The sequence below is a fragment of the Pseudorasbora parva genome, chromosome 12 (genome assembly GCF_024679245.1).
Source record: "Pseudorasbora parva isolate DD20220531a chromosome 12, ASM2467924v1, whole genome shotgun sequence".
In the NCBI taxonomy this organism is placed as follows: Eukaryota; Metazoa; Chordata; class Actinopteri; order Cypriniformes; family Gobionidae; genus Pseudorasbora; species Pseudorasbora parva.
In genome coordinates this window covers 36,880,871-36,952,959 of record NC_090183.1, presented here as the reverse complement: position 1 = coordinate 36,952,959, position 72,089 = coordinate 36,880,871, and the positions used below count along the sequence as shown (strand labels likewise).

The following is a 72,089-nucleotide window of genomic DNA, read 5'->3' as shown; positions in this document are numbered from 1 at the left end:
CTTCTAAGAGATTGTGAAAGCACACTACAGACTGAGGGAGAACTTACATCTGCTCATCTGAACGTACAGACTCTAAAGGATTACAAGCGCAGAATTGTGCAGTAAACTTGATGGTTCATGTTCAACATCATTTTAAGCTAAAAGAGCATATGATGCATTAAAAATGCATTAAAATCCAAATACATGAATTCAGAAGGAAATAAACTCTCTGCAGGCTAAGTGTTAAGAATGTCATCAACTCCACTGCAGCTGCTCACTTCTAATATTTGTATGATTTATAATTAAATAGCAGAGTACTAATCTGCAATTAATGTAAAAATCAAGATGATGAATGAAATCTCATAGATCAAAAGGCTCTCACAAATGGAACAGCTCCCTGAAATTCCCCCATGGGACTGTAAAGCACGTAGAGTGCAAGAAAGAATCAAGATCCTCGAAAGCCAGCTGCGCACCTCTCCTCCTGAATGGATTTGGAATTACACAGAATAAAGGTAAACAACTTGGAGCACAGTATGTTCAGAGACTGTCATACAGTGGGGAGGTAGAAGACAGAGGTTTGTCCATTACCTTCTGAAGGATTTCTCTGTATGTAAGATGTGCTTTCTCTCTCACTTTCAATTTTTCTGCACTCTTCCCCTCTAAATTAAATCAGGGCCTTTTCCATGTGATAAATAGAAGTCGCACACCACTACTCCCGTGTTATTAAGTAGTGTAAATGTGTGTTCCTTTCCGCACTTGCACTCGGTATGTTCCACTGCATAAAACCACATTTAATTTGCCAAGGAACTCTGTTGGTTTGATGGAGCGGTTAGAATAACTGAGGCAGTCTGAAGTTCAACCATCATCCAGTGAAAAGCAATTCAAGTTATTTTAAAGTCTGTAAAGTCTTAGCCGAGACCAGTATTAGGGAGTAAAATCAAAAAAGGCTGATATCGATATATCAGCCTATATTTGTTATGTGTATATTATAGTACAGTACCAGTAAAAAGTTTGGCTGGTACTGTAGAATACAGTATATACATACATAATATACATACATTGTAAATAAATACAACAGAACAAACATACAATAAGTTCTCACGTTTTTCATGTAGGTCTAAACTAGATTTTCAGGTAGGCTACAGAATTAACAAAATACCACTTTTTATATAGCGCTTTTCTAGGCACTCAAAGCGCTTTACATTGAAGGGGGGAATCTCCTCAACCACCACCAATGTGCAGCATCCACCTGAATGATGTGACGGCAGCCATATTGCGCCACAACGCTCACCACACACCAGCTGATTGGTGGAGAGGACACAAAGGGATTAAGCCAATCAGTACATGGGGATTATTAAGAGGCCATGATGGACAGAGGCCAATGGATGCCAGGGTTACATCCCTACTTTTTTTCTGAAGGACATCCTGGAATTTTTAATGACCACAGAGAGTTAGGGATCTTGGTTTAACGTCTCATCCGAATGACACTGTATAAATATACTGTAGATTGAGGCTTATTACAGTTATTTAGTCAAGAGCAGGGAGTCTTTTATCTCATCTTTTATGAGAAAAAACTTCCCTGCCACTTAAAAGTTCCCACCCGAGATTTTCCATCACCTGAAAGAGAACAGAATCTCCTGATCAAAACAGAGGTGAAGATAAAGCAGAAACAAGCAATCTCATATAAGCAAATGCATCTGAAAAAATAATGCGATCATCAACAATAAACAGTATCTAAACCAAAACGGCAATGTTATTGAATGAAATGTCAACCCAGGACAAGCCATAGGACGGAAGCTTTGGGGGTGTTGATGGACTCCATCTGTGTTTTCATTCTTCTGAATTCATCTATATGTAGTCTTTGACAAAAACAAGAACTTTTTCTCATGCTTTCTCATTCCTTTTTCAAGGAATGCAGGAAACTAGAATAAAACAGAGGGTCTGCTCTTTCTTTTGATATATTGCATGTTCAGATATTCACAAAAGATATTCTGTGGGCCATGAAACTTGAGAAAAAACACTGGTGACTGGCAAATTTCATGTTTACATACACTTAAGACATAACCGACTATGTTTATGATGATTCGCGACAAGACAGGCATGTGCTGAGTATTTAGGCACACATTCATAACAGTGGCATAACTGCGGCAGACATTCCGATATATATCTGCGACAGGCACATATCAGCCGACAAAATCGGCAGATGGATCGGTCAGGCTCTAATAAATAACCAATGTTTAGACATCAGGTTTTAGAATATCAGAGACTTGTGTGTGGGATCCTATAGCAACACCCAAAACAATCATCCAGATCCCCCCATGAATTGCATAGCAAAACCTAAAAGTCACAAAGAAAGCACTTAGCAACAGCATATCAATAACCTAGCGACCACCCACAACACCTTAGTATTGAGTTGGTTTCATCAGAAATAAAATAACATTTTAGTTTAACAACAAGAATCTTGTTCTTTGTAAATTATAATAAAGAACAGAATGGTAGGTACATTTACACAAAAATAAAACATCTCTCTCTTTTAAGCACAGTTACTTTCAAGACCTGCAGTGAAGATTACCTGAAATGGTCTTGCTTCAGCGGCTCATCAGACATTGTTGTGAATCCTCAGCAGGATGGTTTGTTTTCAATTTCTCAAGGCCATCTGAAGGCAACAGAAGAGATTGGGATCAAGTTGGATGTTACAGATTCTACAGTACTCAATATCTTCTCTACCTTGATGTGACTTGTGGGGTGGCAGATATCTCCCATAGAATCACAAAAGAGATGATAGAACCCATTCTGAGCTCAAATTAGATGTGATTGTAAGTGCATCGGGGTTTTCAGAGTTGGCTTTTCTTCCAATTGACAAATAAGGAAAATTGAGTCTCAGTATGTATTGGTGCACTGTGTACTTGATGTTACAGGTATTTTTTTTTTCATTCTTCAATCCAGTTACATAAGAATGATCAGAACGTGACAAAAATGTCCATTAAACAAATCCACATTCCAATAGGATCGTTTGTCCCAAAATGACATACTGTAAGTGAAATTAAAGTATACTGGGAAAAAAGTGTGTTGGATTTAATTGTGTACATCGGTCCCACATGAACAAACATAATTTGTTCATGTAACTTCAACATAATGGAATGAACACATTTAAAGTGATCCAAAAATTTATTTTTATGTGGCTCCCTGACATGATTCAGGCATTCAAAATCATATATTCATTAATTTACTTCAGTTTCATATATTTTAATGTTACACAACTGAATTATAATACTAGTTGACAAAATTGTAGCTTGCACTAGCACACATTAGCATCTTAAATGCTAAGAATTTTTAGTTCTTAGTTTTTAGTCTTAGTTAAAATGAGCTAAAGCAACACGATTGCTATACAATTTGTCCCAACTTAATTTGATAGTGTTCAATCCACTTAAATATAAGTCAAACTTAATCCATTTGTGTTGTGTTACATGAATGATTTGTGTTGCATTAACTGAAACTGGAAGGGGCTTGTTAGTTCCCAGCATGCTTTGCATATATGGCTAGATCAAGAGAGAGTAAATGTTATTGTATATGTAAAAGTGTTATTTGATGCATTTTTTAGAAAGATAAGAAAGGACGAGATTGGATTGTGTTTTCTAATGTTTAATATTTATTTAGGTTGGAATTAATTTAAATTACAGAGGGTTACCATTGTAGAGCAGAGTGGATCATTTGCTTAAAAACATTATAATACCTCATTTCATGTCTTCTTATTATAGTACTTTCAGCAGCTGTGTGTTCTTTTGAACAAGCGAATCACATCAGTTTCATGGTTCATTGCTGACCTCTTTCTCATCAGCTGCTTCTGTTTGCTTCTATTTATGCCTTTATGAGCTAATCAAGAGCTTCAGACATACAGCCATCTGCTGTCTCAAGGCTTCCATGTTACATTTATCAGCGCCATTCAGGTGTTAAAATGAAAAGCAAATTTGGTGATAGAAGTCTCTTCAATAAGGAATCAGCTGTAAAAACAAGGTGGGAGTGTTATCGCCATCAGTTATTGACACTATGGGAAAACTTCAAGTGCTGTTTCTTTTTTAAGTTCTTAATAATATCATAGGTCTACTTCCAGGACAGTAACATGTGTAACTTTAAAACTGTAAATTTAGCATTTAGCGCGAATTAATCATTATCATGTGGTCATAAAACCAGTGCAGAGTTTACTTCTGTATCCTTTTATTTGAAAATCCAACCCCTTCAAAAGAAACCAAGTTAAATGAAGTGAAGCGGGAGCAGAGCTCCGTGGGAGTCACATACGCCTGAGAGGCAATGCATCATGGGAGCAGACTCACCTTTCCACCCATGAGATTGCAGTGGGAGAAAATCAGAGCAATCAATCTAGTTCTCTTCTGTTTGAACATGGTCCACTCTCCTCTAAACATGGTCCACTGAATGGCTGGACAATAACTAAAAGCAACAGTGGGAAAAGTCATTTCTGAGTGCCTTTTACTCAAGTGAAACTTGCCAACACACAAGCCAGACAATCTGTATTCAATCATAGTCGAAAAGGGAAGCCCGATCTCCGAAGCCCATGCAGTTACCTGAATCTTTACATAAGATTCAACTTTAAATGAAGGATGAAAAAACCCAAGGAAGGTTTCATTTCAGAAAGTTCAACATCAAACCAGTGCTTAATCAAAAGGATACAAGGATACAATAAGTATTGAAGCCACAAATTAAGTTAAACGTAAAAAAAAAATGTTTTATTGCCTTTCCCCATGTCCACTGGCATACCTATAATATCATATCAGTTTTTAAGTATTTAAACAATGAAGTTTAACAATGAAGACTATTTTGTACAGGGAGTGCAGAATTATTAGGCAAATGAGTATTTTGACCACATCATCCTCGTTATGCATGTTGTCTTACTCCAAGCTGTATAGGCTGGAAAGCCTACTACCAATTAAGCGTGATGTGCATCTCTGTAATGAGAAGGGGTGTGGTCTAATGACATCAACACCCTATATCAGGTGTGCATAATTATTAGGCAACTTCCTTTCCTTTGGCAAAATGGGTCAAAAGAAGGACTTGACAGGCTCAGAAAAGTCAGAAATAGTGAGATATATTGCAGAGGGATGCAGCAGTCTTAAAATAGCCAAGCTTCTGAAGCGTGATCACCGAACAATCAAGCGTTTCATTCAAAATAGTCAACAGGGTCGCAAGAAGCGTGTGGAAAAACCAAGGCGCAAAATCAAGGCGGGTTGAGGATGGAGTCAAGCTCAACTCCCAGTCCTACTGCCAGTTTCTGGAAGACACCTTCTTCAAGCAGTAGTACAGGAAGAAGTCTGCATCCTTCAAGAAAAACATGATTTTCATGCAGGACAATGCTCCATCACACGCGTCCAAGTACTCCACATCGTGGCTGGCAAGAAAGGGTATAAAAGAAGAAAATCTAATGATATGGCCTCCTTGTTCACCTGATCTGAACCCCATTGAGAACCTGTGGTCCATCATCAAATGTGCGATTTACAAGGAGGGAAAACAGTACACCTCTCTGAACAGTGTCTGGGAGGCTGTGGTTGCTGCTGCACGCAATGTTGATGGTGAACAGATCAAAACACTGACAGAATCCATGGATGGCAGGCTTTTGAAAGGCCTTGCAAAGAAAGGTGGCTATATTGGTCACTGATTTGTTTTTGTTTGGTTTTTGAATGTCAGAAATGTATATTTGTGAATGTTGAGATGTTATATTGGTTTCACTGGTAAAAATAAATAATTGAAATGGGTATAAATTAGTTTTTTGTTAAGTTGCCTAATAAATATGCACAGTAATAGTCACCTGCACACACAGATATCCCCCTAAAATAGCTAAAACTAAAACTTCCAAAAATATTCAGCTTTGATATTAATGAGTTTTTTGTGTTCATTGAGAACATGGTTGTTGTTCAATAATAAAATTAATCCTCAAAAATACAACTTGCCTAATAATTCTGCACTCCCTGTATTGTTTTTGTTGTGTTGATACTTATTTGTGGGAATGTCTATAATGCATCATTTTTGTGTCTGTTTGGTAATATTTTATATACTTTGAAATAGACATTTTAAATATTTATATGTTTTTTTTTTCACGTGTTCCACTTGTTCCAAATCGTTTGAAAAATATGATAATGTTTAGAACCAAACCAGTGTACTTATCCTGAGCTGATGAAGAAGAAATGTACTAGTTACAGAAAAAAACTGTTCTCCAAAACTAATCTACAATATGAACAGTGAACATGTCTTCAATGTTGTTTGAAATGCTGGTGACCGCTACTTATCATGCGATCATTAAATCATCAAATACCCAATTTCCTATTTAGCTCTATCACAAAAGCTCACAATACAGCAGAATAAGACATGTGAGAATGTCTTTCGGATAATGAGATTATTTTATGGGCTAATTAACTCGTAGTCATAGTTCGGGTTCCTCTTTTGTGCTCATGATTGATGTTAATATCTCTATTATTTACATTGATCGCATTCTCTCCTCCTTGTGGTGAGAAAACCGAGAAAAACAACTGAATTCACTGACCTTTATTTACCCTTTCCCACGTACAGTCTGTGGTCAGAAACTGCAGCACTTTTTGCTATTTATTTTGCTCTCACTGGACAAGTATATAGAAAGTCGAACAAAGACTGTGGGTCACTTTTCAGGATTTATAATGAATGTTTGTCAAATAATTCGCAATAAGCTTTGTTTTGATATGAAGCATCAGCTACTGATTTGGGTCTGAGCATTAATGAAGCTGACTGACTGTAGGGGAGACCGGGTCAGTTGTAGCACTAAGTTTGACAGCTCAGAAAAGAGCTGCGTTAACATCATCACACACAGTCCCATCGTCTTTTTGAAATCACAGGAGAATTTGCATGTGACTAAGTAAATTTGTAGATTGTATGACCAGATGATTTTCAGGTAAGAAAGTAAAAATGTTAATCAAGCAAACAAATGTGGCTACCACGCATCAAAATTTGAGACATCTAAAACTAACAACCACGGAGTCTCAAACAGTAAGTGTTACAACCATCCCCGTTCTCCCCTGTTTACTGTGATAAACAGGGGAGAGCATAAGCCAAAATTCAACCATATAGTCAACTAGAAAATGTGCATAAATCAGATTGTACTAACTTGATTGTGTGTTCTCCACTTGAGGTGAGATGGCAAGGTCACTAATGATGATGTATAGCAGTTTCCCAGCCCTTTTCACCTGCCAATATCCACTTTATACTGTTCTGAAATTCTACTCAAAAAAGAAAGAAAAAAAAGTTGTTTTAATGTTATTGCAATATACAGAAAAAAAATGAATACAACAGCGCACACTAGCAGAGGAAGCGCTTCCTTTATCATCAAACTACACAGCACAAAAGATTATATTTATACCTGACTGATTCTCCTTCACCCGCAATCCATTATTCATGAGTCGCCAAAGCAAGAATCATTCACAAAAACCCTCTGCTACTCTTCATTCCAGTCCATTCCTTCCCAGAACCCTTCCACACACCCATACTGACCGATTCAAATCCTTTAATTTATACTCATTATTCAAATCTCCATGCGATTACAATCCTGGACAGCTAATTATAGAGCTTATTATGTTTTGTCCACACTTCAACCCACTTAAAAACCTCTCGTTTCACTTGTAATAGATTCTATGCACACAGGTATCAGAATAAGTGTTCCAGTCAATTCTGTGTTTTATTATATGTTGGAGATACGCAGTTTCTACTTTCCTCTAGTCTAGCTCTGCCATTGGCCTGAAGCTCACAGCAAATGCATTTTACAACTAAGCTTTTCAAACTCCCTTTTTCCACTATTTTAAAAACACCATGTCAATTTTAAAGTAGTTTAACTTTGTAAATTGCATCATGTGCAGGGCCTGTGCCCTTAGACCCTATTCCTTCACATCCACACTGATACTGTTCAATGAATCTGCAGTATACTCATCCTCCATCCTCAAGCACACTCAGGGGACACGTTTGTGTAAGCTGGAGAGATTCTGCACTCCTTCTTGGCACTCAGGACAGGAGTCAGCCTCATCTAATGACTGTGACCTTTCTCCATCAGGACCTGACAGACAAAACAAGACTTAGAAACGCAACAAATACAGCAGTATTATGTCCGGCACCATAGCGACACCTATTATTAATTAAGCACCTTCAGCACAAAACTAATTCAGACACTGCTTTTGAAATGGATTATACCATCTTCAGATCTAACATTTTCAATAGTTTGCTGTTGTCATTCGCAGAAGGGAATCATTTGTGAGATGCACTGGTCGTTTGATCAAAAGGTCACATGGATCCTAATTTGCATGGTAGAATGTGAAGAAAACTCGATATGACACTTTCTAGCACAGCCCTGGTGTTATCATGTATGATTAATCAATGCATATTATTTTAAAGACAAAGCTTCATAATTCTTCATCAAAGTTCAATCACTTGCTCTGACTAAAAAAAAAAACTTTAATTTAGGATTATTTTTCTATTATGCAGATTTGGTGCTCAATTACTTGTCAATTATTATTATACAGTTATTATACAATGATAATAATTATTATACAATTATTATCAGTGTTGAAAAGGAATGTATTAAAAGCTACTTAATATAATGTCACAATGTGGTTGCAGCAAGGATGAGTTTGAGCAGAAAAACAAACTCAATTTGACACTCAGGAGAGAGAACAAAACACAGGCTCCATCCGAAAAGCTATTTACGAAAAGGAAGTTATACCTACAATATAATGAAATTATGCTGTATTAGACTAGCGGTTCGGAAAATGGATGGATTATCTGCGGATGCCATCTTCTGCTTGACGCAGTAACTCGCTCAGTGGACGATTCACGCTGCATTAGAGATATTCTGAGCCACTGAGAGTTTCACACTCACTATTGCAGTGCACTATGGGACTGAATAAGTGCACTCGATAACGTCCACTACACAGTAAAAAATGTCAGGCCTCTCCAATTAGTGACTGATCACATCTAAATTTTTCAGCTGGCCAAATTGCATTTCTGTGAATTGATACAATTTAATTCACAGAATTTAAATTTGGCCAACTGAAAAAAAAATAGATGTGACCAGTCAGAACATTTTCAGTTGGAGAACTGAATATATATATATATATATATATATATATATATATATATATATATATATATATATATATATATATATATATATATATATATATATATATATATATATATATATATATATATATATATATATATAATTTTATTTTTTTACAGTGTATGGCTTCAGACACCACTACAAATGGCTGTCCCCTCAAATAGTGCCCTATTTAAGAGTATGGGAGTGATTTCAGACACAACCTTGGTCAACTAAGGAAAGGAAATACACAGGAACTGTGAACACAAACCTGCCTATGTCTGTAGCCATTTTAAAAAAACAAAAACAAAAAACAACTTAAGATGCATCTTTTCCAGCAACATCTGATTAATAAAGACTATCACTTAGCAATTATATTGATTTTTACATTTGTTTGTTTTTTTTTGTTTTTTTTTTAAAGTGAATGTGTATGTTAAGTGTGTATTGTACTGTGTACTGCACTCGATTAACTAAGACTTGTTACAACACTTGCATGGTGTTGTCTTTGTTTGTTAAGTTGCTTCTCTTGCTCTCCTCATTTGTAAGTTGCTTTGGATAACAGCATCTGCTAAATGATTAAAGGAATTGTATGTAAGATTGTGGCCAAAACTGGTACTGCAATCACTTACAAATGACTGTACACTGTAAAAAAATCTAATTTTCAACTTTTGCTGTACAATCGACTTGGATGTTTAAGTTATTTCAACTTAAATTATGTTAAACTGACTTTAAAAAATGAGTTACATCTTGTATAACTAATAAAACAAACTTTAATGTGTCTTAACTTATTTTAATGCGTTAAAACAATATAAAAACATGTTGACATACCTTATTGAACATATCATTTTTTACAGTGTAGAGTGGTGTGTCCCCTTTCCCCCTCCCTTTGTTTATATAGAGCAGTGAAATCTCAAACCTACGGGGTATCCCCTGTTTAAAAAAAAAAAAAAGCGTCAAGGGGAGCAAAACGTACTACTGGCAAAAAGAGAATGTGAATGAGCTTGTAATAAAACAAGAACCAACATTGGCTTCAACATTGGCTTACATCATTACTAGTATTGTCACAAATGATGTACGATTACGGCCAAAACTGGTACTGCAATTACTTTCAAATTATTGTAGAGCGGTGTATTATAAAATAAAATTATATATATATATATTTGAAAAAATGTTGTTACACCATTGGTATTTGCAAAGATTGATGAAGAACTTGACTTTTTAAGTCTTCAAAACCTCCTGACAGGTACTTTCTTCCCAAGATGTTTATAAACTACAGGATTATTTTCTCGAGCACGTTTTTAATTAGTGGTAGATTTGCCTGAGGAAGTGTGCTTTTATAATGTTAAAGTAAATATCTAAAGTTCAATTTAAACTACTGGTGCCTCTAGGCAATCCTTAGTGGTTAGCTCAGATTCTCAGAGCAGTCACTCGACTTCAGGTCCGCCTCCATTCCCTATCCAATCGATTCCTGATGGAAATACATCACATTATGGAAATAAAATGGGTTTGTGAAAGCCATGTTGACTTTAAACAATGCAGACTGTGAAATACCAAAATATCAACACTGATTTGTCTCCATTTTGAATGATTACTTACTGTTGTGGGTATAAAGGTTATTGGCTGCGAGAAAGAAAACACATATGCGTGCGGACTGACACCAACTGTGTGCAACAGTGAGTCATGGAATAAATGTTATTCACCACAGCTGGCAAGTGGTATTGTGATGTAGAGTGCAACTTAATTATCTCTAGCTCTGATTTCTAAGCTAAGTTTCCATTTCACATCTCATATGCTATGCTATGCCGTTCTCTGAAAATAAGGATGTTTCTAAACCTGAGTGTTTTGGCAATGTTCTTTGGAATTACGAAGAGGTCATGAGTGGTTTGTTTGTGTCCCTTGGTGGGAATGGATTGGAAGCAGAAGTGAACTGAGAATGGACAGAGACATTGTTAGTGGAGCACAGTTGTCCTGGGACATGTTTCCGTGCTCATAGCGGAATGGCAGAATCTCGCGCAACAAACTGCCTAGTCAGTGCTCTGCTCAGTCTTAAGTGTTTTAATTCCAGTGGGGCCGAGATCAATGAGCTTTCACATTTGGGGGAGTTCGCGTGGGTGAGGAAGCCACTAGAAGACGGGTAAAACGGGGAAAGGGATGGGCATATGCGCAAAATCTGTGGAAGACAACAGGAACGCCAAGCAATGTACTGCAGTGGAGAGAGCGGAGCACCTCAGGGATCACAGCAAATTGTTTGGTGCTGTTTTGCTATCGATTGGTCATGTTGCTCACGCTCCCTAAATATCAACCCTCAATGGAGAGACTAGAATGGCATAGAAAATATCAGAAACAAGCGATGAACACTGCAGTATTGCCTACATCACTTCATGTCGCCAGATTTATGCGTTCTCAGGTTGAGCTCATATTCTGAACATCAGCCTTTGTTTTCCTTTTGAGACTTTTACTGTTCTTTATATATGTTTTTTTTTAATGATGAATATGTAAAAATATATATATATATTTTTTAGAAATTGTCAAAAATGTCCCCCAAAAAGGTCATAATTTCATATAAAGGTAATTTGACCCAGTTACATATTATTGAAGGTTTACCTCTCTATTTTACCACAAATTAGGCATGCACATTTCTGAAATATGACTGGAATTTTTTTAATTATGTTTCTGTTTGGAGTCAGTCTGTTCCCAGCAAAAACATAGCAGAAAATAAATGCATAACTAATTAAAAAAATAAATAAAAGGCTCCAGTATTCCTGCAACCATAAAGGACTTGTTGTTTGGAGAATGGATGGAGAAATTAATGAATAAATAAATAATCATGATCAGTTATTGTAAGATTGGGAAAATTCCTTAAAGGGGTACTTCAGCGCTGGGAAGATGAATCTTTATTTAAACTGGGTCATTAATGTAGTAGAAATGTGAAATTATTTTTGAATTTGGTGCTTTCTAGACTGAGATAAGACAGAAAATGTATTGTTGTCTCATGGAGATTAAAGACAACAATTCCAAGAATGCTTCGCTGCTCTACGAGGCCACTCCCAAAGCCACAGCTACTGAATACACACACACACACACACACACACACACACACACACACACACACACACACACACACACACACACACACACACACACACACACACACACACACACACACACACACACACACACACACACACACACACACACACCTAAAGGATTATTAGGAACACCTGTTACATTTTCAATTTCTCATTAATGCCATTATCTAATCAACCAATCACATGGCAGTTGCTTCAATGCATTTAAGGGTGTGGTCCTGGTCAAGACAATCTCCTGAACTCCAAACTGAATGTCAGAATGGGAAAGAATGGTGATTTAAGCAATTTTGAGCGTGGCATGGTTGTTGGTGCCAGAAGGGCCGGTCTGAGTATTTCAGTCTGCTCAGTTACTGGGATTTTCACGCACAGCCATTTCTAGGGTTTACAAAGAAGGGTGTGAAAAGGGAAAAACATCCAGTATGCGGCAGTCCTGTGGGCAAAATTGCCTTGTTGATGCTAGAGGTCAGAGGAGAATGGGCCGACTGATTCAAGCTGATAAAGAGCAACTTTGACTGAAATAACCACTCGTTACAACCGAGGAATGCAGCAAAGCATTTGTGAAGCCACAACATGCACAACCTTGAGGCAGATGGGCTACAACAGCAGAAGACCCCACAGGGTACCACTCATCTACACTACAAATAGGAAAAAGAGGCTACAATTTGCACAAGACCATAATTGGACAGTTGAAGACCAGAAAAATGTTGCCTGGTCTGATGAGTCTCGATTTCTGTTGAGACATTCAGATGGTAGAGCCAGAATTTGGCGTAAACAGAATGAGAACATGGATCCATCATGCCTTGTTACCACTGTGCAGGCTGGTGGTGGTGGTGTAATGGTGTGGGGGATGTTTTTTGGCACACTTTAGGCCCCTTAGTGCCAATTGGGCATCAGTTAAATGGCACGGCCTACCTGAGCATTGTTTCTGACCATGTCCACCCTTTTATGACCAACATGTACCCCATTGTACTAAAATGGCCCCCACAGTCACCAGATCTCAACCCAATGGAGCATCTTTGGGATGTGGTGGAACGGGAGCTTCATGCGCTGGATGTAATGGAAATCTCCATCAACTGCAAGATGCTATCCTATCAATATGGGCCAACATTTCTAAAGAATGCTTTCAGCACATTGTTGAATCAATGCCACGTAGAATTAAGGCAGTTCTGAAGGCGACAGGGGGTCAAACACAGTATTAGCATGGTGTTCCTAATAATCCTTTAGGCGAGTGTATGTATGCGTGTTTGTATGTGTGTGTATGCATGTGTGTGTTGTTTTTTTGTTTGTTTTTTTGCATTGCATCAAGAGCAAACAAAAATATAAAGATCAGAAAACTGACTTTTGAAAAAATATGTTATACTTTATGATTTTGGAAATAAAACAAGTCTATATCCAATGTTGTATGTGCATTCTGTTGATATGGAAAGCTGTGCGTGTGTATGTGTGTGTGTTGTTTTGTTTTCAGAAGGATTTGAGGGAGTGTTTGTGTGTGCACATCGCTCTTGATTCTTGGCTCTGATGATAAGCCCCCTGCTTGCCTGAGTGCCTTTCCAAACCCAATGTCGGGGTGTTATGACTATGGATGACAAGCACAGGAGCTTTCCAGCCTGCAGACAGAGGAGCAGGGAGACATAGATAATAGAGGGTAAAGAGATACACATGGTAAAAAAGTAAAAAAGGGTGGCAGTCAGAGAAGACAAAGATAGGCCTATAGAGGAGCGTCGTAGGAGGTGAAAGCTGGAAGGAAAGCATTTTAAAGAAAAAACAATAACGGAGTAATATTAGATATGAAATAAAAAGCAACAACACTTTTATACCTGCAATGCTATGGGAAAGGGACACATTTGATGTGTGTGAAATCTGTGTCTGTCAAAGAGGCTTGCCTACTCATAAAAATGTCAGCAATACACACGTGCATTTGTGAACAATAATCAAGCAATTGTGAAGCAGTAAAGCTGTCGTTTTACACTTTCTGCCATTTTATTTGCATTCCGTTTTCAATTACTGCATCGATCGCATGCACAATTCCTTTTTTAGCTACATTCCCATCTCTTCTGTGTTGTTTTTTCTTGGACCTTGAGTAGATTGAATTATCTTGCCCCTACAGTGCACATTCAAACAAACACAAAATCAATTTAAAAGCAGCTTATGGTGAACACTTGACCAATAATTACAAATGACAGGCAAATACAACATACCACAGCTGCCGTCCCCTAGACAAGGAGAGGGAATGCAATGCTGTGTATTACACAGGTAGAAAATCACTCTCGGAAATGAGGGGGAAAACATTCAAGGGCTAAAGGGTAAGCTCAATAAAAATTCAACTAGAAAACAACTAGCAGAATCAACAAATAGAGGCCTTGAAGCAGAACAGCTACATCCGACTGCAGTGACATTATTTTCTATAGAGAAATGTGTTCAATGCAACAACAAAAAAATCCTCTAATTCCATTAAAGGGTGACAAACGGTGTCAAATGTCTTTGTGCAAGTTTCCTAAGCCGGTCACATGTACACCATTTAAAATGTAATTTACTGACATTTCTTTAAATGCTATTATAGCCAGTGGTGTGATGTCTTTGTTCTTAAATATTTTGCAAGAGCATATAGAGGTGAAATAATCTTATGCGTTTTGCTGTCATCCATTTCAAAGATGTACAGAAATGCTCTTTGACATTGAACATTGGCATAGAAAAATTATTTGAGACTAAGGATGTGGACAGCTTTGAAGAAAAGCTCAGTTGCAATCTTGTAATTACAGTAATTCTCATAGGACGTGAGCATTATTTAAATCAGTGTTTATGTATATGCAACACTGAGGTGAAATGTATTATTCTAAAATAATCCATGCACAAATATTTGATCACTAACTTTCAACAAATGCATATTGATAACTTTTTTTTTACTTTGCGTTATATATTTTATGCTAATTTCCATATCTTAATGTGTACTCGGTCTAGCCTCAAGCTTACAACTGATTGTTCTGTGGATTGTAAACATTCGGAGTTGAAGTGCACTCTTGGCACTGTAGACAAGTGTAATCCTTGCGAAAGAATGTTTTTAGTCATGTAGTCATTAAGAGAATTGTCTAGAGTGGAGCTGTGATACAAGATGCGACAAGACTTACATGCAAAGATTGATTGTTTGCAATGCATGTGCATGTATATGAGTTTATCTTCTTGGATGAGCATCAAAATCCTTGAGCACAGGAAACCCTCACTAATAATTACTCTTGACAGCGACATTGGGAACAGTTCAAAAGCAGGTGGTAATATATTCTCTTAAAGGGACGCTATGTAATATATTTTCCAAAACATGTTTTACCTTATCCTGATTCACTATGGTAAGCCTTTAAATGTTTGTATTTTAAACCTGGCAGGATGGCTTCACTGGAATTGTGTACATACGTCACTCACCCATGTTGCTCTGGCAACTTTAATGTAAGCCAGTGTGAGCGGGTGCGCACCAGCCTCACGTTTCACGGAGGAGCTCGTTTGCATTAAAGGAGGAGCGACGACAGTGAAGGATGAGAGAGGACCAGACCTTGATTTCACGGTTATGTTTTGTTACACAGGGCCTGAAAATAGGCTAACTTCCATCAACAACTTTCCCAACGCGATAACCTACTTGCACAGAGAGCGTGCTGGGGTCCATTTTCAGGTGCTGCGTAATATCATTGTGCCACTGCACTCATGGTACGGCAGCAAAGTTCCTTGATTATAACCAGTGATGCCAGTAACGCGTTACATAGTAACGCGTTACTCTAATCTGACTACTTTTTTCCAGTAACGAGTAATCTAACGCGTTACTATTTCCAAACCAGTAATCAGATTAAAGTTACTTATCCAAGTCACTGTGAGTTACTTTTTTAGTCATTTTCCTTAGTAAAAACTGACAGCTTATCAAAATTCTCAGCCCGGGGGCTGGAGCCGTGTTTTTCATTTATTTATTTTACTTTTTACATTGTTGCAGCCATTAAAATAGTTCAGTTTTGTTTTTAATGTCAAAGTAGTTATTTTTCGTTTCGTTTTTTTATTATCCTAATTTAGAAAATGTTCAGAGCAATTTTTTGTTTGTTAAATTAAAGTTTATAAAGGCAAGACAATTCAAGAGTTGGTTTGAGAGACTAGGCTATTAAACATGCGGTTAACTCACTGGGTCGTCACATAAAAAAATTAAAACTTTAATTTAACAAACAAAATTTGCTCTAAACATTTTTCTAAATGAACTTAAAAAATAAACGAAACGAAATATAACTACTTTGACATTAAAAACAAAGTAGGCTAGTTATTATACCACCACAAAGGCATTTTTGACGAGCTGAGGCAGGCTGATAGATTAGCCTACTGCTCGCAACGGCGCTCAAAAAAAACGAAACTACACAATCTAAACAAACAAAAAAAAAGTACATGCAGGTTGTCTTATAGCCTACCTTACACTTCAGCAAAATTAATATAAATCCGATCTTCAGTTCCCGCGGTATATGCTCATTTAACGGAGTTCACATCAAAGCAAAAGATTCTAGCATTTTATTCAGCAGCTCATTTCAAATTCAAAGATCGCAATATGAGAGAGAGAGCGACCTAAGCACTGGTAAGATCATTAGTCTCATTATTTTATATTGAAGATGATTGTGTTTTGTGTGACTTATTTTAAAGTTTCATTTACGGCCATATGCGTTGGCTTGCTTTAGCTACTCATTTGCAGCGATGTTGCAGTAGCACCATCATATCTGACTACAACATAACACGCTCTCACACATTTATTTTTTAATTATTTGCCAAAATTTACACATGTGGTTTAAACAACCAGATATATTTACATTTGTCCGGTTTAGTTTGAAATGCTTTCATGCACCTTCTGAATTGGTTTGTTTGAGTGATCGGAATTAAATATGTCTCGAAAGACTCTCGGAAGGCATTTAGGCCAAACGTTACTCCTGGTCATTTCGCAATCAGATAGATAGGCCGACCTGGTCAGAGAAAACGAATGAAGGAACCAGTTGTAAAAAGGCCATAACTCTAGCAGCTGCACTGAAGAAACGGACTCTTAACCCTGCGCGAGCCATATCTTGACAGTGGCGCAAGCTATCATGGTCTCATGTTGTTTCCACCAGCACATGTCACTGTTCATTTTAATTATTAAAATAAATATAAAACGAAGGAGAAGCCTAAAAAAGGGGGCGTAAAAAAGTCGAGGCCGTCAGTCTCGGGCATAAATGCAATAAAGTGTGTTGCCAAAAACGGTTGTCATTTCTATTTTGAGACGGCAGGGGTGTTGTCGGCAACTGCTGAATGTAACTAATAAAGTAACTTGTAATCTAACTTAGTTACTTTTAAAATCAAGTAATCTGTAAAGTAACTAAGTTACTTTTTAAAGGAGTAATCAGTAATCAGTAATCAGATTACTTTTTCAAAGTAACTGTGGCAACACTGATTATAACGCAGGAACGAGAGAATGGTCCCTAGCCATATCGGTCTAGGAAATCAGTAAGAAAGTCGGTCTTAGTACACAATGTAACTACAGACATCACAACATGTAAATAGGAAAATGCTGGTGTTATTGTTACTTATTGAGCAGTAGGCTAGGTGGAGCCTTTTACCTCCAGTCTCTGTGCTAAGCTAAGCTAGCGGTGGGTTCGTCATTTAGAGTTATGGCACGCACGGAGATGAGAATGGTATGTATGGACTAAACTAACTCTGGGGGATATGGTGAATAAACTAAAGTCCCAAAAAGTTGTTGTGTTCCTTTAACTGCTAGAGGGCCAAACTTTTTTTAGTGTTATTTATTTTTAATGATGTTCCAGCTCACGTGGGGAAGACATGTTCACTTCAGTTCACTGCGGGATCGTTTGTAAACAAATCTCCAGTCGATGTTGGATTTGAATCCGGCAGGCGACAGGAATGGTGCAACACACTGATGTGAGTAAAACGTGTTTTTATATGTAATAGTATTGCATTGGTATGGATCATTTTGCTTTTGTGTACATGTCTAACAGAGCATACCTTTAGTACGCTGGACTCAGACACGTATGGGCCAGGGCTCGCAAAGCCCGGCAGGCCGATGAATCTCATTCTATCCGTTCTTGTTCTGCTATTCTCTCTCTCTCCCGAGTTGACATCTGAAGAGCAGTGCGCGGGGATGACCCTTATATCGTCCGATCTTGCGGGCTATGTGTAATATAAAAATAATAGTCCAATCAATCACGGGTCTATGAGAAATAAATCATTGTGTTTGTTTGATAACGTTTACGAGGCCTGTGGTCGAGAGAATCATTCTGGTTGCCGCTTCTCCCTCAATCTCTCCTCTCCCTCGTAAACTGACACAGGAGCTTAAGCTCATTAAATATGCAAATCTTATCCAATCCTAGCCATGGGCGTTTACTTCCAACTCTCCAGTGCGGCACGCCCATCAAAACCCAGAGTTTTGGAAAGAGCCTCAAAACCAGTGTAGAAAATAGCTTATTACTTATGATGTTTTTGAATGTAAAAACCATGCAAAGGACTAACTAATAATTAACTAATAAGGAATTAACTAATAATTAACGTTCTTTAATTATTAACTATTAATTATCGCAATGTTAAATCTGTCAATCCCCTGTCATTCTCAGACTCTAATAGTGCATCTTCTCTGTCTTCTTACTCTGATGTATCTTGTCCTTCTGCTGTTCTCTCAACTTACAACTCTGCTCTCTCTGAAGCCTTAGACAATCTCGCCCCCATGTTAACGAAGCTGGTACCTACTTCTCATACATCACCCTGGTATACACCTGAGCTCCAACTCATGAAACAAACTGGCAGACGCCTTGAGCGTGTGGCCTGGAGGTGCATTACCAAGATTTACACTAGTTGAATTACAAACTTGCTCTCAATAACACACATACAGAATACTATGCCTCTATAATCACCACTGCTAAAAGTCGACCAAAGACATTATTTTCAACTGTTAACAAACTTCTCAACCCATCTTCGCATCTCATTACTGGCTCAATTGACATTCACTTCTTTGTAAATAACAAAATCCATCTATGAAACATTTTCATCTAACTCATGTGAAGTCTTCTCTAACTGGTCCCCACCACAGTCCATAAAACACACCCTCTCTAGCTTTACACCCACCAATAGGTCGGCTGTTAGCACCCTAATTGCTCACACCAGCTTATCCACTTCTCGGTTGGATCCAGCACCTACTTCACTTCTCAAAAACTGCAAATCTGCTATCTCTTCTCCTATTGCTCATCTGATCAATTGTTCTTTTTCTTCTGGTTCTGTCCTAGCTAGTTCTGTCCCGCTATCAATAAAAACAGCTGCGGTCACTCCAATTTAAAAAAAAAACCTGGGCTGGACTCTTCAGTCATGAATAATTTCAGACCTATCTAATCTTCCATTCGTTGCGAAGCTACTTGAAAAAGTAGTTGCCTCTCAACTACAAGCTCATCTCTCTGTAAATAACCTTCCTGATCCCTTTCAATCTGGCTTTCGGTCGGGCCACAGCACTAAAACAGCATTGGTAAAAATTACCAATGACTTGCTAATGTCTGCTGATTCTGGTTGTCTCACTATCCTTATCATGCTTGACTTAACTGCTGCATTTGATACTGCTCTCGTCTATCTGCAATCGGCATCACGGGTAGTGCGTTATCTTGGTTCATATCGTATCTCACCGATAGACAATTTTTCAATATTCAGAACTTCAAATCTTCTCCATGTTCTCTCTCTCAGGGTGTTCCTCAAGGCTCTGTTCTTGGACCACTTCTGTTTAATATTTATCTGCTGCCATTAGGTCACATTATTCGTAGTCATGGTCTCAGCTATCATTGGTATGCTGATGACTTGCAAATTTACATTTCAGCCTGCTCCATCTCCACTTTCCCCCTGGACTCATTGAATACCTCTATTACTGACATTAAAACCTGGCTTCATAGAAACATCCTTAAAGGGGGGGTGAAATGCTGTTTCATGCATACTGAGCTTTTTACACCTTTAAAGACTTGGATTCCCATCCTAAACATAGGCAAAGTTTCAAAAACTAATGTTGGAGGTTTGATGGAGTATTTCTGTGTTAAAAATACTCCTTCCGGTTTCTCACAAGTTTCGGCGAGTTTTTTTCGAGTATGGCTCGACTTGACGTTAAATAGATCGGAAGGTCCTTGTATGGGCTGTACGGGCTCTTCTCCCGGTAGGGTGCGCGCGCGTAACTAGAGGGAGAGAGAGGAAATGCACGCTGTAAACAGTCTCTCAGGTGCAGATCCAGTCGTCCGTGAACACTTATGACGCGCCGCGCTCCACTTTATTCCTATGGGTGACATCAAGCGACTTCAACGCTTCAGCACAGCATTCCGGGAAGGCAGCGCTGCATTTGAACCGATTTGAACGGAGAAATGACGGGAAGCTTCAAGGCATCGCTTCAGTCGCGTCGCAAAGTGGATTTCCACGGTCACTGCTGTCACAGGACTTCACCAAATCATACCAAAGAAGTGTGTTTTTGACAGAGCGGTCCCAGCGATAAAGTTCGGTCCTGCTTTGGAAGCAGCCGGTGAGTAAATCAACTTCAAATGTCTCTGCTATTGGCTACCGTCGCATGAGTAAACATCAGTAAAAGATACGATCGCGTGCTTCGTCATTCAAATGCGCTAACGGTTACTCCATTGTTGTTCTGTATAACACTAGTCTGACTCTGACGTGCAAAACCGTTTTGCTTGCTACCTCTAAGGTCTAGTCGCATACAATAGTCCATAAACCGAATCATGTCCTCATAAACTGCGCGTAAAGACACACAAAGGCCCCTAAATACAGTACATACCACAGAGACGGACATCCTGATGTTGCCGTTTCTCCTGTTCAATTTATTTCAGCCTCAGATTTGATTGTGGATCATTATCTGTATTAGCTGAGATAGATGGGTTTCTCCACGCTTGAGGACGTCACCGCTTTGTGCACATTCGTCATTCTTTAGCTCCGCCCACACGATACGCCTCCAGGCGCTCGGTTTTTTCCGGAAAGACTTGGTACAGCCCATATTTCTTTTATAAATATGATAAAACGAAAGACTTTTCGGAGATATGAAGGATGCAATACTACTCTACAGGTACTCAAGATTGACATGAGATTGACTGAAACTGAGTGTTTCACCCCCCCTTTAAATTTAATAACGATAAAACTGAAGTCACTGTATTCGGTCCACCATCCATTCTGAAAAAGTCTGAACTGAGACTACTTATTGATGGGTCCTCAGTAATTCCATCTCACACTGATAAAAATCTAGGCGTAACATTTGACTCTGCTCTTACATTCCAAGCTCATATTAGTTCAGTTACCAAGACTGCATTCTAACACCTTCGTAACATCGCCCGACTGCGACCAGCTCTCAGCACTAAAGATACCGAAACTCTAATCAATGCTTTAATAACCTCACGTCTTGACTATTGTAATTCGCTGCTTATTGGGCTTCCCGCTAAAACTATCGCTAGACTAGAATATGTAAAAAATTCTACTGCCAGAGTAATCCATCAAGTCAAAAAATCGGACCACATTACCCCTTTGCTCTATAATCTTCATTGGCAGAAATTGTTTATATCTCGATATGCTGATTCATTACGCTCGGAGGCTTCAGGGAGAAGTGTTTTGAAATTGGCAATCACTATGTAAGTCGTTATTTAGGGGTGCTTTTTGCACACAAAAACTATTCTTGTCACTTCATAAAATGATTGTAGAGGCACTGTAGTGTAATGGGCTTTGTAACGTCATCTTCAGTGCCTTTTAATTTTATGGGTCTTGAGAGAGGAAATGACATTGGTGTCAATGAAGGCCTTTCTGAGCCATCGGATTTCAACAAAAATATCTTCATTTGTGTTCTGAAGATGAACGGAGGTCTTACAGGTGTCGAATGATGTAAGTAATTAATGACAATTTTCATTTTTGGACGAACTAACCCAATTATTAGATTGTTTACAGTTGTTTTACATGAAAGCTTTCTGCCACAGAAAAAAAAGGTAATTTATATATCTAAAAGTTAAAGCTACACTGTGTAACTTTTTTAGTTTATTCTTAGCTAAAAACACTTAGTTCTTTCAAAAATGTATGTGCTCATTAATGTATATTTACTTCTTTCAAGTAATAAAGTATTCTCGTAAGTTTATAATATGCCACTGAAAATACATACAGGTGAGGGGTTCGAATGCTGGTCGCAATGTTGCCCCTCCATCTTGAAAGTACATTAGCCAAAGAGGGACATACGCATAAATTCAAGCATCGCCTTTTAACACTCGATGGCCGTTTCGAATGTGAAGAGGGGGATTGCCATGTTAATCTTGGACTAAATCGGCCACCGTAGGAGTTAAAAACGAAATCAGAATTGAGAGGAACAGAAACTAATATTCACTGGATGGTCATATACCTTTAGACCGCTAGATGGGGGAAAATATCTCACAGTGTAGCTTTAACTTCTCACAATTCTGACTTTTTTCTTGCAATTGTTGATTTACATCTCGCAATTCTGACTTTCTCAGATTTGTGAGCTATCGCAATTGCGAGTTATAAAGTCAGAATTGCGCGAGTTATAAATTCTGAACTGTGAGATTAACTGTCTTTTTACCTTTAGAATTGGACTTTATAATTTTGTATCTCACAATTCTGAGAAAAGAAGAAAGAATATAAAGTCAGCATTGAGATATAAAGGATCGCAATTATCTTTTAAAATGTTTTATTCAGTGGCGGACACAAGCAAGTTTTCTTTAAAAGGAAAAAACAGAAAAGAGAGAAATTAGACTTCTCCACCAAAGGACTGTTGCTCAAGACATCCTTTTCCTCTGGTTTAAAAGTAATTATTCACTCGGAAGAAAAGATGGCAGATTTCAAACGGCATGCTCCTGGTGAGTTCTGCATCAGTTGAGTAACTGCAGTTGAGATGAATAGGAATTCTAACAGATAGATTTCTTAAGGTATTTCTCCAGACATCCTTGAATTTTTATTATGTAATGACTTTTATATAATTTCGTATGAAATGAGGAACATACAACATATTACACAAGTCATTTTTGTTGTTTGTTTTATTGGAATATGAAGAAATGATATACATGATATGAAAATTATTGTACATGTTTGCAATGGAATTCATTCAGTTTTGATATTTGGATCACACATTCAGCTAAAATAAACGATTACTCTTTGTTACATAATAAACTAGGGATGTTTCTTCTCTGCGTCTTCAAACATGATCTCTATGGGAATGGACGTCTGAAGAGGAGACACTTGCTCACCGAGTCTAGAGAGAGAAATTCACATGTTTGAAATGGGTCCGTTTGGAACTATAGCAAAGCACAGGTTACATTGAGCAGAGATAAAAAGTGTAACAAAACAGCTGAGGTACAGATCTCTCCACTGAAAAGACGTTACTGCATAATCATTATTGTAGACTGTAAAAGATTTCCTCTACGATCAGTTGTATGAAAACTACAGGTCAAAGGCTAATGATGATAAAATAACTAAAGGCATTAGAGCAGCAGCATGGTGTCCACAGAGATGGTTGAGCCTGGAGAGAGAAATGAGGAAATAAAATTGCAATAGAACCTGCAACTGAAGCCGTTTCCTCTCTAAAGCTCACACAAAGACAATCATTCACTGAGCCCCTTGCTAATTTAGCCAGTTTGTCTTCAATTTGTGTTTAATGCCCCCCCGCAATACACCCACAGCACAACTTTTTTGCAATTAAAAAAAAAAAATAATTCAGCCAAGACGAGACTTCTGTCTCTCCATTTGCTCTATCTGCTTGACTGCTTTTTGCATAGGGTGCTGAAATTGAGAAAAATCATGATTATGCTAAGGAAATTAAGATTATGAGTCAGCTGTTAGCAGTTCAATAAAATGTCTAAAGAAATTAGGAATATAATAGACTTTGCACACAATCCTGTTAGCAATGGGAAAAAAACAGCATATCATTTCATAAAATTATGATACTCATGAAGTAACATTACTTGGACGCTACAGCATGGCTGGAAGGCAAGTTAATATTATTAAATTTTCTATTTTTTCACAAACCGTAATGTTGACCGCATTTGGTAAAGCTCATTCCTGTTACCAAATTAAAAAATAAATAAATAAATAAATAAATAAATAAAAACTTAGCTCCAAGAATGTTCTAGTTCACATCACTGCAGTTGCCATAAGCCTAATAGTCAGAAAGCTCATTCTGAGATTGCAGACAAATGCCTTTTCACAAACAAAATCAGATGAAGCCCAATTTCAGTGTGACCACTTTTTCTTAGGACTGGTAATTCCACTGCTTCTCAAGGACATGCTTTTATCATTTACAAGGACTCGTCTGCATTCACTTTCAAGTCAGTATGTACAGTGTCTCATTTACTGGAAAGGAAGTTTCTAAGCCAATTTCTCTTTGTCCATTCTGGTTAAGATCATCTCTTGTCTGCATAATATTCTATTTCTTTCCACAAGACCAGGTTTTCTTACATAATAAATTCTTTAAAAAAATTTAAAGAATTTTTTCTTTTTTCTTTATTCCCCCCCATCCCACCGCCCCCCGAACAGAATCTCCTCCTTTAGCCGGAAATGATTTAATGCCGAAGCTATTTCAAAGAGAAACGCAAACAATGTGCCACATATGCTATCGCGAAATTACAAAAATAGGGGGTCTGCAATACTACAGAGGGCCATACTTTTTTTATTTGAACTAACTAAATATTATTTTCAACCACAAGCAAAGTTAAGCTCAAGTTCAGCTAAATGTGTCAACACAAAAAGATTACATAAAATTAAAAGCACATGTATATTAACCTGTATGTAAATTATTTTAATGGCTGTTATAAATATATTTATAATGGCTATATAGCAGTTATTTTCATTTAACCAGCACGTAAATTATATATAAAAAACAAATTATGACCTCAAGGTGTCATTGGCCTTAAAATAACAGGTGACCGGACTTAAACGATAATGAATGAACCCTGCATAACAGATTAAAAACGTTGTAAAGTGTGGGAAGCCCCCTGAATATTAACCCGAATGCAGCCCTTTCCTATCCAGTTCTTCTAATACTCAATGTACTCAAATACAAAATCTGAATGATAAATTGGAATAGTTGCAAAGATGATGATGACTACTGACTCCATTCAAACAGGTAAAGAGATCCAGTGTTCAATGACAGATGCATCAAACGTTTCACGACCAAGTGATTTTTTAAGGAACTAAGAGGGTTAAAGCAATGCTTTTTAATATACTCAAGCTATAGATGCCAAAAGGCAGCCTTTGGGATAAGCTTAACAAACCAGCAAAGAATGAGAAAAATGCAATAGGTTCTTTGCAGGTTCTGGTTTATGATTCTGGATTAATGAATGACATTGGAAACGACTTATCCAAACATCCAATGATCCTAATATCTTCCAGATCAGATCTTAACAAACGGAACTAATTGATTCGCCTCGTCTGAAATGGAGGAGCTTTCAGATGGCTTCATAGCTTGAACACAAGCCAATGCGCGTCAAGGACCTTCACTGTCAAAAGGGTACTGCAAGTTTGGACAATGCATAAACGTGAACATCCCCAATGGCTTTTTCTGGGAAGTGTTACTCAGTATGGGGCAGAAACAGTGCATATGATGCACATAAATAATCGGGAACATAGTATGCGTCAACAAAGAGTACAATGGCAAAAAGTGATGGTTCAAGGTTGCATGTTGAACAAGTTTTTTATACAAGTTTATAAAAAAGGGAGTGAATGTGAAAGAGACAGCTCTTTAAACACTCCATAGCTGTCCATAGGGAGACAATATCAGATGAAGAGGCTGCCTGAAATGTTTCACTCAAAAGTCAAAATGACAAAAACTGTGGCACTTGTCCTAGATTAAACTAACTTTAAAGAAAATGTAATTCTAGTTATGACAGGGGTCTCCAACAGTCCATGCAAACACTCCAGGAGAACTAAATTATGTCTGGAAAGGAAATATTAAAACACAATATTAGGTTAATTTTGACCAAAGCTTAGATTAAGAAGTCAAATGTATAATACAATTTTAAATACACTACTGTTTAAATGGTTGGGCTCAGTAAGATTTTTACAGTAAAAACTGTGATATTTTAATAACCGTTTAATTTAATATGATACAGGTTTCTGCTCCAATCTCTCTTCCCATGGGATGGGAGCAAAAAGGTCCCAAACAAAAAGGTTGAAGACCCCCTGAGATATGGAAATTGACTCGGTTGGATGCCGAGAGCAAAATGTGCGGGATTTGATGCTACTCAAATAAACCAGCTTCATCCCTTCTTTATGTCCCTGCAAAAAGATTTATGGTATATCAATTAAGCAGGAGCTGGGCCTGCAGATAAGCCTTCTGAGAGCCATAGAAGAAATATTTTATTTAGAAGAAATATTTGATCCATATGCTTAATGAGAAAAACACAAACAAATCAGTCCTTTCAGTCTCCTGTTTCATGAATCACACAAAATGCTCGAGAAGCAGTGAGTGACACTGAGCGCTTGCTTACGTCTCCCAAAGCAGCCAGTTCAAAAGGAGAATGAATGACATCGCCTGGGACACAAAGGCAGCCGTATGTCTTGATGAAGGTTTAACCAAACAGAGATTGAGTAGGGGGATTTGTTGCGTTTCATAAACAATGACGAGGGCGTTAAAAGGACAATCTATTTTGGAAACTTAACATCTTTCAACATTCTTGTGTTTGGGAACAGGCTGTAAGAAACAGATATGAGATAAAATTTCATTCTGAGAGAAAACTAAAACAGCTGAGAATTTAATGCGCAAATCTTTCATCTTAGTTTTAAAGTTTAAGCTAGATCCTTAAATTCTGATTGAAGAAAATTAGGCCCTTATTATAACAATATGCTACAGGTTAAAGCTTATAAATTATGACAGAGGATAGTCGAGTTGCATGTTTGGTATTGGTTTGGGTGGTTCTCATATGCAATTCAAGTATTTTACTTAGTAGATTCATGTAAATTGGGATTTAGCCTGGCCTACCTTAGATTAAAGCTAAGATCGGGCTAAAAAAAAAATCAAGCCTGACCCACCCGAGCCCGTGCACATGTTAAAACTAACATTGATCAACTAAAATGAGCTGATAACATTGCCGTTTTCTCCAGAGCGACTGTACAGCTGAATCAAATTTTGTTGCTACATTTTTCTGTTTAACACTGTGAACACGCTGCTTTGAAACAATTTTCATTGTAAAAGCGCTAAATAAATAAAGTTGACTTGACTTTATTATTTTTGACTCAATAATCCACAGTATGTATGTATGTATATATATATATATATATATATATATATATATATATATATATATATATATATATATATATATATATATATATATATATATATATATATATATATATATATACATATACTAATATATAATAACAATCCCTTTAACTAAATATTTTATACATCAATCTGTAGTATGATTAACCTTATTTGAATTGCTTATGTCAAGCATTTTAAGCGGCTAAATGTGGTTGGGTTATTACAAGCAAGCAATTGTTGGTTGGATTAGGGATTCTTTCCCTGTAAACAAGCCTTTTCTGAAACATATGTTGATGAGCTGCACTACAAAATATCAGAGATCTCCACCATCCAGGAACATACAAAAGACATAAAAACAGTGCAATATCACCATCCGGTCAGTTCTGGACAAAACTTCTCTTATATGCGCGGAAATTAAACCTTGACTTTACTATCATGTATAAATAGATTCTAATGAGAAAGTATGTCTGCTAAATATGCTCCATTTCACTCACAAAGTTCTGAGAGCATCTCCCGCAAATAACAAATGAATGAGGTCAGATGTTGGTTGAGTGCCAGCACAAAGGTCTGCTAATCCTTTGTAAATGTTAGTCATAAGAAAACTGGATTTAAGAACAAACTATGATTTATTGACATTCCATCACATGACATCTACATGGATTAATACTGATATTGATTCTTTAAATCCAAGAGCACCGACTTCAATATTTAGAGCCTGAGGAATTTCTGTAAACAGTGAAACGCAACAGATACTTTTTTATCTGGTCAAGAAAACAGATGTCCTGGTGGTAGGCCAGCTAACCTTAATGTCATGTCTGACATAACACTATCCCAATGTGTTACAAATTCAATTTTCCATAGCACATTTATAAAAAGTCCTGAGGTGGATCCTCATGGTGGGCTTTTGGGTAATAGGTGGGTGTGTGCTGTCTCTAGACAGAACTGAACTAGAAAGAGAGCAGCTACTGCCCAAATCTCTTATCCCCCAGTGAGTGGCTCTTAGTGGGGGGGGCACTACTCAATCAAAGAAGAGCAATCTCTTGCTGAAAGAAGGCCTTACACAGTCCAGATGTGTTGGAACTACAGAGATACAAACCAAGCCAACAACAACTAGCTAGAGTCTAGGTCTTCATTAGATGACAGTGAATGCAGGGATTTTTGTGGCACAACATCCAGTCAAAGAACAGACCGCATGTTTATTGCTGAAAGTAGCAAAAACTAAGCATGGGAAAATCAGCACTGCTTTACTGAAATTAAGTGTCTGAGACTAAAGTCAGAGCAGAATATTCAACAAGAAAATGAGACATGATATTCTTCATTAAAGGGTTAGTTCGCAATTTAAATTTTTTTTTAAAATTAGTCCATGATTTACTCACTCATCCTAGGTTTATATTCTTCTTTTAGACAAATAAAATAGAGCAGTTATAAAATGGATAGATGCACTTTTATTGACTTCAAAAATGACCCAACAGTCACTGCCATTATAGTTTGGAGAGTTTGGAAGAGCCAGGACTTTTTTAATAACTCCGACTGTATTCATCTGAACTTCATTCATTAATTAAAAAATGTCATACAGGTCCTTCTCAAAAAATTAGCATAGGTGATAAAAGTTCATTATTTTCCATAATGTAATGATAAAAAATAAACTTTCATATATTTAAGATTCATTGCACACCAACTGAAATATTTCAGGTCTTTTATTGTTTTAATACTGATGATTTTGGCATCCAGCTCATGAAAACCCCAAATTCCTATCTCAAAAAAATAGCATATCATGAAAAGGTCTCTAAACGAGCTATTAACCTAATCATCTGAATCAACTAATTAACTCTAAACACCTGCAAAAGATTCCTGAGGCTTTTAAAAACTCCCAGCCTGGTTCATTACTCAAAACCGCAATCATGGGTAAGACTGCCGACCCGACACTGTCCAGAAGGCCATCATTGACACGCTCAAGCGAGAGGGTCAGACACAGAAAGAAATTTCTGAACGAATAGGCTGTTCCCAGAGTGCTGTATCAAGGCACCTCAGTGGGAAGTCTGTGGGAAGGAAAAAGTGTGGCAAAAAACGCTGCACGACGAGAAGAGGTGACCAGACCCTGAGGAAGATTGTGGAGAAGGACCAATTCCAGACATTGGGGGACCTGCGGAAGCAGTGGACTGAGTCTGGAGTATGAACATCCAGAGCCACCGTGCACAGGCGTGTGCAGGAAATGGGCTACAGGTGCCGCATTCCCCAGGTCATGCCACTTTTGAACCAGAAACAGCGGCAGAAGCGCCTGACCTGGGCTACAGAGAAGCAGCACTGGACTGTTGCTTAAATTTTGCATGTCATTCGGAAATCAAGGTGCCAGAGTCTGGAGGAAGACTGGGGAGAAGGAAATGCCAAAATGCCTGAAGTCCAGTGTCAAGTACCCACAGTCAGTGATGGTCTGGGGTGCCATGTCAGCTGCTGGTGTTGGTCCACTGTGTTTTATCAAGGGCAGGGTCAATGCAGCAAGCTATCAGGAGATTTTGGAGCACTTCATGCTTCCATCTGCTGAAAAGCTTTATGGAGATGAAGATTTCGTTTTTCAGCACGACCTGGCACCTGCTCACAGTGCCAAAACCACTGGTAAATGGTTTACTGACCATGGTATTACTGTGCTTAATTGGCCTGCCAACTCTCCTGACCTGAACCCCATAGAGAATCTGTCGGATATTGTGAAGAGAAAGTTGAGAGACGCAAGACCCAACACTCTGGATGAGCTTAAGGCCGCTATCGAAGCATCCTGGGCCTCCAGAACACCTCAGCAGTGCCACAGGCTGATCGCCTCCATGCCACGCCGCATTGAAGCAGTCATTTCTGCAAAAGGATTCCCGACCAATATTGAGTGCATAACTGAACATAATTATTTGAAGGCTGACATTTTTGTATTAAAAACACTTTTCTTTTATTGGTCGGATGAAATATTCTAATTTTTTTAGATAGGAATTTTGGGTTTTCATGGGCTGTATGCCAAAATCATCAGTATTAAAACAATAAAAGACCTGAAATATTTCAGTTGGTGTGCAATGAATCTAAAATATGAAAGTTTAATTTTTATCATTACATTATGGAAAATAATTAACTTTTATCACATAGGCTAATTTTTTGAGAAGGACCTGTATACACCTCGGATGACTTGATGGTGAGTAAATCATTGGCTAATTTTCATTGTAGGGTTAGTATGATTTTTATGTTTTTGAAAGAAGTCTTGTGTTCATCAAGGCATTTATTTGTCAAAAAAATACAGTAAAAAAATCCTTCTAATAGCAAAGCTCAATTTTCAGCATCATTACTCCAGTCTTCAGTGTCAAATGATCCTTCAGAAATCATTCTAATATGCTGATTTGCTGCTCAAGAAACATATTATATAATCATCAGTATTGAAAACCATTGTGCTGATTATGAATGGTTTCATTGTAATTTTTTATAAATTTAAAACAAAACAAAAAACCTTCTGACCACAAACTTTTGAATAGTAGCATCAGTCAAATATATCCGGGGGATATTTTACATTACTTACATTATGAAGAAGAATTTATAGAAATATTAGGAAATAACCTGTTATAATGAATTGTGCACAAATAATTGTATTTGAGTCCATGAAGTCATTATTTTGTAAGTGAAGAGTTACTTACTAGAGTAGCTGCTGCCATGTCTTCAACAGAAAATATCAGAGATGGAGCTGAATTAAAAGACAGAAGAAAAAGGAAAAAAAGCTGTTAATATTTCATATATTTCAAGGCTCTTAACAGGTCTACTAAAAAACATTGTGGGTTGGGGGAATGCCATTACAAACAATATAATAGATGACTTCCACTGTCAAATACATTCATATAAACTCGCCTGCTTGGTGTGGAACATATTTTTGTGTTTATGTTAAAAAGCTTTCCAAGGCATAATGTGATTATGTGTTTGTTTTAATGATATTCTGCTCTAAAGCCTCAGAGGTTTAATTGTATTTTAGATGTTGTAGGAAATCGAAGAATCCAATTAGGAATAAAGCGATACAATCTATGGTTCACTCTCAACAAGGAGATATCTACATTCAGATTCATTCATAATATGCCAGAATTATTTGCATTTTGACTTAGACTGGAAAATGGCCATATTTTATTATTCTACATAGCCCCACTTGCATAAAAAAGCTGGAAAAATTATCCTAGACAAGCATGATGTTACATGATATTTTTAAGATTGAGGATGCCGTCAAAATCATTTTGAAGAGGTATAGACACAGTTGACAATGAGGTGTCTTCTGAACGCATGTGCTCCACATTTAGAAATATTGTGATTCTGCAGGCATGAGCATAATTGTGAGACACTAGAAGTGACGATAATTTAAGTCGAGTCACAAGGCCCTGTCACTGCTGTGCTTTGGTCCCAACTCTGCTTGAGAAATGATTACAGGAATGTTCTCTGCTGATGAAAAGCATGGGGGTGACAACAAACCAGCCATCTGTCATATAGGAAGTGCGGAAATTGTGAAGCTGGAGGCAGTGATGGAAAGGGGGGAGCACTGACACGGGGGGAATTGGTTGCAAAGGAGGAAGTAGGAAATAAGGGGGGGCGGAGGGCATTATTATAAAAACAGCAATCGAGCCTCCTGTCATCCCTGACTTTAATTATGATTTTTTTATATATATACACAAAAACTGTGATAACAAAAACTAGTAAGCAATTGCTAAATGCAACATATTGCTGAATAAGCCAACCAGTGGTCACAATACATTTTGTGCTCCATTTACTTTTATTCTTACACAAGTATGAGAGAAGGAATAAAATAGAACTTTGACCTCAAATATCTTAAAAAAAAAAAAAAACGAAAACAAATATATTGCAGTCAAAATTAGTGCATTAGCACCCATGATTAATTTGTACAAATATTTAATTCAATTAAAGCAGCATCTGTTTTTTTTGTTTTTTTTTTCATTTTGTTGAGTATTTTCATAAGAGCAGTCTTAAATGAGTTAAATAACGACTTGAACTTGAACCAAGAGTTTAGAGAAAATGAGATGCAGCGCATCAGATCTAGCCTGGATGCCAGCCGAACCTAGCCCCGCCCACAATTTTTTTTAGGTCGGGCAGTTCGGTCTGGCATTGCTCCATAGAGGAGTAATGATCTCCGAACAGAAACTGTTCGGACCAATGAAATCATCAGGGCGGGCTTTAGACGATGACGGACAGATAATCAACAGTAACGTAATCATGCACGTCATCAAAGGGGCTTGGATTATATTTGTTCGAATCCTAAACGGAGAGCTTGTTTGTATATGCATTCACCTTCATAATTTCTCTCAAAGATGATGATCATGCTGGGTAAGTACTCTGTGTATCATTAAATTCTTTTATTTTTTTACAACACCGGCTAAGATCGTTTATTCCAGCGCGTGTGCAGACAGGGTTGTTTGTTTTTACAACAAAATCCGCCAACTACTAGTCCTAAACAATAGCTTCTCGGGGGGTTCTCCGGGGGAAAAATGGTGTTTGGGGGGTAAAATGTGTGTGATTTTGGTGAGATTGCCTGCTAAAATTCACACCCATGGGTCTATATATCACATAATAGTCGCTTCCTTCAACCCTTGGACATAGAAAACAACCGCAAAAAAAAACTTGGACTTGGCAACACAGTGCATTTGAACTCTGTTGACATTTGACAATGCGTTGCTTCGTTGCTCTGATTGGTTGTAGATCTGTCCAATTGAGGTCTTTCCTGGTTCGGTTGAAACCCGCCTCATAATAACAGCCCAATGGAGCAGTTTCAGACTCATATTCAGACTAGAATTGAGTATGACCACCTCAGGCTACATCAGATCTGCGTAATGTTCGGCAGCAGCAGATCCTAAAGGAACAGCAGCCACTAAGGTTGTCTGTCATTTATGTTATTAACATAATAAAGGTAACAGAAAATTGTACCTTGTTATTCTATATTTACTTTATTTATGCAGTGCAGACAACTGAATAACTATTCAATTTCTGAATATTTCCAACCTGTTAGACAAGAAGAAAGGGCACAAGTAAACTTTACATTTATTTATATGGGTTTATGTGAAGGTTGTTTTAAGTTTATTTGAAATTGATATAGATTTCAATTATACCATTATGTTCAATGTCTATCATTAATGTTTAAAAAAAAAAAATTTTCAGAGACCAGATAAGTAACAGTTTTAATATCCGTGATACTAGCCTTCATAAAAAGATGCCAAAAAATATTTTAAATGTACTGTCTTTAAGTTATCATTAAGTTATTAAGTATCTAAATTAATTTGGATTGTAACCATGAAATGACAATAAAAAAATATTGAAAACAGATGTACAGAAACATTTTCTTTATAATCGATTGACAGCAGTAATTAAAACACAATAATAATACTAAAGGACGAGTAGGTGTGTTTTAATTAAATTAAAATGATTTATCCTCGTTTAACCGCTTTTTCACCAGACAGATACTTAAAAATAGCCAAATATCCAACAAAAATCTGACAGAGGTAATAATGATATCAATAACTAATGTCAATGACGTTTGAGCCAATGCGCTACCGTTTAACTTTATTCACTGTAAAAACCATCTAAACAGAGATTAAAAGCATTAATTCTGAACAACTGCATTAAAAAAAAATGGTAACAGCTTTTAGAAACATAAGCTGTTTGTTATTTACCATCATTATACATAATGGTTATTAATTGAAATCATTGGTTTAACTGCAGGCTAACACATCTTTAAACATTCAAGATCAAGGAAATTAGTTACACAGAATTTATCAAGATGATTTAGTGGAAGAGGGAACCAAAAAAAAGAGAGGGAGCCACATGTATCAAAGGGATTTACAAAACCACAACAAGGCCACCACACACATCTGTTTCTGCCCTGAATAAGAAGAACGGGATGTAATACATTCTGTCACAATTTAAACCAAAGTTTATTTTAGATTCAGGGATCAAGTAGACCCAGAAGAGCTAAGAATAATGTTCACCAAATGTACAATTTACTAAAGGTCTACACGACAGCCATTTTCTATACAGGATAATTACTTTCTATATTTCTACTGATCAAATACAAAACGTTTAAGTTATTAAAGCAAAAACGGGGCCAGATAAAAATAATTAACTCAGAAATTGATTGTTTGCCTTTCACTCAAATTGATATGCTAATAACAGAATAATTATATTACCCAAAGACCACAAAAAAATGTTAAGGTGTCATTTTCCTGCTGAACCACAGGACACACAGAGGTCACAGCACCACTGAAACTTCAAAGGAGAAAGACTTCAAAACCTCTTTCTACCTGCAGAATTTTGATTGGTTCTACACCTATGAATCATCTCAATGTCACAGTTCAACAAAAGCACTCAAATACATAACTTCAGGGTGAATAAATGTCACAAAGCAGATCAACTCATCCTATGAAGCTGGGATTTCAGACTCTTACAACAATCAGATACAAAACAATCAAAACCTTTTTAAAGGGAGAAAAAAAATGTATCATTTGATTAAACTTTTTCTGAAAAAGACTTCAATTGTAAGAACAGAGCTTTTACAAAGAGAGAAAAGTTGAAATGTAAAACAAAACATAGGACTTGCCCCATTAGAATAGAGCTTTAACGCTGACTTTTTGGGATCCCCCAGAGTTAGATAAACCCATACATACCCTTCTCATCTCCGTGCGTGCCATAACTGACTGACGCACCCACTGCTAGCCTAGCACAGAGACTGGAGGTAAAAACCATCGTGCCACTGCACTCATGGTATGGCAGCAAAGTTCATGGATTATACAGGAATGAGAGAATAGTTCTTAGCTATATCGGTCTAGAAAATCGCAACTTCTCATTTTCTGTCGGCCTTAGTACACAATGTAACTATAAACATCACAACATGTAAATAGGAAAATGTTGGCATTATTTTGCCACTTGTTGAGCAGTAGGCTAGGTGGAGTCGTTTACCTCCAGTCTCTGTGCTAAGCTAGCGGTGGGAGCGTAAGTCAGAGTTATGGCACGCATAGAGATGAAAATGTATGTATGGACTTAACTCTGGGGGAATAAGCTAAAATCCCAAAACGTCAGTGTGTTCCTTTAAGTATTTTTACAGCATTTGCTCAAAATGTCAGGACGCAGAGTACTAATGAAAAGGACAGTATCTAGAAAAAAAATATGCTGTTCGTGGTCTGCAATATTTTAACAAGCATATACAAACTAATCCCTAGAATACAAGAACCATCCATGCGAATAAGCTCCTAGTATCAGTTAATTACCCAGAGGGCAAAAGCAGAACACCATCCATCCCAAGACTTCAGTAGGAGCTGCAGCTGTGACCCTGTAATAGATCTGATCTCATCATCTCTGATTTGTATCCTTACACTAGTGGAGCTGCCAATGTTGATGAATTGATGGATCGCTATCAGCCTAACTATCAGACACTAGCTGATGTGAAAAACAGCTAAATGTGTAAGATCACACATTACATTATATATCCATAACATATAGATTCAGTTGGTGAGCTAACTAAAAACAGCAATTTCGGTGAAACAATCAACTCACTTCCTAAAAACACAATGATGCACATCTGTTACTGGAGGCCTTTTAAAAATGAATAAAACAAATACATCAAATTATAGCACCCTTGAGCACATAACACGTGCAACAACATTACAATTACATTAATCTCCATGTGCGAGTTTAATGAATGCTGTGTCCCCTACCAAAGGCAACATGCACAGTCAAGCAATGAGGGACACTTAACAGAGTAAACAAGTGAGTATTCATTTTTTTCAGTTTAAATGTCAAAGATTATTCAACCTCAGTTGTAAACTCTTTACAAAGGTTACATTCTTCTAATTCCCTCCATGACCAACTTAATTCTTAAGACGAGTATGACCTGGCATTAATGTTCTTAAGAAATCTGGTTAAAAGTTATTAGCACACCGACTACATTTTCAGTCAAACAAACACATAATGAAACAACCCCATCTAATGAACTTCATCACACATTCTAAACCATTTAACTTTAACATTGGAACCACAACAAATTACAGCACTGCACCAAAATATAACACCATTAAAAATGGATGTGTAAATGACTTATGGCCAGGGCATTGTTTAGCAATGTGCAGCAGCTGCTCACTTTGAAAGTGTAAAGAGCATTTTGAGTGTCACAAAGAACAGCGTAGTCAAAAATGCATCTTTTAATGCACACTAAAAACACAGAAGGACAGAAGTGCGTTATTCAAGTGTAAACAGTCAGTTTTTCAGTTAAGGTAAAAAAGTGGAAAACAACTTTTCATTATTACATCTGTAGCCTAATGTAACTAATGCAGCCGAACGGAGTTGCCATTGTTATGTATTCATTATACAGGCCATTAATAAAATGTCAAATCATTTCAGTAAAAAAAAAAAAAAAAAAGTTACCAGTATTGACAAGAATAAATGAAAAAATGAATTTTGACTGCTACTTGTATCAGCAACTGAAAATGTGATTGTAACCCTAGTTTGGAGCAGAAATTGGAAGTGCCAAAACATCTAAAACAATGTTGATGCCATTGATCACATCATCAAGGATATTTGAAGCTATGTAAATGGAAAGTTGTCTTTAATGCCTGAAATTCCTTAACATCCTAGTTTACTTTTTATAAGTATGAATTTTTATCAGTAGATTCAGGGAAAAGGATGCCTTAACAGTATCTAAAACCCCATTTTTTAAATTAATGCCAGGCTGATGTGCCCTAAAAAGCTTGTTTTTGTAAAATCTGTAATGTGGCACAGCTTGAATCCAAAATGCATCACCGTGACCAATTTATAACTGGACAACAGCCACTGAAGCTCTCATAGGAAAAATACTTATATTTAACACTTTATTATTTCCTCCACTCAATGCATTTAAGCATTTGATACTTTAGAAAAAAATGTATACTATTTTATTTGTAATTGATGGCAGTACCATTACGCTGCTATATTTCTTTCTGAGTTCAAATATTCTTGTTTCTGTTTTTGTTGTAAAAAAAATATATATATTTTCAAACTATTTTCAAAAAGCAAAGTTAATGCAATAATTTTCAACATCAGAACAAAATTACTCTGAATAGATCCTAATGAGAAAAGCAACAAGAAGCTCTCAATCACCTAAACATAAAAGTATGTGAAAGCCTGTGAGATTCAAACAATTCTCAGAATCCATTTCCTCAGTGACTGACAGGTTCTTTTCTGCCAAAGTTAACATCCCACACCTTGACCTAAACAGCTCACAGGATGATTACAGAGCAAAAGACCTGTCAATATTGCTTTAAAAACAGCAGGAAATTGGCTAATTTGCTCGGAGAGAGGAAGTGAGCCAATGAAAAATCGTGCAAGCAACTCAGGAACAGAGCATAGAAAGGGCACTGGAAATAATTTAGAATGTTTCCACACCTGAACGTATCCTCAATCGCAGGATTCCAATAACAGTGATATTTAATACTAGAGATGTGGATGTATGTCGATTTTGAAGTGGACTAGATAAAGAAAGGTAGGGAGGGAGGAACTGCCCTCAGATTGTTGTCGAATGGTATTAATTTCATCGCACAATCCAAGACAAATCAAAGCCCAAAGATCTATTGAAATGGCTAAATGAAATGCATACTTGTTATCAAGACCACATTTAGGTGTATAACTAACAGAGTAAGAATAACAAAAATAAAAATGAAAAGACAGGACCTTGACTAAAAAACAAAGGAAAAAAATCATAATAATTAAGCTCCTCTGACTGAATTTAAACTGAATAATTAGTAATGTTGTAATAAGTTATGATGAATGACTGTATAAAGACAGATCTTCCCCACAAAATCTCTCCACATGAAAATAAATGATCAAATGCATGATTTAAAAGTGCATGTATTTACACAATACTTTCCTTGCAAACAGTATGCATTTATACATACATGCATACACACGTGTGTGTGAGTGTGTGTGTGTGTGTGTGTGTATACCTACATGCATACGTGTGTGTGTGTGTGTGTGTGTGTGTGTCTCTCTCTCTCTCTCTCTCTCTGTGGGAATGTTGGAACACAAATGTGTATAATGGCATAGCTATGACATAGGTATTACAAGGAGAGGGTGAAATATGAGGACATTACCCATGTCCCCACTTTTCAAAAGGCTTATAAATCATACAGGATGAGTTTTTTTCAGAAAGTAAAAATGCAGAATGTTTCCTGTGATGGGTAGGTTTAGGGGTAGGGGCAGTGTAAGGGGATAGAAAATACGGTTTGTACTGTATAAAAACCATTACGCCTATGGAATGTCCCCACATTTCAAAAAACAAATGTGTGCGTGCGTGCATCTATTTTGCAAGTTGCATTATAGTACATACATAATCACCCGCATATTGGTGATTCCTTAGTTATTTTTGTTATTGACGTTTTAATCAGGCTACTTGTCCGGTCTGGCAAGTAAAATTATTTTAGAACAAATCTTTCTCTCTTTAGCTCTTTACATTTTGCACGTTAGTTAGTTCCCATCACGTGACAATCGAGTGCAGCAAAAGGGAATAGACACTTTAAAGTTAAGAGTGTGAAGATGAACTTTAATTGTATTTAAATTTATATATAATTTTTTTAACAAAACAGCTGGTTCTGCATGCTGATCTAGATCAGGGACTAGATTACATTAAATACATTTGCTAAATGTGCTAATAATATATATATATATATATATATATATATATATATATATATATATAATTTTATATCTATACATACACATACATACATTAATACATTAATGGCTAAAACACATTGGAAGACAAAAAGCTTAGAAATTTAGTACGAGTTTTCATGCTTCTTGTTTAAAGGGATAGGTCACCCAAAATGAAAATTCTCATGCTTTACTAACCCTCATGTTATTCAAAACAAAAAACATATGAAGAACTTTTTTTTATATTTGTTATATTTCAATATATTGAGTTATTTTTTTGCTGAAGACAATGTGACTAAAATTGTTCCACAGAACATCATCATTTGTGTTAAGCAGGAGAAAGTCATACAGGTTTGAAACAAAAAGACAGAATAAAAGACAGAATTTCACTTTTTTGGTGAACTATCCCCTTATTGACCACCTATAATTAGTCCAAATACAAGGGTGGAAATGGTTTGCTTTCAAACAGAAGTACCTGCTGACTGACACTTCGCTGATTGTAGGGCTTGGTGATCTTGATGGAGGCTCAATTACCCCATCCATCGGTTCACTCTTTACCTTCAGCAGTGTAGAAACAAGAGGCTGAGGAGTGTTCTGAATTCTGCCGTTTGCACCTGTTGCAAAGACATGGAAGAAGAAAAAATGCATGTCAGTTATGTACACACCAAAAGAATACAATAATGTGTAAAAGTTTTATGAAATAAGCCCCTTAAAAAAAAAAAAAAAAAAAAAAAAAAGTCAAGTAGATGTAGTCAGGGTTCAGAATTCCTCAACGAGGGACAATTGTGAGTAAAAGAAAAGCCACTCTAACAAAGGTCTGTGCTTCACATGATACATATTATCGATACACACCCTATGTAATGTATTTTTTGGTAAATACGTTTTTGGAAAATTCTGAAAAAGATATTGTTGTAATAAATCAACACCTCAGAAATCAATTTTTGGACATAATCTTTACTAGAGAACTGACAATTCCAAAATCCATTGCAACAAATCCCGATTTTGCTGTAACTGACTGATAAAGAGATAACTAACCCAGACTGCCAAGTCGTATAATTCTAAACTTTTAACTGCTTATTGACTCTGAAGCCCATCTATAAAGCCATTAATGCCTTGGTGATAACAGCACGAGGCTGGCATCTTATCATCAGAGTAGGCGATGGGTCTACAGGCTCGTGTTTACTGGAAATGCACAAAAGAACTTGTGTTTCAAACAGTGCTTATGTGTGCGTTAAGGAAATGGGCTGTACATAATAACACTGTCAGTGTCTTTTTTTCTGCATACATCAAATGTACAAAACGTTGTGTCATATTGACTGTCATATTGATCATATAGTGTCGTATCATACTTTCACTCATTTATCGAGTAATATGGTCCAAGATTCAATGTCTTTGCTGGAAAAAGTATGTGACCCTTTTCTTTGGGAGCAGGAATAATGAAACCAAGTGCTTCAATAAACTTTGGAAAGGTCCAGCACATAAGATTGGAGCAATTTCTTTTTTTCCATTCCTCAATACAACACTGCTTTTTCTCAGTGATGTTGGGCTTCCTGTGTCAGCTCACAGAAGTGACACCTTAGCAACCCCCTCTAAAAAATTGGTACAATGCAGAATTTATATTTCCAGCAATAATGGCAAGTCATTGTGATTCAGAAACTGCAAAGCAGCCCCTAATTAAACCGTCACCACCTTGTTTCACTTGTTATAAAATTATATATAATGCAAGTTTGTTTTGCTATAATTGGGTCCCCGGTGCATCTATCAACCCAAAAAACGTGAAAAAGGATAAACCAGCAACTTTGTTGGTAAGCCTTTTTCTGCAAGCATGTGAAAAAACGAGCTGCTCAGATTTCTCTCCCCTTCTGACGCAGCAGCTCATTTGCTCACATGCAAAAACAGCCTGTTCTTGACTGTAGTCAGAAATGGGCATTTACAACATGGATTTATTTATAAATGTGAGGTATTTTAACACCTTAAGCCCTGAAGGTATTTTTAGAGTTGTTTTGTCTAAATGACATACACAAATGTAAAGACTCATAACTCAAACTATAGCAAAAATAGTCCAAATGTAGGGATCATTTGTTAGAACACTTTATTTATATTTTTAGAAAAAATAAATTGTATTACATTTTTGACATTCTAAGGATGAGAAACTGCTGATAAAAGACAGCTGATAGTTTTTTTAATTTTATTTTTAACAAATTTCTTATTTGGCATGAAATCTTTTTTGGTGATTTTTTGGAAATGTCTTTATATGTGGTCTGCATCTGGATGAATTGTGGGGTGATAGTATAAGGTAATCAAAAGTGACAGCATTTTGAACAAAGATATTTAAAACTCAAACACACAATTTGACACACAAATTTAAAGAATTTAAAAACTCCAAAACTATAGCAAGGAGAGTCAAAATGTCTCAAAATATTATTTTAAAGCTCAGAAGCTTAGCTTTTCAATGTATCTTGCATTTTGATGAACTCTTAACGAGTGCTGAATTATTCCTCTAAAACGGAGTGTACCGCCGACAGCCGCCACCTAGTTGCGAAAAAAATGTGCTGTGCTGCTTTTCCTGCGTTATACCTTAATGGGGGAAATCAGATTATGGTGACTTTGGTCTCTTTTTAATCGTGAGAGCCATTTTCAAAGATTTGACCATGTTTCATAAAGTTACAAGCCTAAACGCGACTTTAAGGCTATATCTGTTTACTTAGTTCATGTGCGTCTGTTAGGTATTATGGTGACTTTGGGTTCTTTTTAATCGTGAGTATCTGCTGTAAGTAACAATGTGCCATTTTTTTAGTGTTTCATGAAGGTACGAGTGAAAAATGCCACGTGAATGCCAGTATATCATTATATTATTTACATATGGTTCTTACATAACTTACAAAAACTAGCTAAGCGGAAACTTCAGAGACACATTCTGGGGACACCTGAGACTTAAATTACATCTTGTAAAAATGGACAAAATAGGTCCCCCCTTAAAGTAACATACTTAAGCACAATCTGAAAAGAGACTGAGTACAATGGGACCTTTGGAGTCTGTCTCTTCTGTTGACATGCCCTCTTCTTGTTTGGTCTGTGCTCTCTTGGACGTCTCCAGACGACCTCTGACCTGGGCAACCAATCGGGAAAATTCGCTACTGTGCTGCTTCCCTAAGAAAAAGAATTAAAAGGCAGAGAAGCAGCGTTTAGTACTAACTTCAGCTGTATTTTATAAATAAGTATAAAAGTATAAGAGATACGGTTATTTTTAAACAATTTCTGAATCGTGAAAAATAAGCATTCTATATGCCAAAGAATATTTCAGGAGGCAAATCATTATTAGCTTTAATAAAAGATTAATTAAGACATTTTTTACAATACGTTTTGCAATAGCAAAATACAATCTGATGAATAAGATCAGGAACATGTATAGAATGAAATTAGGTGAATATTTTATGCTGACTTTATAATTTAACCTATTAATCCTGGAATATTCCTTCATTTTTGTATGTACAAACTACATAAATGTCAAAATTGACTAATAGACATAAAAAGAAAATCTGAATGCAACTCGTACTGAAAAATGATAGTGGATTATACTTCAATCTTAGCTTTCTCTTCTAACAGAGAATGAATCCTGCCATGGAAAATAACAGTAACTCTGAAAGCGCTGGCACAACAAGGCAGCTGCACAATCAATGTAGTGGCGAAAACCAACAGAAGCAGATGAAAGGTCATGTGGCCTGGTTTTAAAATCACGTCAGCCAAAAGACCCAAGAAGAGATCAGCTGAAATAATGACGACTGAAGAACTGCAGGAGAAAAGATCCAAAGATATCCAGCACAGCTCACATTCACATAAGCACGTTGATTTTAAACAACAGCACACCCTGACATGCATCTGTGTCTGATTTTATAACTGCATATGAATCCTGTTTCTATTCCTACACTATTTGATATAAGTGAATAGGCCTAAGGGCTAAATTGATCAGATTTACATTCTATCCTCAGCACAAACACATGTAATAAGGTTGCCATTTGTGAATTCAAGGGGAGATATGTATTTTCACATACAACAATTTTGTCCAGCAGGGCAAAATTTTGTCCTGTTAGACTGCAATAGATTTAGACATTAAAACTGAAAAAAACTTGCAACATTACTCATATAAATGTTATTTTAACTCAACAACACTGTTGTTACTCACTGAAAACGTGGCCACAATCTTAATTATACATGTATTAGTCATAGGCTTTGTGGCAAGGTAGCTGGATATTTGTTCTAACTGCTCAAAGTCCATTTTGGCAATTCATTTAGAAACCCTATTTAGTGCCATTTTTCACAAAACAATTACTAAATAGGGAACTTTATCACATGAATAATGACTTGTTGACTGTAGTCAACTGTTGGAGCAATTACTGCCTTTTTATGTGGGCAAAGCTTCAGAAACAAAACCTTAAAGTGAGGAATCCAAGAAGAAATAATTTCCCAAACCAAAAACCATTACAGAAAAAAAAACAAGTTCCCCACAAAAACAAGTTCCCCAGAGAACCTATGGTGATACACTTTAGGATAAACCTACAAATTGACACCATGCCTAATCAGCTCTATTTATTCATTCGTCAAAATTAGTAAAAAAATAAATAAATAATAAATACATTTCAGATAATTAAGTTGATTCGAATGATTAAAATTGCCATCTCCAATTTCGTCATCTTGTAATTTTTCATTTTTAACTTGTTTGACACTGTTTTGAGCATTTGTACATCCTGTATTTTGAATATATGAAAATGCACAATTATGTAGCATGCTGTACCATGCTGAGTTGATTATCTGCTGTTGATTAACTGATGCACCGCAATGTTTTAACACGCTGTGCATGATGTAGAGCTTAATAAAAGTTAACCCAAGCCATGTCACCAACCAGCTGTATTTGATCTCTGTCTCCTCTTGCATAAGTTACTCTTAGGCTGAAGACACTCGGTAAACAAATGACACTACTCTTTTTCCAGAGCAAACACCATTTTATATTGTGAAAAAACGCCATCATATCAAACAGCCAGTTATTAAATGGATTTTTTTTTGATATAGTAAGAAAAGTCTGCTACACACTCCAAAAAGTTGGAACAGAGGCAAAATAAAGTGAAAAGCTTGTAGAATATCCAGGTTAACCTCAAGAAGCAGATGAATGGCTATTTGTCAGCAGCCATATCACCCTGTAACCCAAGACTGGTTTCCCACTGAAGCTAAGCAGGGCTGAGCCTGGTCAGTACCTGGACGGGAGACCTCCTGGGAAAACTAGGCTGCTGGTAGAGGTGTTAGTGAGGCCAGCAGGGGGCGCTCACCCTGTGGTCTGTGTGGTTCCTAACGCCCCTGTATAGTGATGGGGACACTGTAGTGTCAAAGAGCACCATGCTTCGGGTGGGACATTAAAACGAGGTTCTAACTCTCTGTGGACATTAAAAATACCAGGATGTCCTTTGATAAAAGAGTAGGGGTGTAACCTCAGCATCCTGGCCAAATTTGCCCATTGGCCTCTGTCCATCATGGCCTCCTAATCATCCCCATAAGAGTGGCTTCATCACTTTAGTTCACTCAAAAATGAAAATTCTGTCAATAATTACTTACCCTAATGTCATTCGACACCGTAAGACTTTCATCTTCATCCAGACGTTCATCTTCGGAACACAAAGATATTTTTCGATGGCTCAGAAAAGCCTTCATTGACACCAATGTCATTTCCTCTCTCAAGACCCATAAAGGCACTAAAGACGTCGTTACAAAGCCCATCTCACTGCAGTGGCTCTAAGATCAGTTTATGAATCGACGAGAATAGTTTTTGTGCGCACGACATAGTGATGGGCCGATTTCAAAACAAAGATTCGAACGGTTATGAATCAGAGTATCGATTCATGATTCAGATGTCCAATGTCACGTGATTTCAGTTTGACCCGCGATCTGAATCAACACTCTGATTAATAACCGTCTGAGTCTTCGTTTTGAAATCGGCCCATCACTATACAAGTCGTTATTTCGGCGCAAAATTTTAAGCACAAAAACTATTCTCGTCGCTTCATAAAATGATTGTAGAGCCACTGTAGTGAGATGGGCTTTGTAACGATGTCTTAAGTGCCTTTATGGGTCTTGAGAGAGGAAATGATATTGGTGTCAATGAAGGCCTTTCTGAGCCATCAGATTTCAACAAAAATATCTTCATTTGTGTTCTGAAGATGAACAGAGGTCTTACGGGTGTTGAACGACATTAGGGTAAGTAATTAATGACAGCATTTTCATTTTTGACTGAACTAAACCTTTAAGCTGGTGTGTGTTGAGCGTTCTGGCGCAATATGGCTGCCGTCACATCATCCAGGTGGATGCTGCACTTTGGTGGTGGTTGAGGAGATTCCCCGCTTCAATATGTAAAGCGCTTTGAGTGCCTAGAACAGCGCTATATAAATGTAACTATTATATTTATTTATTATTATGAATTGGTAATAGCCAGGTGAGTATTGTGATTGAGTGTAAATGAACACCTCAGTTTTTGCGAGGGAAGATGGGTCATGGCTCATCACTTTTGAATCAAATATCATGAGAATTGTCAAACAATTAAAAACAATAAAATAAAATAAATCACATTTGTAAATTCAAGATTGAAAAGAATTTAGGTCTTTCATCACCTAGCACACATAATATTGTGAAAAGATTCAGGGAATCCAGAGAAATCTCCATCCGTGTAGGGCAAGTAAGGAAAGGATTCACAATTGAATGTGCATGACATTTGAGCCCTCAGTCAACTTTTCAGATGTTTTCTAGGAAAAACAGACATTGAGTCCTCAGTCTCAAAGATAAAAAGGACCATCCAGACTTTCATCAGCAACAGGTACAAAAGCAAACATCTGCCATGGTATGGGGGTGCATCAATGCAAATGGCAAGGGTGACTTGCATATATTAGGATTTAATGGCATCAAGATGACATCTTTCCTGGGAGGCAAGATGATGCCAGGCCTTATTCAGCATGTGCTACATCAGAGATGTTTCTAGACACTACACCGTAGAAGGGTTGTGCTCGACTGCCTGCAGTTCAGATCTGTCCTATATTGAAAATGGATGGCCCATCATGAAAAGGAGAATCAGACAACGATGACCACAGACTGTTGAGCAGCTGTCTTGCATCAGGCAAAATTGGGTAAAAATTCCACCTACAAATAGTATCCTCAAATCCCAAACATTGAATAATTGTAATTAAAAAAAAGTTGATGTGACAGCTGTAAACATGCCTCTGTCACAACTTTTTTGGAGTGTGTTGCAGCCATTAAAACCAAAATTGGTTTATATTTACAAAATACACGTTGGTCAGTGAAAACTTTGAAAATCCTTTTTTTGTACTTTTGTCAGTTTCATAAATGCTAAAGAGAATTAACACAAATCACAGATACTTGATTTTATTGCATTTCACAAGATGTCCCATTTTTTCTGGATTTGAGGTTGGAGAACTACAACTAAAAGAAGCAGTGATCTATGGATAGCTACCACAGCCTACTTTATAATGCTACAGCCCTTTTAACCTGAAAGCATTGAAGCATTATAGAAAGCTAATGGATAGCTTTCTCCTGCTATTTCAGACCTCCAGACCTATTCAGACCCATTTCAGAGAAAGAAAAAAACCTTCACAGCAGATCTTGAATTTAAGTTCTTATTTGGTCAACATTAACATCCTGAAACAAATACTAAGAAGTGGGTGAAGTGTTACTGTGTTATAAGACTCAAGACACATTGTGTCATACTCGGGACACTTAGAAAACTCGCTCCTTCATGGAAAACTAAAATTATTTACTCTGGAAAAAAGCAGGAACAAATCTGATAATGGCCAGTCATGCGACAAGCTCTTGAGTTTAGTATCTTTGTTTATCTATGTTATAACAAAGGCATAAACAAAAAGGATTACAAGTGTAATGACTAGCAGAATCATCTATAAACAATGATATGGTGTAAAAACTAAACAGACTCTGCATCAGAATCATCCAACAAAATAAAACTCTCCATGCAATGCATATGTGCCAAAATTGTAAACGCATGTACAAAAAAAAAGAAAAAAAAAAGATCACTGCTCTGTTGTTTTTCATTTACTCATTTCTGCCAGACAGAGTGGAGATGGTTGGGGTGAATATGGGTAAATAAAAGTTATAATCCAATATGTATGTGCATTTTCAAGAGAGGAAAAAAAGAATGTGCATCCTTGTAAATGCACAGCCTCTAGTAGAAAGGACATTAAAATATTGCCCCAAATATTTTAATTGGGTTTCTCTATTCGTATGGTGTTTACACATTCAGTTTTAAAGAATGTCATCATGGTCAATCTGTGTTTGAATGGCAAACATATGCGGTCTCATTTCGAAGGCTGCATCCTCCAAAGGTCATATTTGAAGGCTGCATACGTCATCGAGGTGGTCTCATTTGAGAAAACTTATTTAGATTGCAAAATAACTTACGAAATTTTACACCTCGCAAGGAATAACCATCACAGTTATTTTTCTTAAGATCCTTGATGACGTATGCAGCCTTCCAAATGAGACGCAGCTATGGTTTATTAGTGGTTACATTTTGTTTAATATAAAATGTGTATAAAATGTATTTATTCAAACATCCATGAAACTAAATACAAATTAATAAAAGAATAATAAATAAATGGATATATCACTGAATAAAATATTCATACATATTTGATCTGTTGCTTAAAGGCGAACTTTTGTTTCAATATTTAAAGGGTTAGTTTACCTAAAAATGAAAATGCTGTCATTAATTACTTACCCTAATGTCGTTCGAACCCCGTAATACCTCCGTTCATCTTCAGAACACAAATGAAGATATTTTTGTTGAAATCCGATGGCTCAGAAAGGCCTTCATTGACACCAACGTCATTTCCTCTCAAGACCCATAAAGGCACTAAAGATGACGTTACAAAGCCCATCTCACTACAGTGGTCCTACAATCATTTTATGAAGCAACGAAAATAGTTTTTGTGCGGGGGGAAAAATGTAAATAATGACTTGCGTATATAGAAAAGTTCCGATTTCAAAACAAAGCTTCAAACCATAATGAATCAGTGTATCGATTCATGATTCGGATCGCCAAAGTCATGATTTCAGCAGTTTGACACCCGATCCAAACAATGAAGGCCTTTCTAAGCCATCGGATTTCAACAAAAATATCTTAATTTGTGTTCCCTGAATTTGAGGTCTTAGGGGTGTTGAATGACATGAGGGTGAGTAATTAATGACAGAATTTTCATTTTTGGGTGAACTAACCTCATAAGATGAATCTATAGTATAGAAAAGCTAGATTTCTAGGTGTGTGTGTCTTATTCACCCCGTGTCATTTCCCCAGTAAAAGGACACTCCATGAGGCTGGTGAATCATCAAGCCCTTTTGATGATTAATAATCAGGAGTTTATCTCACCATGGCTCTATTTATAGAACCCCTCTGTGCTGCGCATCAATATTTCAGCATCGTGTCTCAGACATCACAGTCTGGCTTCACTAATCACACAGTGGCTTTCGTCATTGTACATGACAATTATGGACCATGTTTTCACACTTTTTTTTTCTTACACCAATTGCACCTTAAATGGCTCTGTTTCTAATGTTGGCCTCTGGGAGAAGGTTGTTAGTGTAAGTGGCTTTTCATTAAGACAGAGACGCCACTAGGACTAGCAGCTGTAACCTATGCATGTCAAACAGAAACATGGTTTGTTGAGCACTAGGGACTACACCTTAGAGTTGAGGTTAACTGAGGGCAAAACATTAGTATATGTGAAGACATATGTGAGGATAAAAAACAAACATAACCAATTAAAGAATAGTTATTAAAGGAACCTATAGAAAATAAAACTTGCTTCCATGGAACCTATTTTACTGGTCGCTTTTCACTGTCATCCTCATATAGACAAAAAAGCTCAAAAAAGCTTGAAATTCTCAAATCCAAAAAAGCAAATATATATATATAATTCAATGATAATCATCACTTATAGCAGTTAACTGCTAAATGGTTTAAGGCAGGCTAATTGTGAATTAATCTTTCAGATCAGTTTTTAGAAGAAGATCAACCAATTGAATGAAAAGTTCTGACTTAAAATAATGATTAATTCACAAAACGATCCCATTAAGACAGCATAAAAGTAATCCCTCTCAGCAAAAGTCAATTAAACAGTGGACAGTATCTTAAAAGCGTGGAGCCGATTGCCTGATTTTTTTTGGTCTAAGCATTCTGAGCTGGGTCACTAAAGCAGATTGGAACATTTAATGAGGTAAGATTGATCTTGGGACCCTGTTGGTATTGTTGTATTGATTCCCACCTTCTCAAACTCCTCAAGGCATCTTTCTCCCTTCCCTTCTCTCACTCCCTCATACACACACTCAGCTGTTTAGTGAACTTGGGAGTCACAAAAGGCAAAGGTTTCTGAAAAATATTTTGGCTGAGAACTACTGAGGGTAACTGAAGTGAGATTATTCATATATACGAAATAATCAGGAGAGAAACTTAAAACGAAAAAGTGTGCGGCTTTATTCAAGATATAGCTAAATCTGTTTTCCGTTTAGAAATCTGCACAGTTCTGCATAGAGTCTAAACTGCACCTGAACAACCAGATCTGATATATGGAAAAGGAAATTGCAAATGCCCTTGCAGAGCACGCCAATGAAACATGGGCATTACATTAAAGCAGCAAATCAGAAAAGGAATTTGATGATTCCGATCATAGCTGTGCCTTCAATCTGACAGACATTTTCTACACAGAAACTCACTGTAGCATAGGTCCTAACACTTCTTTAACCCAATTTAACACTATTTTAACATTGCAAATGCTTTTGTAAGCAATTAGAAATAAATAGCGGGATTTTTTTTTTCAGTCATGACTTTCTGGTTAAATTAAAGAATAAAAATGAAAATCTAACCATTGCTGATGTAAGTGCTAGGAGCGATTCAAATGTGCAATTGGGCATTATCTATTTTTTTTCCTGTAAAACAATAAGGAATTGCCTTTTTTTTTTTTTACAAAAATAACAATGGCAGACCTGAACTGCACATAGACAGCCTGCATCCTAATCACAAAGACTTTACATTTTACACATTAAGCAATATCAAGAATGTGTTAAAGGATTCATCTCAAACAGAGTGTGCTGCAGCCACAGAAAAAACATCTGCAAATACCCTTAGCTGATAATTAGCTGCAAAAATACAGAACCCATATGCTCAGTCAACCTTGAGGTATGAGAAAGTAGTCAATGTTATTCGGTGCATTTATCAAACAGACATTTTTATTTTATAATGCACAGGACAAGCAGGAGAGTCTGACCCTGTTGTGACATCACTCAAACAACATTTTCCAATAGTGCAAGGACAGCGCATCCTCTACACCTCTAAACTGACAAGAGCAACAGTCTCATTCTTTATTCAGTGGCAGTTTTTAAAAGACAGGACTTACGGTACATTGAGTGTAACTCCTCAATTTCTTCAGCTGTCTGATTCTTCGTAGTGACGATTACCTGTCAAACAAAACATTTTGAGAAGAAAAAAATGTGTCAATATGACTGACTGCAGTCGATTATGTTTTCCAACAAACAAAAAAAACGCATTTAAACACACACACACAAATGTATATATTGTATATATGCTTTAGAAATTAAAATCCTTTGTAGTACATACAGGTTTTCGTTTACTGTCCAATTGATTCTTTAACCTCTCGTTGTTTTCCATTTCTTTGGCAATTTCTTCAGCTGTTAACAAAAGAACATAATTGTAAACTAAAACCACATTTTTTGATGACTTAATGACCAACCTATAAATCTATCCAATACAAAAAATTACCCTCCAATACATACAGCATGCATTTCTAGATTTTCAGGAAGGAGACTGGAAGATGCTCATTTACAAATCATTCTTGATAACATGATACAAACTGGTGGCATCCAAGGCAATTTAAGTATTGTAATTGTTCTATTCAATCTGCTATTGTATGACAAATCAGAACCCAACAGGTAATGTGGAAAAAACACAAACCACACTCAAACAAGTCAAGCTTTCTAAACAGAAACCATGGTAACATAAGCTGAATAAAAGAAAAATAGGTTTCCTGTGAAACCTTTGACAGCTCACTGAAAAGAGATACATTTAGCTCTGAAAGGGTCAGTGAGAAGCGAAGCAGTAACTCAAAGAAAACTTGAGAGATGAAACTACTGTATTTTTCCACCAGCCCTGTCATCTTTCTGCCAGGGTCCCCCACAGGTTGACTAACTCTCCAACACATAAATTACATTCCATCACAAACAATCGTTGGACAGAGTGAAACTGTACCCAGCTAAACTCTCTTTCACTTGCAATACATGTTTAATAAACACATTTACAGGAATTCCCGCCCATGTTTTTCTGTGCCTATAAAGGAATGTCTCACCATGCATTCACTCATTTGGTGATTGATCCCTGACTTTATACCTGATTTGGGGTTGAGAGAATCACACTGTGCGTTATAGATTTGGGTGAATTCCTGGTGGCGTCGCACAAGCTGATCTCTGCTGCCTTGAGTGGACAGGTGGCATTCTTTAAGCATCTTCTTGAGCTTTGGAACACTAATCAAAGTGTACAACAGCTTAGGCATCGCCTTACGCCTTCTACCACTGAAACACAAACACACAACAAGTCCCAGGGTCATTAAAATACAGTAAAAGAAAAAATGACATAGACAATTATATTTAAAAATAAAAGATACGAATTTCTTTAGAAACCATTCACATTGAAATCAATTATTCAGTCAAAAAGTCTTGTAGCAGGAATTTTAGATTTGAGTTCTATAGTAAGTAAATCTATACGCCACAAGGCTGTTCATTACAGTGATTTTACTAATAGTAATAGGTTTTTTTCCTTCAGTTGGAGACATGAATATTTGATAATTACATTTTATTATTAATATTCACTAATTCTTCCATCAAGTAGTATAGTCAATTGACTGTGGGCTTTAAACAGTTTCCAAGAAAAGCAGAAACTTGGCACATTAATATAAAATTCAACTCAAGTATGGTCATAAGTGTGTATGGGCCGTTTTAATCGGTTTTATATGCAAAATAATGCAAAATAGATGGAGAGTGACTGCTCAGATCATAGCACATATTTTCAATTGGATTCAAGTCTAGAATACTAACCACAAACCCAAAACTTTATAGTTTTGATGAGTAGTTTATGCAACTGTCATGCGAGAAAGTCAAATCTCTGGCTGACAGAAACAGGTTCTCTCAAGGATTTGCATGCATTTGGCTTAATCCATTTGGCCTTGGTGGCAACAAACTTTCCAGTTCCACCATCTGGAAAAGAAATCCCACGGGCATGACACTGCCACAGAGACAGATTAGGTGTTACCTGGTACTGGGTTGAATTTTTCGCCAAACATAGCGCCTTGTTTTTAGGCCAAAGAACTTAATTTTTGTCAAGACCACACAATTTACTACCAAAAAGTATCAGGTTTTGTCCCATGGCTTTTACATGATTTAATGTTGGTCTTACTCAGAAAAGTGTTCCTCCTAGGCTTGAATCTCAAGAGGACAGTTTATCTGATATCAGCCAAATAACTCTGCAACTATATCATTGTTTTGCTGGTCCTTTGGTCAATTCTCTGAAAAAGTCCTTGTCTGGGTGCTCAGTTTGCCAGAATGGCATGATTCTGGTGATAGGCTGTATTGCTATTTTCTTGTTAACTTCTCTCTCTTATATTTGTAGAGGTCAAACCATAAATTATTTTATGGTTCTTTCCCTGACATCCTTGAGGAAATGTGTCATATCTACAATGAAAGGAAGTGGCATGTCCATGTAATAATAAATAAAATAATAATACATTTTATTTGTATTGCACTTTACATTTGGAAGTGATACATTGAAACATTATCTTTCAGGGTATTTTCTATACTATCTGTATTTTATTTATTGTTTTTATCAAATTGCTTTTTGTATACTTCCTTAACTGATTTACAAGATTATAACTCATACATTTGAATATGACTAACACAGCAACATTTCTTTGTTTTCAATTATACTGCATACAACAGCCTTCTGGCAGTACTATTAAACAAGCATAGTGATTAAACAGTCCACCAAAAAATGAGGGGAGTGGGGATAAAATCATTAGGTTTGACAAGAGGGTGAAATATTACTTATACCTAATAATAAGTATTAAATACAAGTATGAGAACCAACACAATTACACAAAAATATAGACAGCTAAGCATGAAAAGGTGCAAATTCCATTTATCTCTATAGTATTAGTATGTCAGGATGGGCTTAAGGCCACAGGAGTGCTGACACGCACCCTCATTCATCACATTACCCTACAGGTGTCCAGTATATTAAATCACCCTTTCTGTCAATCAGACATGCACACCAAATGCCGGCCCTTCAGAATGTCTTTCAAGTGAAAAAGGGATGCCTTAGTAGAAGGGGAGGGACTAAGACAAGCTATAATCTATGGGGAATGTTATTTAATAAGGATTGAATACATTCTTTAATCACAATCACTCTTCAGCTTCTTTGTTCTGTAGGGAATAATTATGGCCACTTAAAATGTTATCGATTCAAAACTTTTTTCAACAATCAGTTTATTTGTTAAACTTCCTCCAACTAACTTAGACACGCGCATAAGAGGAAAAAAACAGGCTGTATAGGGTCTCTGATTAGGTAGAAAAATAAACAGGTCTAAGAAAGCTGAGCTTGATGGACAACTGGTCAAACAATTTGTACAACAAAAGCACAATGTACTTGAAGAAAAGTAAATTACATTATGTAATACAGAAATGAGTTCTGCTCCACTTATTGGATAAATGGGGTTAAGATATTTGAAATGTTTCGCTGTTTGCATGACTCACCAGTCTGCATTTGCTAAATTGAGAGTTTGGTCTTGGTTTGGATTCTGTTGAAATCATTTTCACTGGCAAAATTAACAATATCTTGCCCCATTACATCTGAAATGTCAGTTATTCAATACTAATTTATTTTTCGTTTAACGACTGCCACAAAAACTGATAATACTGAATTAGAATAAGAGCAGGTGAATTAGTAGCATCCTTTCACTAGAAAATTCACTAAATGTGTCCTGCAGTCAAAGAAAGATAAGACTATTTTCTCTATGAAACTTCATATAGTACTATTGCATTACAGGGCAAGTATTATCCATACCTTCTCAATCCCTCTTTCTTATCGTCTCGGCTCAAGCACATATCCAGATGTTTATTAATGTGTGTTTCGGGCACACACACTGCACAGACAGGACATTCCACTGCAACAAATTATTACAAATTATTGCTTATTAGAAAAAGCACAATTAGGCAGAGCAAAAATACTAAACCCAAGCCATTCAAATCTCAAACCTCAAAAAAAAAAAAAAAAAAAAAAAAAAAAAAATTCTGATGTGATTAAAAAGATTTAATTTATATATATATATATATATATATATATATATATATATATATATATATATATATATATATATATATATATATATATATATATATATATATAATGCACTTATTCTGAAGAAAACAAATCAATGCATTAGGGGGCAACCCAAGTTTTTATATTTTCTTTTAACACAATAACAATGTATTTTTAAACTGAAAAATATAATTGCAATAAAATGGCACATGTGGCACTAGTTACCTTTAATCACCGGCTTACTGCTTTGTGATGTTGAAGGAAACGCAGAAAGTTCCATCTTCTCTTCTTTGATTATTTGTATTGCTTCCTCCACATTTTCTTTCTTAAAATGAGCTGGCTGCTGAACAGACACCTCTATAGGTTCTGATTTGACTGGGGTCATGGGGATCTTCTTTTGGAAAAAATGACTGAGGGTATTTGCTTCCTTTTTGAGCCTCTTCTGTCTTGCTGCTTTGCCTTTGATCATCATAGGTGGGGTTTGAGGTGAAATAGGGGGTGATTCCAAATTTGAGTGACACAACTTTTGCCTGGGGATGGAGAGTTACAAACAATGTGTTAATAAAAGTGTAAATCAGTCACTCCAGGATTTTGCAATTTTTTTTTGTAATTTTTGCAATCAAAATGATTGATTTTGTGGTGGTAATTTTTTTTTAGAAATTTGCAAAAATATTTGTGACGTTTAAATTTTTTTTAAATAATTAAAAGTGCACGAATCTTGCTTATCTTACAAAAAAAGGCTAGCCCAGTGGTATACTATATAGCTTTAATAACATGGTCGCTTAAGGTCTGGGAAATATCTGGGAAAAGTAAATCCAAGCAATAAGCAATTGCCTATTATAAAAAGTTTAGACAAATAAATACAACAAATATACAGATACAAACAGTGCTTTTTTTAAGTCGTGTTTTTAAAAATGTTTAAGTCAGGATACTGTTTGTTTTTTCCAGTGGTTGTTATTTGATGGGTAAGACTATAGGCTATATTAGGCTGCTTTCACTTTAAAGATTTTCACTGCCTACAGTAATGGGCTGCATGGACCCAATACTGTCACACATTCTAAACCTATTCCCTCAAGACACCGCCAAGACGGACATTTAGGCATAATCGTGGGTGTATTTGATTTTGATTGTTCAAGAGCATTAAGCCTATATAGAACAGATCTGTACACTCGCGAGCGCTGACAGGCAGCAAACACACAGAATCCTCAGCCAGTCTGACATCGGTCCGTGTGTCAGTAGCGAATTGAGTTTGTGGTAGCCTATACAGAGCTTTTATTAACTCTTTTTTGTGTTATTGGGCATATGATATTTTTATTTGGTCATTCATCCATCTTAAGTAATCAATTCGCCCGGTCCTTGGAACATACTCGAGACGGCAGGTGAGAAAGATTCACTTTCGCTTTCACAAATACCACATACTGCGCATGCAACACAACGTCTGTATCCTCATGAAAACAATGCATTACAGCTTTAAATAAAATAGCGATACTTCAATTCGATAATATTTATTTTTTGTGATTTAAAATGATTTGTGATTATTTTGCGGTGAAATTAAAAATTATGCAGGATCGCAAAAAAATGTGACATTTTGCTGATTTTGCGTTGTATTCAGCGAACACGAAATCACAGAAAACTGGAAGGACTGGTAAATGCTCTCTGGTTAACTCAGGGTTTCAATCAGATGGTGAAACACTGAATCTAATTTAAATACGGCAATGCAGTTTACATGCTAGCATTGTGGCTGTTAACAAAGGTTTATTAAATTTAAAAATCACTTTTGATTATTTAAACACACAATTTTTGAGTGGTTGTGTACTAACCTTGTAATCAAAGCAATACTAAACCACATTTATTTTAAAATTGTTCTAAAGACATTAAAATAGCAGTCTCCTAGTTTTGAGTGGATTGAGTGGTCTATCCTAGACATACAGCGATAAAAGGGTCTTCCACATACTTTGGTGAGGTGTATTTGAGGGACATACAATATGTAAAATCAAAAATTAAAAAAAAACTCTTGAAAAACAAACTGGGACAAGGACAACAAAAAGCAGTTTGAGGAACCTTCATCTGACCACCTAAGGTGACAATTTGTCAGTAAAGGTGTTTTTGACAGCAAGACTGCTTCTCTAAACCATGTGTAAGCCTTCGAATATCTCCCCTTCCCCACTGAGGGAGAGTGAGAGACGGAATAGTGAAAAATAATTTGAGAGGACAGAAGGGCAGAAGGAGCGAGAAAGAGAAAGGAGTACATAAAAGGAAGTGTGAGAGAGAGAGTGAATGCAGGCAAGCACCTGTCGGTTTCGCAATTCCAGTGAAAATGTGGAAAGCCAACAAACACAGTGATGGCTGTGAGGCCATTACAGAGCCATAAAGTGGAGTCAATGAGGTGTGCAAATGCCACTTTCCATATTGAAACCTTTTATTTCTCTTTGTCTGACCGTTAGTCTACATATACGCACACAAAATTAAACACTTAAGATAAAAGAAACAAGGTGTCCCAATTGGTATAAAAGTGGTTGTGACCATTTTTGTCTACATTAACATCGGTTTTTATATGTCAATGCTATTAGTAAAGATCAAACATCTTACACACACAAAAAGACTAAAGCTAAAAATGGAAATAAAATACAATCTTCACCCATTACCCTAAGAAAAAAATGAGAGAAAGCCTCAATCCCCATCTTCCAGTTAAGCTAAACATAAGATTTAATACATGCTCTGAACGCTCTATTTACAGTCTTTTTTTAAACTCACTGTGGATCTATATTGTTATATAGATCCACAGTGAGTTTAAAAAAAGACTTATGACTTTTACGTTTTTAAGTTTTTATGACAGTTTATGACTTTTAAACTGTGAGTTTAAAAAAAGACTTTCATTCAGGGGACCTATGGCCCCTGAATGAAAAAACAAATGTGTTTGTAAAGTAAATGAAAATGTCAAAAAAGAATGCAAAACAAGAACTGAACAGCCTAAATAGTAGAATTCAGGACACAATATGTACTGATTGTGGGCAAAAAAAAGTGTTTGAAGTATCTGAGAATATGTGTAATATGCGCTTCTGAAATATCATGTGTAAATGATGGCACTGGGTGCACACCGTTATTTATTTTACATGTAAACAGCCATTTTTGTAGAAGTCTTGAACACACAGCAGCAAAAAAAAGAAATTAGAACATGATCAGACAGATGGTGGAAAATGGTTGTTTGGAGAAATAACCTTGACTAACATAAGGAGACTGCATGCAAAAAAAATGAAATGATAATACAATTATGAAATTATAAATGATTTGATTCCTATAACTAATACACAAGCTGTCCTAATTGTTTGGCCTTTCTTCAGCAATGCTTTTAAAATTCAATTGCAGTCTTGTACCTACATGCATAACTTCCCAAACAGACAGAATCATAAAAAGTAGTGGAACCGCAGATTTGAACCGGTTTATAAAAAATAGCCATGACTGAAGAGTATATCATCCTGGATTAAAGAATAACATTCTGAAAACTATATCTGCTTTTTGTTGCTTTAAAGCTGCAAAATATGTCAGGGTCAACATGTAATAAAGCCTACAAAGGCAGAGAGAGAAAAAAAAACCTGGATTTTGTAGTTTGAATGGAAGAGAAGTTTCATGATTTCAAAACTTTCTCTTTTTTCCCCCCCAAAAAATCTCTTTGGAAGCTCATTGATCTTCCAACAATAAGAGAAGGAAGAGTCAAAGACAGTGAGCTTGCAACAGCAGTGGCTCAGAGGGGTCGATATTCAGACCTGGAAACACGAGGCTAATTGCACTCATTGAGCTCAAGAAGGTCTATAATATGGGGAGAAGAATAAATTAACATTCCCATTCAACTCAATGACAGTTTCCCAGCAGGCACAGGAAAGTAGAAGATTTGAAATCTGCCATCATTGCTAATAGGCACTCAGCTTACCTGAGGCATGATTATTCCACTCTTTCCTGAAGAAAGAAAATATATACTATGAACTAGAGTTGCACAATTCTGGAAAAACTGTTAATCATGATCTTTTTGTTTAAAATAGAGATCACAACTCTCCCATGAATCTGAATAGACTAGGGATGGGCGATGTCTACCAAATTTGCATGAGACGATGTCTACCGTGAAACATCGCGATGGACAATGACATCGGGGGAGGGGTTTGTGTTTGAGCCATAGCCATACAAATTAAATAAAATATGGACGTAGTGTCCGTGACATAACCCATAGGATTCTGAAGAGCAGTTTTGAAGTGTAAAGTAGAGACGAGCTGGCCGTTGTTAACACGTCATAGCACGGATAACAGAAAATGGGCAAAGAGGCGGGACGTGGGCCGACCTGAGGTGAGGTGATAACTAACAGACAGCGGATAAATGGCTATCCACCTGTCACTCAAAGTGGCCACGCCTTTAGTTATGCAGAACTTTAAGGCTTTATATAATGTAAACGAATGAGACATTTTTTTACCCCCCTCAAAGTTGACATCAAGGCCATTAGCCATAAAGACCAGAACCACAATTTGTAGCAGTCCGTAAAGTTTTTTTCTGCTGTCAAGTTCGGCATTTTAACATGGGGCTCAATGAGATTCTGCTCCCTTCTGGAGCCTGTCCCTAGTGGCCAGTTGAGGAATTGCAGTTTAATTCACTTCCGTATTGGCTTCAACAGAAACTGGGAGGTTGCCGCTTGGTTTGAGCATTAAGCTCTGTTAATGTGGCACCCCTCTTGAGAACGAGAGAACACAAACGGAGCTGAAAGGGCTTGGATAAAGCGCGTTTGGAGTGCTGAAATATTACCACATTATCCTGATTGCTCTGCTCACTTCAACTAGAAAATAGGTGCTACTGTTCTGTCTTGCCATTTGAATATCATTTGTTTAGTAGTTAGTGTAAAACATCTAGTAGCATATAATTTGTTTGGCCTTTTTGCACATTAAAACATTTAGTGTTTAAATTGCATTTATTGAACAGTTTTGAATGTAATTTGCATTGTAAATAGCATGCACTTTACTAGAGGTATTAACGGCTGCAGTCTGTGTAAATAAACCAAAAAACAAAGATCATCGTTAGTAAGTAATTTTTTTATAAGTAAACCGACACTAACATTTTTCAGAGTCAAGCACAACGCTTGACTCTGAAAAATGTTAAGTGTCGGTTTACTTATAAAAAAAATTACTTACTAGGCTTAAAGTCTACTACTGTTATCCCTCATCTTAGATCACAAGTCTGAGATTTGTTTCTACATACATTATAAATGTTATAAATGTATTGCTGTAACACGTTACAAAGCTTGTGACGTATGTACCAGATTTTTCATATCAACAGAAAATATACCTGGCTTTGAGAATTCCCTGTCCTTTGTTCACTACGGTTTAAAAGGAACTGTATGTAAGAAATGTATTTCAGTTCATCATAAAATGGCCCTGATGTGTCACTAGACATTAAGAAATCATGTTAATTTCAAATACTTATATCACTGACAACAGTAGTCCGGTCAGGATCTTGTCATTTAAAAGTTGTTGTTGCAGCCCTCAACTGGTGTTGATGTTGACATGTTGTGTTTTGGCCTGAAGCTCCACCCTCCACCTATCGACCAATCATGAAGTCAGTAGTGTTTCTGCATCCAGGTTGCCAGCTCTGCTCTAGTTACCACAGCTGCAGCTACAAACGTTCCTGCTGGATCCTGCAGCCTATCTGGCAACCTCGAGTCAGGGAGGAGAGGGAGAGGGGATACACCGCTCTACAGTCATTTGAAAGTGATTGCAGTACCAGTTTTAGCCACAATCTTACATACACTTCATTTATAGAGAGAAAATACTAGTAATGGTGTTAACTTGAAAAGCCAATGTTGATGCTATAACAAGCTCAACCGCATTCTCTTTTTGCCAGTAGACTCCCCTTGATGCGTTTTTTGAGGTGATACCCCGTAGGTTTGAAAATTTGCTGCTCCATATAAACCGATCTTACTCATTTTGACAACTAACCTAAGCCACTCTCATACCACACACACGTTAAAGTAGCCGGAGCAACATTTCTCTATTTACGGATATGACGAGACACGCACACAATTTCCCGCAAAAAACATCCCAACAGGTCAAAAATATTTATACTTAAAATAGGCATACCACATTGAATTAGGTAAAAAACACATTTTGAGTGGATGCATTTCTTAAAAAATAAATAAAAAGTTACATTGTGTACCTCTAAAATATATTTAATTAATTTTGGGAAAAAAACTGTAATTGATACAATTAACTTTACTTAATTCATTACTGGACGAATCAGTGTTTTTGACTGAATCTTTTGAATGAGTGACTCAATGAAAAATACATTTTTATAGTCACTTGTAGCCACCTACTGAAGTAATAATGTAATTTGAGCATCAAATTACTTTCATAAAAAGGATTTAGTCTTTTTTGATTGCTACTGTAGACATCAGTGTTTAGAATCAAACTATAAACTTTTATCACAGTACTTCTGTGACCATTTGAATTACTGTAAACCCAGCAATAACTATAAATGACAACTGCTCCCTCTGGGTCAGTGCAGATTTGAATGTTACGCCGTGATCCTTGTCAAAGGTTTAATAAGCATAGAAAAATCATTTTCATTTAGAAATAAGACTGTGTGGATGTTTGAATCAAAATCACAATCTTTTAAAATTCTTCCCATTTCTAGCCAAATAAATGCAAAACGATACTATATCTATATCAAAGGCCTTGATAACTGTCCCCAATGCCCTGCCATAAAAGATGACACATGCCTTTGACATCATCACTATAAGAAAACAGGAAATTAAAACAGTGTCCCATAAGGCACCTCTCTCTTCATCCCGATGGCCATCTGAAACTCCACTGTCCAACTATATTAGGCACACTCACAGGAAAACAACACAGAGGAGATTGATGGCACCTAGAGAGACTGAATTAAAAAACAATATCGCAAATAAAATCTATTGTGTGGACTCTGGCTATTCACTACCTTGCCCTTACACTTGATGTGATATATACATGAGGAAAAAGTCTTACATAGTAGGATAGTAGGTTTTCCAATATTATTTGTATTTTTTTAAATCATTATTTAAAGTTATTTAAATTATTAAACAAAACACATTCCTCGTCAATTTCTTCAGATAAGATGAAGACTTTGTAATATCCAGTAGGTTTGCATGTCTACATTCTTCGAACTTAAGACTCTTTAAAGAGAAACATGGCTGAGCAGCTTACTTGAGTCCTGCTGCAGCCAAAGATATAGACTGGAATATTTTAAATAAAATCCTATAGAATCACATAGACTACAATGTTAGGGCAAATCAATTACATATAGAAGCTTGTCATTAAATGGTAAACCATATAAGAAATTGCATTCAATAAAGCACTATAATTAAATAAATAAATTATATTAAATTAGCTGATTTTCTGATCCCTTATAATATAAAGGGGTCATGACATGAAAAATTTAATTTTCCTTGACATTTTTTTGCATATAAGAGGTCTTTGTATCATTAATACACCCTGCAAGTTCCACAACTTCAAACATCCCACCATCAATAAAAAAAAAGCATTCAAACTGTAAATAAGCTTTGTTTGGACCCAAGGTGTCAAGTGACATCACAGACGTACATTCATTTGCATACGCCTGCCTCTGGAGCAAGACAACAATGGCTACCTTTAGAACAACTGGTGTATAAAGAAATTGTTTACGATAAGATTGTGATGCCACACAGATGTTGTGCTGTTCCTGGTTGTGGAAAAACATTGTCATAGAAAAATGTATTCAGATTATTTTCTAACGAACGTCCTAGTCACGTCAATGCTAACTTGCATGTTTGTACCGTACATTTTACCAGCGTTTTGAGAACAAGTCACAATACTATACTGGCTTTGCCCAAGTTTTGCTCAGTCAGGCTGTGCCAACTGTTCTAGAACCAGGAGGACCACCCAAACTGTAAGTAACATTTTATTTGTAAACCAGTAATGACAGTTAAATTCATAGTATTTTAAAGAATGACCTCTTTATAATGGCCAAAGCGGTCTATCATGCAGCAAGAGTTTATTTGGGCACTTGCCAAAACTCCTGTTATAGTGACACTCTTAACACTTCACAATCAATCTCTTACTGTACAACATCATTAGCCTAGAAATCTAGATGCACCTTAGATGCAAATCTAATCTGCTGCGAGTGTAGACTAGCAACTCTCAATAGACCTCTGAGCTGGAAAGACCAAACTCTGGTCAGGCCAATCACATTGTCTATAGAGTCGGAGAGCGGGCTTAACATAATGACAGAAGAGTTGCGGAGGTTCTGCGTGCTTCTAGTAAACAGAGAAACTGGTGAACAGCGGCCTTTCGAATCAGCTTTGACCCCGACTCTGGAAGACTTGGGAGTTAAGCTTTTCTCTGAGAAAAGAACAGCACTGAAGTCATTCTTAAAAAGGCATGATGTGTTCTGAGTTTTGCCGACTGGATACAGCAAAAGTTTAATCTATCAACTAGCTCCGCTTCAACTTTGTTGCTCTGGTTTGTTAAAGCACTAGATTGTGTGCAGAGGAAGTTTGAAAGACGACCGTTTATTCCACCCCTCAGATTGAGCCCTGTCAATGGTTTCCAGACCAAACATCTTGATGTGGGGGTCTGGCTTGTCAGGCTAATTGAATGTCATAATAATAAAATAAAAAACGCGTTTCTGGTTATTTTAATATTTTATTTGTCCGGTCGGGAATGTCTCTTTCATTTGTCCCAGACAAAGATTAATGTTGAGCGCTTACAGACAGCCCTGTGTGTTGTTCATTCATGATTTCTCTCGTGCTGTAAAGCGGAGGTGATTGGTTCATGTCGTGCATGCCGCGCTGCCGTTTGCTTGAACTGAGGGCTACAGTGATAATGTCACCCCCATAGACTGTTAAAAAATAGGTCACGCCACATTAGAGAACCAAAAAAGACTGAGATGTCAATACAGTCTATAGGAACTTAGCGTTATTATTTTTATTGTGAAGTTAACTGGGACTTTGTAGCTGAATCTTAATCAATGGTACAAAGAGAAAAAAATGAGAATGGGATTAATCAGATTATGTAGTTTTTTGTGGTATTTATGTATTTAAAAGTTATTTATCAATAATAATTCATTTTAATGAATAAAAAAAAACACTCATTTTCATTCATAGTCGTGTCTACCAACATATTCCGATAACAGAAGACTATCCATATATGCAGAGTGAAACATACAGACTCAACCTTTACGTTCTGAGATGAAATTCTTGAGCAAATGAAGACTGAATATGCCCTCTCTCTCTCTCTGTTTATATAATCAAAAATGGACTAACTTCCCATTATTTTCCATTCAATTTAAAGTAATTTTTTTTTCAACTTAATCACTACCCATTAATTAACCCCCAGATGACTTTCTATCAGAATTTGATTTGGCTGTGCAGGTGCTGTGCTAAAATATTGTGACGTCATTCAGCTATTTTCAATTGTCATATAGTGGCAATGTGGGCAGATCAGTAATTTAGTTGAAATTTAAGAACAAAGGTAACAGAACATTTTAGCTTTAATAGGGGTTAATCTATATTTAATTGATTATTTATGCTGTGCAGACTGTTGGATAACTTTATTCTATTTCTGTCATTTCCAAAGGCCACAGGTAAACATGATGTAAATATGATAAATACATGTATTATAATGGGTTTATGTGAAGATTGTTTAATGTTCACTTAATTAAAAGTTGCTATTTTAAAAGTGTAATAAATGCTGAAATATATGTAGCTTTCTGTAATGTTGAATGTCTTGAGTATCATGACATTTACGGTACGTTTAAAAAATATAAGGCCAGTATCACTGCCTTATGCCATTAAACAAATATTTAACAGTTGTTTTTCATTTTTAAGATGTTTCTACATTAATTTGGAAAGTAACTGAAATGATTACAATATAAAAACCTGCTGTTTTTAATCACGACTGATTACAGAAAAAAATGTGATGAATTTATTATTTTTAACTGATTGACAGCACTAGCCCACACATAATTTGCAGAAGCAACTAATAGCAAATTATTAACAGTGATCAGTCCTTCTATATCATATAAAAACCATGTTATTATCCATTTAGCATAATTCCTGATTTCCCCCATAACAGTGCAAAAGGTTTGCAGAACAGACACAGTGACATCTAAATAAAAAAAGCAGCATTTACTGAAATAAATGCTTTTATTAAAAATAAAAAATAAACTTTACCTTGCTGATTGGAAGCTCTGAACTAAGTCATCTAATAATCTGTTGTTCCTCAGGTCTTGTTCTGTTGATGGCTGTAAGGAGAGATGAACTAAGATTAATGGAAACTGTTTACTGAAGATCTTAACTTAATTAAAATATTACAGACAGACAGATAGATCATTTTGACATGATGAACACTTACCAAGTTACAAACAGGACACAACAACTTATATGAAAGAAACTTCCGTATGCACAGGGAACAAACTGTTGGAATACAAAAAAGAAAATAAGCAATGATTTAACATCTTGCTTAAAGAAATTATGTAAATTAACTGAGTATACAAATATATAAAAGGGTATAAACAGGACATTAAGTGATATACGGTACGTACAGTTGTGTGAACACTGGGTCATCATGGTGATGTTGAGAAACTCAAAGCAAATTGGACATCGGAGGAGAGTGTCTATGCCCTGATACAAACAAAGCATATACAATATATCTGTCAAACCAAACCAACCAGGATATCTTAAGTAACTTACTGGAAATATATGATACAGTTCTTCTGCGTGTCATGTTTGATGCAGTGTAGCATTATGTTTAATTTTAGAAAAGTAATGTTAGTTGGAAATAAACAAGATCATAACAACATTGGTGTGTTATGTCTAGAAAGCAACAACTGAAGACTGTAAAAACGTCGCATTTGGGGTTCATATTATGTCAGATATTAGAGCTCGAGACTGCTGCAGTGCGATTATCGAATACACATATGAGAGGCAAATAACACACTGGTAACATAGGCGGATTATCTTGTTTTAACGGCATGGCTAAACAAAGTTGAATATATGACCGTACTTTGAGACATGACAGGTTCGGCGGTAAGTCCACTTCATTTAGCTGAGCCATCTATGCAAAGTCCTGTGCTGTTATTAGCTTTAGTAAGATAAAACAGTCAATACTTAGAACTCTAGCTCTACAGACAGCAACAATAAACTCCCGCGCATCGATAAACACTTCCTATAAAAGCGTCACTTCCGGTTGAATACCGTAACGTCAGTATAACATCCGTCTAAAAAAAAATAATAATAATCTTGCAACCCATTAAGTTATTATGGTTTTTTGACACAAACTTTGATTGCCATGAGGATTTTACTAAGAAAGGCACACTTGCAAAAGCCAGATGTTAAAGTAATAAAGATTAAAGTTATTACAACAGGCTCCTTAAAATAAAATGCTATTTTACATGTTTTAGATAGGCTAGCATGTTTTATATATCATTAGTATATTTGTTGAATTTTATTAAAAGTGCTTCAGAGCTGTCATAATTAAGGAAATCAATTGTTGCTTAGACCATCATAGTCATGCTATATGGCCTTTTCATAATTTGATTTATTCCATGAGCAGAGAATAATAATTTAAAGCTATAGTCCTAATACTCTTTATTTTCTTAGATTCAGGTTATATTTTTATCTCTTGAGAATATTTTAATTCCTTTTCTGTGTAAAGCACTTTAAAATGGTGTATGAAATGTGCTATAAATAAACGTGCCTCGCCTAATATTATAAAGGATGCTTCACGGAAAATGCTGCCTTCAGAGTACACATTTTAAGGTAGGAACACATCAAGGCACGTCCGAATCTAATGTTAGCTTCACTTCCTCTCCTGAGATACCTTCATCTGATGGATTCTTGAAGGCAGCATAGATGTATCCTTCGTTGCCTTTGATATCCCACAATCCTGTGCATTCCATTCTGTGACAGTTGATCAAAACAATAGCTTTTCAGGTGGATTCTCCTCGAAAAAATGGCGTTTGGAGAGTAAAATGTGTGTTATTTTGGGAAAGTTGCCTGCTAAAATTTGCCTTCTTGGGTCTAAATATCACATAATTGAAGCTGCTTCTCAATCCGTGGACATGGAAAACAACCCGCGGGAAAAAACACAGACTTGGCAACACAGTGCAGTTGAGTGCTGCGTTCCAGTTCGTTTTTATTATGCCCTTCACTCGCGAACTTCTCTCCATCTCGTTCACTCGGATACATGAGTGCCCGCTACTGGCGGAAACTTTGCAATGGACTTGAACTGGAACAAAGCCCTTGATCCCTTGGAATCCATTATGGAGAGTATTTATTATTTCAAAAATTCCTTTACGAAATTGTTTAATGCAACATTCTATATGTATTTGTGTATTTGTTTTTTTTAAATGTTTTTAAGAAATATTTAAAATATCATAGAGTTGTTTGTGGTGGGGTAAATTAAACACGATATGCGGTGATGTCACTATCGCATTGCATTGTGGTATATGAAGCTGCCTGACGTGTACATATGAAGTAGGCTGCATCCGAAAAGAAGTGGAAAATATTGGTTAAAAACATACATTTATACACAAACTGACAAGCATACGCAACTTTTGGACACCATCTTATTTTCCAAGCTGTCACTGATAAGAAAGCAGGATTGTGGGATATCAAAGGCAGTGAAGGATACATGTATGCTGCCTTCAAAAATCGATCAGATGAAGGTCTCTCAGGAGACAGGAAGTGAAGCAAACATTAGATTTTGATATTGCTTGATGCCTTGCTGCCTTGAAATGTGGCCACCGAAGGCAGCATTTTCCAGGTTTCGGAGGCAGCCATAGACTCGCTCCCTCAGTGAAAATCGAGGGAGCAAGGGTCTGTCCATATAAACTTCCCTTGTCCACTTCACGAAGTGGAATGCACTTCAAAATGGCGGCGGGGATTCTCCTGAGGGGAAGTGCTTAGGGAAGTTTGCAAGTGCCTGTCTAAAAGTGAAGTGGAACGCAGCAGAGTTCTGTTGACATTTAACAACTAACGTTATGCGCCGCTTCGTTGCTCTGATTGGTTGTAGGTCCATTCAATTGAGGCATTTCCTGGTTCGGTTGAAACACACCCCATAATTACAGCCCATTGGAGCAGTATCAGACTCATTCTGACTAGAGTTGAGTATGACCACGTCAGGCTAAGGCTCCACAGCATACAGTGTCAATAAACCAAATCCGTACTAGCCAGGTTGAAATTGAATAAATAAGTCAGTTCCATAGTTATGTGAATGGGGTTTTAAGGGAACTCTCTTGTTGTGCATACTGTGTACACTCTCAGAAAAAAAGAAAAAGAATAAAAAGGTACATTGCTGTCACTGGTGTGGTACCCTAAGGTACAAAACCAAAAAGGTACTTACATGTACCTTTAAGGTATTAATATGTACCTTTAAGGTACTAATATGCACTCTTAAAGTACTGATATGTACCTTTTAAGGTACTAATACAGTGCCTTGCGAAAGTATTCGGCCCCCTTGAACTTTGAGACCTTTTGCCACATTTCAGGCTTCAAACATAATGATATGAAACTGTAATTTTTTTGTGAAGAATCAACAGCCAGTGGGACACAATCATGAAGTGGAATGAAATTTATTGGATATTTCAAACTTTTTTAACAAATCAGAAACTGAAAAATTGGGCGTGCAAAATTATTCGGCCCCTTTACTTTCAGTGCAGCAAACTCTCTCCAGAAGTTCAGTGAGGATCTCTCAATGATCCAATGTTGACCTAAATGACTAATGATGATAAATAGAATCCACCTGTGTGTAATCAATTCTCTGTATAAATGCAGCACCTGCACTGTGATAGTCTCAGAGGTCCGTTTAAAGCGCAGAGAGCATCCTGAAGAACAAGGAACACACCAGGCAGGTCCGAGATACTGTTGTGGAGAAGTTCAAAGCCGGATTTGGATACAAAAATATTTCCCAAGCTTTAAACATCCCAAGGAGCACTATGCAAGCGATAATATTGAAATGGAAGGAGTATCAGACCACTGCAAATCTACCAAGACCTGGCCGTCCCTCTAAACTTTCAGCTCATACAAGGAGAAGACTGATCAGAGATGCAGCCAAGAGGCCCATGATCACTCTGGATGAACTGCAGAGATCTACAGCTGAGGTGGGAGACTCTGTCCATAGGACAACAATTAGTCGTACACTGCACAAATCTGGAGTGGCAAGAAGAAAACCATTTCGTTTAAAGTTTGCCACAAGCCACCTGGGAGACCAAACATGTGGAAGAAGGTGCTCTGGTCAGATGAAACCAAAATTGAACTTTTTGGCAACAATGCAAAACGTTATGTTTGGTGTAAAAGCAACCAAACCTCATCACCCTGAACACACCATCCCCACTGTCAAACATGGTGGTGGCAGCATCATGGTTTGGGCCTGCTTTTCTTCAGCAGGGTCAGGGAAGATGGTTCAAATTGATGGGAAGATGGATGGGGCCAAATACAGGACCATTCTGGAATAAAACCTGATGGAGTCTGCAAAAGACCTGAGACTGGGATGGAGATTTGTCTTCCAACAAGACAATGATCCAAAACATAAAGCAAAATCTACAATGGAGTGGTTCAAAAATAAACATATCCAGGTGTTAGAATGGCCAAGTCAAAGTCCAGACCTGAATCCAATCCAGACCTGAACTGAGCTCGAGCTGTTCTGCAAGGAGGAATGGGCAAAAATTTCAGTCTCTTGATGTGCAAAACTGATAGAGACATACCCCAAGCGACTTACAGCTGTAATCGCAGCAAAAGGTGGCGCTACAAAGTATTAACTTAAGGGGGCCGAATAATTTTGCACGCCCAGTTTTTCAGTTTTTGATTTGTTAAAAAAAGTTTGAAATATCCAATACATTTCATTCCACTTCATGATTGTGTCCCACTTGTTGTTGATTCTTCACCAAAATTACAGTTTCATATCATTATGTTTGAAGCCTGAAATGTGGCAAAAGGTCGCAAAGTTCAAGGGGGCCGAATACTTTCGCAAGGCATTGTATTTACCATTTAGGGGTGAGTAAGGTACACTCTAAAAAATGCTGGGTTGTTTCCTATGTTGGGTCAAATATGGACTAACCCAGCAATTGGGTTGTTTTAACCCAGCAATTGGGTAGTTTTAATCCTGTGGTTCGGGTTAAATATTTGCTTAAGACAACTGTTGGGTAAAACAACCCAACTGCTGGGTTAGTCCATATTTGACCCAACATTGGGTTGTTTTTTACTCAGAATTTTTTTGAGTGTACAAAGATGTACCTTTTCACTTTTGTACCTTAGGGTACCGCCCCAGTGACAGCATTGTACCTTTTTTTCTGAGAGTGTACACTGTAAAAAAAAGTCACAGCCTGAAATTTTGAAGTAGAATCGACTTGGATGTTTAAGTTATTTCAACTTCGATTATGTTAAACTGACTTTAAAAAAAGGACTTACATCTTGTATAACTAATAAAAAAAAGTTTAACATTTCTTAACTTATTTTGAAGAGTTAAAACAATGTAAAAACATATGTTGTCATAACATAATTTTCAAACTTATTGAACATATAATTTTTTACAGTGTAGGACACAGACCCAATGCTTTATTTAACTGAATATTGTTTTTAACAATATATACTATACTAAATATATATATATATAGTAAAATCACAATGTGACTGATTAGCTAGGCAAGATTTGGATAGCCAGCCTCATCAAACCTAAGTGCTCGAAGCAGGACATACAAGTATGGAAAATTAAAACACACATTTTGCCACTACCTTGAGGTTCAACTGCACTTTTCAGCTGCTTATTTTACATGAATATGATTACAAACTAGGCTGACTGACAAGTCTAAGTATTCAGGAATATGTTCCAAATTACTTACACATAAAAGAGGTTATTCTCCAATGCGTACAGGTGCCTCTCTTTGTGGGATGTAAGTGTGGGCAAACTGTAATAGATATAGCAAAGTATGACTGCAGTCTTGCCAAGACGCATGAAAACCAAGACACATGAAAGGTCATTTTGTCCTCAAGGTGGATATCAATAAATCATAGGGTTCTCAAATCGTCAGACCATGTCCACCAGGATACACTTTAGATTTGGATGTTTGACATACGTGCTGATGAGCGCTACTTGAAAACCTGTAAAGAAGGGGCTTTCAGCATTGTATGTCTTGGCAGAGCTACAATTGGACTATAAAATGTGTTAGATGGTTATTCAATATCCGCAATGGGCATTTGATTAAGCTTTCTTTATTTATCTATATAAAAACCTTTCTTTAAAGTGCAAGTAGCAGCACATTATTAATTAAAATGTTTTGCAATGACCATAAAAGTATGTAATAAACGTTGAAACATGATATTACAGTAGTGTTCTAATACAGTATATAGTTGGCATTTGGCTGTAAAAAAACAACAACAACAAAACAGCATCCTTTCAAAGAAAAAAAGAAAGAAAGAAAGATTAAAAAGAGGCCTTTTTTATCAAATGTCTCTTTTCAGCTGTTTGATATAGACATTAATAGAATTTAGATCTTGTACCTATAACTTACTTGCTGAAAATGTCAAGCTCGGCCATTGATTCAACCCCTTTGTTTAACTGGGTGAGGTGTCTATCTAGAAGAACAAGTGTAAAAGGGTACGCCTTCGATTAGTTGATCACACAATAAATATCAATGTCTTGGTCTCAATTAAAGCATCAGATCAGATCAATCCTGCTTTTACTGAGACCGAGAAGCTGCATTTGGAACTTTCAGATAAATCTGGTCAATGTTTGAAAAACCATCATGCTTTTCTTGGAGCTCTGTGAAGTCCACGTAACAACTCAGCCAAACAGGGCAATTGTAAGAGTGGTGACAAAGACCAGCTTGGATGAAACAACAGAAACTGTCCAACAACAATCTTTTTAACACTTCATTTGTTGGCCTCTTTGGGAAAGTGGCTGAAAGAGAGACGCCAAAATTACTGAAGTGATCCAGAAGCCATGTGAACCATTTGAAAGTGATAAAACTAAAAATGTGTGCTCTTTGGCCTGAATGCTAAGCACTGTGTCGACCAAGTAACACCTCCCTCATCATCAATCAAGATCTGTTGAGGTAGGATAAGGACTGTACCTTAGGGATTCTTTTAAGAAACTGGAAAATTTGATAGAGACACAGGGAATAATGGATAGAGCCAGATCCAAATCCTTGAAGAGAATCTGTTTAGGTCAGCCAGAGATATCACTTAAGATTTATTTTCCAACAGGACAATGATCTTAAGGGGGATAAATGTGAAAAAAAATTGCATTAAATGGTACTGAATTTGGGGGGGTAAATGCATTTATACATTTGTTTTATATAATCTATTTAATAACATTCATGTGTTACCATTTCAAATTGGAAGGGAAAATAAAATGTAAGGAATAGAACAGTTATAATAGCACAGATTTGCAGCATTTGTTTTCCCATTCGATGATAAACAACACCCAGTTGCAGTGCCGCTAATGCACAGATTAGTTC

General features: G+C 36.6%; 1 protein-coding gene across 1 annotated transcript; it reads right to left on the bottom strand.

The window, feature by feature from the left end:
- Positions 1–23,417: 23,417 nt before the first annotated feature.
- Positions 23,418–65,818, bottom strand: rad18 (RAD18 E3 ubiquitin protein ligase). Its single transcript, XM_067458496.1, has 13 exons — positions 65,639–65,818; positions 65,178–65,256; positions 64,988–65,049; positions 64,807–64,877; positions 54,813–55,117; positions 54,333–54,432; positions 51,609–51,790; positions 50,823–50,893; positions 50,602–50,662; positions 42,173–42,295; positions 39,621–39,759; positions 31,123–31,169; positions 23,418–23,452 (listed from the first exon to the last, which is right to left on the bottom strand). Exons 1-12 carry the CDS (start codon positions 65,687–65,689, stop codon positions 31,145–31,147), a joined length of 1,269 nt encoding a protein of 422 aa, XP_067314597.1. The 5' UTR covers positions 65,690–65,818; the 3' UTR covers positions 23,418–23,452; positions 31,123–31,144.
- Between the last annotated feature and the right edge of the window lie 6,271 nt (positions 65,819–72,089).

What these genes read in the sequence shown, in the direction of transcription:
- rad18 (XM_067458496.1), bottom strand. Translation starts at nt 65,689, where the DNA reads ATGGCTCAGCTAAATGAAGTGGACTTACCGCCGAACCTGTCATGTCTC. An exon ending in AAGAAAGAGGGATTGAGAAG is followed by an intron (nt 51,791 to 54,332) that starts GTATGGATAATA and finishes TTTGTGTTTCAG; the next exon opens with TGGTAGAAGGCGTAAGGCGA. An exon ending in GGAGTTACACTCAATGTACC is followed by an intron (nt 42,296 to 50,601) that starts GTAAGTCCTGTC and finishes TCTTTTTCTTAG; the next exon opens with GGAAGCAGCACAGTAGCGAA.